Source organism: Oncorhynchus nerka, linkage group LG20 (assembly GCF_034236695.1).
Source record: "Oncorhynchus nerka isolate Pitt River linkage group LG20, Oner_Uvic_2.0, whole genome shotgun sequence".
Taxonomy (NCBI): domain Eukaryota; kingdom Metazoa; phylum Chordata; class Actinopteri; order Salmoniformes; family Salmonidae; genus Oncorhynchus; species Oncorhynchus nerka.
This window is the reverse complement of record NC_088415.1, coordinates 34,205,969-34,278,057: the sequence shown is the minus strand read 5'-3', so window position 1 is coordinate 34,278,057 and position 72,089 is coordinate 34,205,969. Positions and strand designations below refer to the sequence as shown.

At 42.0% G+C, this 72,089-nt stretch overlaps 2 protein-coding genes across 2 annotated transcripts in view; one reads left to right on the top strand and one right to left on the bottom strand.

Moving 5' to 3' along the window:
• Nucleotides 1-20,592: 20,592 nt before the first annotated feature.
• Nucleotides 20,593-47,779, top strand: LOC115101656 (chemokine-like protein TAFA-1). Its single transcript, XM_029621117.2, has 6 exons — nt 20,593-21,044; nt 22,702-22,852; nt 43,886-44,026; nt 46,471-46,595; nt 46,852-46,910; nt 47,046-47,779. Exons 2-5 carry the CDS (start codon nt 22,705-22,707, stop codon nt 46,891-46,893), a joined length of 456 nt encoding a protein of 151 aa, XP_029476977.1. The 5' UTR covers nt 20,593-21,044; nt 22,702-22,704; the 3' UTR covers nt 46,894-46,910; nt 47,046-47,779.
• Nucleotides 47,780-61,331: 13,552 nt separating this feature from the next.
• The window catches only part of LOC115101898 (chemokine-like protein TAFA-2), an 18,854-nt gene continuing 8,096 nt past the window's right edge, over nt 61,332-72,089 (bottom strand). The window contains exons 3-5 of the mRNA XM_065005432.1: nt 71,131-71,286; nt 70,829-70,953; nt 61,332-63,339 (exon numbers count right to left, since the gene is read on the bottom strand). Of these exons, the coding sequence (XP_064861504.1) occupies nt 63,328-63,339; nt 70,829-70,953; nt 71,131-71,286 (293 nt within the window). The 3' untranslated portion in view covers nt 61,332-63,327. The remainder of the gene's footprint in view (nt 63,340-70,828; nt 70,954-71,130; nt 71,287-72,089) is intronic.

The window sequence follows — 72,089 nt, the reverse complement described above, 5'->3', positions numbered from 1 at the left end:
TTTCCCTATACTCATCATGAGTTGGCTACAACCTAGCCTATTAATGAAAGTTTACAATGTAGGTGCACACAGGTTGAGAGAAAGATATTAGGTGACAGACAGTGACACATGGACAGACTGACACGTTCAATATCGCCTTGCACAATCTTGCCTGCATCTAGCTGATCTTGGGTGTAATCATTAGTCCAACAGTTGCAAACGAGTTTGTATCGGACAAGTTCAGGTATTTTTAGCCCCGTTTTGTTCCTTTTGCTTCTATTTAAGAAACGTTTTTCAACAGAATCGGCGGAATGATCGTATGCAAACAGTTCACTTTCATAGCCACATATAAACAGCTCATTGTATTCCTTCTCACATCTACTCGCTCTCCTCCTCACACCTTTTCCATTTGTTTGTGCAATGCACAACACATCGGCTGCCTGTGACCAGGCGAAAACAACTTTCCAAGGAAAACCTTCATATCATAACCAGTAAGCAGTTTAGCAGTTACACCGGTGGCAATAAATTAGTAAAACCAAAAGCTTACCTTGACTTGGAAGTGTTCCCGTTTTGGATAGTCATAGCCAGCTAGCTAACATAGCATCCCTCTCTTTGAGCCGGGTGTTTGAGTAGGCTAAACTAGCTTGCTGTATTTGCTAGCTAAGGAAGTGAAGGTGAAAAAAATGACAACTCTCTCTCTCTCTCTCTCTCTCTCTCTCTCTTGCTCCCCCTTCTTTTTTAAAGAGAGTGCTGTTGAGGTTACTGTAGACCTTCATTGCAAAACAATGTGTTGTAATCAATTATTTGGTGACATATGAATATATTTAGTAAAGTTTTATCTAAAAAGGATAACTTTTTCACTTAAGAAAAAATATATGAAATTCACTGAGGAGGGTGGTCCTCCCCTTCCCCTTCTCTCCACTGGGCTGGAGGCAGGGATTAGGCATACAGTAAATAGTATGTGGAGGTCATTAGCAGGGATGTCTTGGCATGAGGCTCGGCCCTGGAGAAAGCCTCCGGCTGAGTCTCAATAGCGTCCTACAGTCACTAGTGAAAGTCTACACACCCCTTGCACAGTCTTCACATTGCCTTAAAATTAAATCTACAAGGGAGTACATTTATTTTTTCCTATAGATCTACACAACCTACTCCACATTTTCAAAGTGAAAGAAAAAATATAGAAAGGTTTTCAAAAAAGAAAGAAAATAGAGGGTGTATTGAATGCATAATGTCATCACACCACAGAGGTATTACTTGCTATACAATGGTTGGATCCTGGATGCTGATTGGTTAAAACCGCATTCTAGCTGTTGTCTATTCCACAAGTTACCACTGGCTACATAAATGATGTTGAAATGCCTATTTACTCTGTTCCATCTCACTGCTCAAATCATTGTATCATCAGCCCAGCCAGGCAATATATAAACTTGATCTCCATTGTATAAAGCATCTAGACATTATGTCCCATTTCTTTTAGGCTAGCAATTGATTTTCAACCACAGAGATTTGTATAAACCTTGTTGTCTGTCACTCCGACATTTGCAGCATTATTTCAATATTGAAATTTGATCTCCAGCTGTCCCATAGTATTGAAGGTGTTGGAGTCGGGAGTTGGGAGGAGACATATAGGCAACCTTTCTCAGTCAGTTGAAACCATGAATCAGCAGAATTTTTATGGCTATATACAAAGAAATGCCATTAGAAAAACACAAAATGCAGCTTAGTTTGCTGTCTTTCCAACTTCAGTTTGAAGTGATTGTGTTAGCTGTGTAGTTGACTAGCTCCAATGAACAGTGTCCTGGCGAGAGAGCACATTTTCTTTGCCAGGTGAAATCATGCATCATTAGCTCAAAAATCACTAGAAAACAGCTTACACAAATGAAATGCAGCTACATTGCAGCTACTTTGCTGTTATTCTGGCTACACTGTTTGGCTAGTTAGTAAGCAAGGGATAAGAACTGGCAACGGAACATTTAGAATGAACGACTGGGTTGAGTCCATTGATTTAGAACAAAAAGACTTAGCGACTGGGTTGCGTCTCTGGCAACCTGTCATATTTATTTTGATCCTAACAAACTCCCCAGTGGAGTGACAGGCATACCCATAACATGTACAGTGGAATCAACAATGTTGCATTCACTCCACATTACTGGTGTACCGGTCAGCCTCAGAGAACAACATCAACCTATACGTTGACTCGGTCAGTGCATTTATAAAGAAGTGCATTGGAGATGTTGTACCCATTGTGACTATTAAAACCTGCCCCGGCCTCCTGGGTGGCGCAGTGGTTAAGGGCGCTGTACTGCAGCGCCAGCTGTGTCACCAGAGACTCTGGGTTCGCACCCAGGCTCTGTCGTAACCGGCCGCGACCGGGAGGTCCGTGGGGCGACGCACAATTGGCCTAGCGTCGTCCGGGTTAGGGAGGGTTTGGCCGGTAGGGAAATCCTTGTCTCATTGCTCACCAGCGACTCCTGTGGCGGGCCGGGCGCAGTGCGCGCCAACCAAGGTTGCCAGGTGCACAGTGTTTCCTCCGACACATTGGTGCGGCTGGCTTCCAGCAGTGCGGCTTGGTTGGGTTGTGTATCGGAGCACGCGTGACCTTCAACCTTCGTCTCACCCGAGCCCGTACGGGAGTTGTAGCGATGAGACAAGATAGCAGCTACTTAACAATTGGATACCATGAAAATGGGGAGAAAAAGGGGTTAAAAAAAACCTACCCCAACCAGAAACCGTGGATGGATGGCGGCATTTGCGCAAAACTGAAAGCACGATCCATTGCATTTAACCATGGAAAGAGGTCTGGGAATATGTCTGAATATAAACAGTGTAGTTATTCCCTCCACAAGACAATCAAACAAGCGAAATGCCAGTACAGGGACAAGGTGGAGTTGCAATTCAATGGCTCAGACACAAGATGAATGTGGCAGGGTCTACAGGAAATAATTCCAGCCACACTGACACTGATATCACGCTTCCAGACAAACTAAATATCCTTTTTTGCCCACTTTGAGGATAATACAGTGCCATCGTCGCGGTCCGCTAACAAGGACTGCGCGACCCCCCTCTCCTTCTCCGTGACTGATGTAAGTAAAACATTTAAATGTGTTAACCCTCACACAAGGCTGCTGGCCCAGACGGCATCCCTAGCCGCGTCCTCAAAGCATGCCAAGACCAGCTGGCTGGTATGTTTACGAACATATTCAATCACTCCCTATAGCAGTCTGTTGTCCCCACATGCTTTAAGATGGCTACCATTGTTCCTGTACTCAAGAAGGCAAAGATAACTGAACTAAATGACTACGCCCCATAGCACTCACTTCTGTCCCCATGAAGTGCTTTGAGAGACTAGTCAAGGATCATATCACCTCCAACTTACCGGCCACCCTAGACCCACTCAGTTTGCATACAGCCCCAACAGGTCCACAGACGACGCAATTGCCATCACACTGCACACTGCCCTATCCCATCTGGACAAGAGGAATACCTATGTAAGAATGCTGTTCATTGACTACAGCTCAGCATTCAACACCATAGTACCCTCCAAGCTCATCATCAAGTTGGAGGCCCTGGGTCTCAACCCCGCCCTGTGCAATTGGGTCCTGGACTTTCTGACGGGTAGGAAACAACATCTCAAATTCGCTGACCCTCAACACTGGGGCCCCACAAGGGTGCGAGCTCAGCCCCCTCCTGTGCTCCCTGTTCACCCACGACTGCGTGGCCATGCACGCCTCCAACTCAATCACCAAGTTTGCAGACGACACAACAGTAGTGGGCTTGATTACCAACAATGATGAGACAGCCTACAGGGAAGGAGGTGAGAGCACTCGGAGTGTTGTGTCAAGAAAACAACCTCTCACTCAACGTCAACAAAACAAAGGAGATGATCGTGGACTTCAAGAAACAGCAGAGGGAGCACCCCCCTATCCACATCGAAGGGGCGGCAGTGGAGAAGGTGGAAAGTTTTAAGTTCCTCGGCGTGCACATCACAGACAAACTGAAATGGTCCACCCACACAGACAGTTTGGTGAAGAAGGCGCAACAGCGCCTCTTCAACCTCGGGAGGCTGAATAAATTTGGCTTGTCACCCAAAACCCTGACAAACTTTTACAGGTGTACAATCAAGAGCATCCTGTCGGGCTGTATCACAGCCTGGTACTGCAACTGCACCGCCCTCAACCACAAGGCTCCCCAGAGGGTGGCCTGTACAACGCATCACCGGGGGCAAACTACCTGCCCTTCATGACACCTACAGCACCCGATGTGACAGGAAGGCCAAAAAGATCATCAAGGACATCGACCACCCGAGCCACTGCATGTTCACATTGTTACCATCCAGAAGGCGAGGTCAGTACAGGTGCATCAAAGCTGGGACCGAGAGACTGAAAAACAGCTTCTATCTCAAGGTCATCAGACTGCTAAACAGCAATCACTAACTCAGAGAGGCTGCTGCCTACATTGAGACCCAATCACTGGCCACTTTAATAAATGGATCACTAGTCACTTGATACAATGAACTCTAAATAATGCCACTTTAATAATCTTTACATATCTTACATTACTCATATCACATTTATATCCTGTATTTATACATCTATTGCACCTTGCCTATGGCTCTCGGCCATCGCTCATCGTGTACATATTCTCATTCACCCCTTTAGATGTGTGTGTATTAGGTAGTTGTTGGGGAATTGTTAGATTACTTGTTAGATATTACTGCACTGTCGGAACTAGAAGCACAAGCATTTCACTACACTCGCATTAACATCTGCTAACCACGTGTATGTGACAAATAACATTTTATTTTATTTGATTTGGAAAAGAAGACGCTTGTGTTCAAAAGTCCACTTCAAATCATCCATTCTGTTTGCAACAAGGCTGTTAAGTAATACTACAAGACAACATGGTAAAGACATTATAATTATATTTTATTTTGGGATTAAAAACTACAGGTTTGTGTCAAAAGCCTATACAACACAACACAGAGTAAAACCCACTGTATTTTCAAGTAACCTGTCTCCTCCCCTTTGTCTACACAAATTAAAGTGGATTTAACAAGTGACATCAATAAGGGATCATAGTTTTCACTTGGATTCACCTGGTCAGTCTATGTCATGGAAAGAGCAGGTGTTCAGAATGTTTTCTACACTCAGTGTATGTTGCCCTAAGAGTTATGCAAAGTTGGTAGAATCTTATTCAAAATTATTCACAGCTGTCATGGCTGCCAAAAGTGCCTCCACCAAGTATTAACTCTGGGGTGTGAAGACATACACAATCAAGATGTCTTCATTTTATTTTTATTTTTTATTAGGAACATTTTCTATAACTTATTTCACTCTAATTCAATCCTTTTTTAGATTAAATTTTTAAGGCAGCACAATGTTAAGACTGCAAGGGGTGTGTAGACTTTCACTAGTAGTGCACTATAGGGAATAGTGTGCCATTTAGGACATACCTTCACGTTAAGCAGCCTCGGTTTCAGTCTGCTTCAAAAACCTAACTACTATCTTTAAATCTTACTGTATTACTCATGAAGGGGGAACGCTTCTCTCGTGCAAATGGCCATTAAATGCTTCTTCAGGGTTGGTTAGGAAATATTGCTATCTGGTTTTCACACTCACCAAATAGTCCTGCCTCTACAAAGGGTATATGTTTATTATCATATACAGTACCAGTCGAAAGATTGGACACACCTACTCATTCAAGGGTTTTTCTTTATTTTGTACTATTTTCTACATTGTAGAATAATAGTAAACACATCAAAACTATGAAATAACACCCATGGAATCATGTAGTAACCAAAAAAGTGTTAACCAAATCAAAATATATTTTATATTTGAGATTCTTCAATGTAGCCACCCTTTGCCTTGATGACAGATTTGCACACACTTGGAATTCTCTCAACCAGCTTCACTTGGAATGCTTTTCCAAAAGTCTGATCAATTAGGCTAGATATGGGGATGCGCTACAGAAATCAATGACTAGCAGGAAACAACGCATTCATGCATGACGCATTCTCAGTATGCGAAAGTAGAACATATAGTATGCAACATTTAGAAAATTGAGTATGGATTAAATGCCAGGATGTTAAACTAACTTCGGGACTTCATCAAGTACAATTCGATGCCCACTTTTCCACAATGCATTGAAAGAGGTGGGTTGCGAGTGATAGGCCCTAGTTCTCTTCAAGTAGCCAACAACAAATCTAGACTACTTAATTGGGAAGAGGCCTGAAACTTCTGCCGTGGTGTGTTGGCTAAGTCGATTTTGTTCTCCTCAAAATGATCATGAGTTTTGCATCGTAGGCTACATCATTGCAAACTTTTTTTTAAACCCAAAGTGGATTTCTGTTTTCAGCTTCACCTGGAATGCTTCTCCAACAGGCTTGAAGGAGTTCCCACAGCATGGTAGCCATGCTGATTAAGTGTGCCTTGAATTCCTACTTTTCCAACAGGCTTGAAGGAGTTCCCACATCTGTTGAGCACTTGTTGGCTGTTTTTCCTTCACTCTGTGGTCCAACCCATCCCAAAACATCTCAATTGGGTTGAGGTCAGGTGATTGTGGAGGCCAGGTCATCTGATGCAGCACTCAATCACTCTTCTTCTTGGTCAAATAGCCCTTACACAGCCTGGAGGTGTGTTGGGTCATTGTCCTGTTGAAAAACAAATGATAGTCCGACTAAGCGCAAACCAGATGGGATGGCGCATTGCTGCAGAATGCTATGGTAGCCATGCTGATTAAGTGTGCCTTGAATTCTAAATAAAATTTCCTGACAGTGTCACCAGCAAAGCACCCCCACACCATCATACCTCCTCCTCCATGCTTCACGGTGGGAGCCACACATCTATTCACCTACTTTGCGTCTCACAAAGACACGGTGATTGGAATCAGAAATGTCAAATTCAGACTCATCAGACGAAAGGACAGATTTCCACCTGTCTAATGTCCATTGCTCGTGTTTCTTGGCCCAAGCAAATCTCTTCTTCTTATTGGTACTTTAGTAGTAGTTTCTTTACAGCAATTTGACCATGAAGGCCTGATTCACAGTCTCCTCTGAACTGTTGAGATGTTTCTTGAACTCTGTGAAGCATTTATTTGGGCTGCAATTTCTGAGGCTGGTAACTCTAATGAACTTATCCTCTGCAGCAGAGGTAACTCTGGGTCTTCCTTTCCTGTGGCGGTCCTCATGAGAGAGAGTTCCATCATGGCGCTTGATGGTTTTTGCGACTGCACTTGAAGAAACTTTCAAAGTTCTTGAAGTGTCCTGTATTGACTGACCTTCATTTCTTAAAGTAATGATGGACTGTCATTTCTCTTTGCTTATTTGATCTGTTATTGCCATAATGTGGACTTGGGCTTTTTGGGCTATCTTCTGTATACCACCCCTACCTTGTCACAACACAACTGATTGGCTCAAACACTTTAAGAAGGAAATAAATTCCACAAATTAACTTTTTATCAAGGCACACCTGTTAATTTAAATGCATTCCAGGTGACTGCCTCATGAAGCTGGTTGAGATAATGCCTAGAGTGTTCAAAGCTGTCATCGAGGGAAAGGGTCAAATATATTTTGATTTGTTTAACACTTATTTTGGTCAGTAATGACTCCATATGTGGTATTTCATAGGTTTAATGCCTTCGCTATTATTCTGCAATATAGAAAATAGTAAAAAATTAAGAAAAACCCTTGAATGAGTAGGTGTGTCCAAACCTTTGACTGATACTGTATGTGAAATGGAAATGGAACCATATTATTTGTTTCTGTTTACAGTCCTTTTTAAATAGGATAGATGGGCTACATGGTCTACTACAGTACAGGTCTAATGTGATAGTCTGCCTATATGCCTTCTCAAGCTGGTTATATCTCCAAACCTTTTCTATTCAGAGTTTAGAGAAATGAATCAAATCGGAAATAAGCTATTATCAGGCTGGTTAATACAATGGATGTCTGTTGAATTTGGAAAAATCTACCCACACTCTGCCCAGCCCCAACTACTCAGCCAATCAGGAGCCGCTACTGCGTTGTGGCTGTGACATACTGCATATACTAAACAATACATGCTAAATAGTATGCAACGATGAGTAGCCTAAATAGTATGCAGTTTAAGTGTGTGGGTATTCAGATATGACCAATGTGTAGTAGTCAACTATATTGAATAATAAGAGAAGCCTTATCTCCTGAGAATGGACCATATCCCTCAGATATGTTTTAAATACTAGAATTGGAAAGATGTGTGGGTAAAATATACAAAAACAGTAAGTTTATACATTTATGGTGCTATTAATTTATAATGAATACTTCACTAAGAACTAAAAATGAAAAATTGCTAACTAATTCACGTCCTTACTGTAGGCTTCAAGAATACTCTCATATAGGCAACCTGAAGCTCTCGCCACTTACTTTTCCCAAATCCAAGGTGCAAAAATGTATTTTCTAATCACTCAACAATGTGAAACTTTCCTTTCCAGGTCGAGAGCTTAGTTTAGCATAATTTAAATTATTTTTGAGAAGACCCTATCTTTCCACTCCACTTAAAATCAATGAATTTCACACAAGCATTTGCAGTAGACTCAAGATGCCGTTTTGAAATGAGCAAAAGTTCCTATTACCAAAGACAGTATGCATAATCACCTCAGGGACTTCATGCCACAAACTACTTCTGAATACAAACCACACATCTCCCTTCATGACTCTACACTCAAAACAGCCGTAATGTATTGTAATGTATTCCTAACGTGGGTCAGTAGTAGGCTACAGAAATTATTTGGACTCTGAAAATGATCTTAACTAAGCCAATGAGCCATGAAAAGGGAATCCATTTAGGTTTTTGTTTCTTCTTTGTTTTTGTCAATCTCTCTTATAAGGTTGTACAATATTGTGAAGGCATTCTTTCCAGGAAAAACACCCCTTCCTTCCTGAAATATGATGGAAATGCATCACTAACTTATAGGGCTGAGACATTCAGATATACTGCATAATGACATAGGTAAAGTATACACGATAGTAAAGTAAAGTAAGTTGATGCAAACCAAACCAAAGAACAAATCAGGTAACTGAAAACATCAAAATGCACATTGTTTCAGGTAATAATTGCAGGCTTTGGCAAAACAACTCTTGCAAAGAACCCTATTACACAAAGCACTCTGTTCAGCTGTCTCAATAGGATGATTGCATCGGATTTGAAGGGTCCTCAGAGTAGAGGTCTTGCAGAAGTGATTTATTAATCCCACTCCCTTCCCGCACCCGCAGTTTTTCATACCGCACCCGCCCACACCCGCTGGCTTTCTGTCCGACTCCCACCCGCTGCCGCAAGAACTGGTCCCGAACCCAACCGCAGGCCCACAATGGGATTTTAGGGCTAGACAATGCAGCTCACTTGCCAGCCATGTGTGCAGTAATATTGCGCCCTATAGGCAATATAAATTAGGCTATCGGTATTACTGGGGTATATCAGCTAATAGGCTACAGCTAGTTTTAAGAGAGCTGAGTTGAAGAGACATGGCATTTGTCTTGAGCTACTGCTACCATTTATGAGTGTGAGGATTTTCAGATGGCTACACATATGGGTGATCAATATTTATTTCTAGGCAATGTAGTAACTATAGCCTAATCATATTTAGGAAGTACATTTCTTTGGTAATATAACTAATTTCCCCTTGGTTCTCCGCCCATGCATATTCAGCCTACGTTATAGTTGTTCATTGAGACCACACATACACACTAAAAAGAAAAGGTTCCTGGAGTATCCTTTAGGGTTTCATCAAATTGAACCGGTGGGGGAACCCCTATAAATTCTTCAAAGAACCCCTTTTAATGGATCCTCAAAGAACCTTTTGAATAACTTTTTGGGTTTAATTTTTGAACTACTCCCTCCCCTATTATTAGAACTTTGAGGGTCTTAGAAGAACCCTTGTTGAACCCCACATTTTTTTGAGTGTATAAACCTACTAGACGCACTTGATCTCGCGCACCTAATTAGGAGAGAAGGGGTAGGCTACTTGAAGCAGCGAATTCTGAGTGTGTGAACAATATGACAAAAGGTGTGATTTTAATACAATAGTCAGGTCTACCTAACGCATTAAAGAGCAGAAAGACGACCATCTCCAAATAATCTGAGGGACAACAAATATGTTTTCATCCCAAAGTTGTCTGATCTGACCGCACACTCCCAACTGCATGCAACATGAAAAATGCAGAGGCCCAAATGCAGAGGCCCACGTCCCTTTACTTCAGAGCGAGAAGCTTTGGTAGAACAGAGGGAACAGATTATCACACACACATGTGGGCGGGGCTGAGCCTCGTGTTGAGCAACCCTGAACAATGTGGGAGGAATATTAGCCATTTTATCCCACACCTTGGCCATCTACACTTGACGGTGAGTCAGAACACACTCTGCGTGAGCAAGGGTCTGTGTGTTGTATTTACCAACCACTGTCAGATATGGTCTGTCTACTTATTCATTTTACCCAGTACAGTATGTTGATTGAAAACACATTCTCATTTGCAACAATGACCTGGGTAGTGTTGCAGTAGTGCAAAATAATTATGAAGGTGAGAAGCACTTCCATTGCCCACTCATTCTCATTCTGACATAACAGAAAAGAGTACACTGCCACAGGTAACAGCAGGAAATGTTGTTCATGGTCTGTCTAGTTGGGGCTATACTCATTCCAGTAAACCTGTGAGAGTGTTCATGCCACAGTGAGGGGAGTCTGAAGGCTATAGGAGAGAACTTAATCCGTGCAATTGCTGTAGGCTCAGTGGTTTTGAATGGGCATCCTGGCTCTTAACAATCTGACAATCTAATTAGCCCCTCATATCATTTGCTAATTAAGAACAAATTGCCACCATGAATCCGTTTATAGCTCTACAATGTAACGGCATCCTTAGACAATCAAACAAATGCTCCGTGGTCTAGTAGGGGCCTCCTCTTCATCTCTGGTTCTAGATCTGTGGTCAGAATTGGAAAGGGCTCCACCATGTAGCCAAGTGGATGCAGCTGTTGCCTTGTCAAAGCATTTTGCACAGACTGATCACTGATGAAAGCTAGGATTATAATTTATAGTAGTCTTATAGGTGTTTGTTGTTCAAATCCTATAAGGAGGAGGTGGCATATAAGGAATAAGCCTATTACTTGACTAAGCCCAGCTCAGAAGAAAATATTACTCTTGTCCCCAGTGTGCGAGACAGTTATTACAATGGATACATATTCTCATTGGTCATCAGACTTATTCTGACGTTATGTCTCCAATTACAAGTGTTCCTCTTTGTCAGTCATGTTAACCACCGCATGAACCCAACACAGTGAATGTAGGACAGTGGTTTATGACAAAGCTGCAAAGCGTGCTGCTCCCTTTCGTCCGAGCGTAGGAGGCTGTAGTAGTAATTGTCGTGGAAAATTGGGTGTAGTTCTTTTATTAAATATAATGTAACATAATGATCGAGAGCTCTAACAAATAGGTTCATTACAATAATATCATGGCGGTTACAACTGAAAAGTAACCTTTACTATAGCTGTTGAATGTCTTTTTCAAAAATAATTTTTACTTACAGCAAAAAATGTTCCATGCAATAAATTCAATTATTAACATTTGGACAAGATAGTCTGGGAATGTCTTAAAGAGAAGAGCAGAGACTCAAACGTGTCTCTCACAAGCCCTCTGCTGTTAGCTGCTATAGCAGTGATCTATAGCAATGAAGCACAATAGATGATAGGACCATAGACCTATAAATAATGCATGGATCAGCGAGAGAAATGACAGTCCCTTCGCCTGTAGCTCCTCTCTGGGAGCCAGCCATAAATTTGCAGGGTAATAATAATGATTCTTCACAGGGAAATAAAGGCCACCCCCTGCTCTCTGAAGTAATAAACCTGACTCACTCCTCCATTGGTGGAAGGAAGAATGGTCCCCCTCTCCTCCAACCTCACAGGAGTGATTCACCGTGGGTACTTCAACCCAGGCCAACTTGGCATGCAATCTTCTCTCTTTTTACAATGGAAAGAATACCATTTCAACTTTTATATTCACAATTTTCCGATAACACCTAGGAGGAGGATGTAAGGAAATTGAGTTCAGTAACCGACTCCCACTGCTTCAGTCTTTTGAACAAAATCACGGTACAATAATGTTCATGGGGATGTTTTCATATACTTCATGTTCCCCCAGTCCGGTTGGACTCACAGCATGCTGTAGTAGAAAAGGTATTATAATTTTAAGGTGTTTTGAAAGTCTTTTTTGTCCTATCAGGAAAAATGTATATTGCTCTTTCAAGCAAACAAATACCCTTATCTTTGTTTGCATACCGTATATCGTAAAACAATTAATCAAATGGCCACCCAGACTACATACATTGACCCCGCCCCCTTTTTTACACTGCTGCTACTCACCGTTTACTATCTATGCATAGTCACCTTACACCTACCAACATGTACAAATTACCTCGACTAACCTGTACCGCCGCACATTGACTCGGTACCGGTACCCCCTGTATATAGCCTCATTATTGTTAATTTATTCTGTTACTTTTTATCCTTTTTTAAAACTTTAGTTTATTTTGTCAATATTTTCTTAACTCCATTTCTTGAACTGTAAGGGCTCGTCAATGAGTATTTCACAGTAAGGTCTACACACCTGTTGTATTTGGGTGTAATTAACGTTTGATTTGATTTATTGTGAAATCTGTTCATTGTGTGTTTTTATGTTGTATTGGTCCATGTGTATTGTTCGGATAACAAAGCTTTATATTGAACATAACTGCACAGTACTGTACTCTACTGAACAGGCATTCAATCATTCCACAATGAGTTAGGCAATGGCTGCTCAATGCTGTGTTTAGACTTGAGAAACCATCCCTAGGATTGTTAAAGCGCAGTCCCATGAGTGGTTCTCAGTTCTCAGTCTACTGTATCACAGCATCTCAGGAGAATCACCCATCTGCTCCAAGTGCCTGGTCTCCAGTAAAACGATGTCAGCTGAACTCTTCCTTTTCTTCGCCTGTTGACCCCGCCTCCTGTCATCTCTGAACAGTATGATGTAACTACAAGTAAGATACTATCATCATCACTCAGGCAGAGTCTCCAGAGCCATCTGCTTCCTCCAGCCAGTAAACTACATCCAGCTGCTTAAAAAGTCATATTCCCAAATAGACACTTAAGTTTAGTGGGTGAGACTGCTTCTTAAAGAACACATGATCATTTCACGAGCTCAGACCAGACTGGCATAATTATCTCTGAAGAGCTGTGTTGAAAGACAGTGGAGACTATGGTGACAGGTATCAAAACAATGATGGCTGACAGGTGACAAAACAATTTAGATCTCCTTGGCCTGGTGAGCATTATCACTCAGGCAGCATTCCTATAGTGGTGACCAAATCACCAATGATTTCTCAGAATTCACCCATATGACAACTAAATAACATGCCATTTGATTTTACAGGCACATCACACTTTATTGTAGTAACATTCATCAGATTGAACTGTGTAGAGCTGCAGAACACATTTAGCAAATCATGTGTTGAAAAACAAAAAATAACTGTTGTGTTGTTCACAAAAACAAACTCAACAGATACAGTGGCTTGCAAAAGTACTCACCCCACTTGGCATTTTTCCTATTTTGTTGCCTTACAACCTGAAATTCAAACGTGTTTGTTGGAGGTTTGTATCATTTGATTTACACAACATGCCTACCACTTTGAAGTTGCAATTTTAATAAGACAAAACAACAGAAAACTTGAGCGTGCATTACTATCCACCCCCCCAAAAAAAAAAAAGCCAATACTTTGTAGAGCCCCATTTTGCAGCAATTACAGCTGAAAGTCTCTTGGGGTATGTTTCTATAAGTCTGGCACATCTAGCCACTGGGATTTCTGCCCATTCTTCAAGGCAAAACTGCTCCAGCTCCTTCAAGTAGGATGGGTTTCGCTGGTGTACAGCAATCTTTAAGTCAATCCACAGATCCTCAATTGGATTGAGGTCTGGGCTTTGACGAGGCAATTCCAAGACATTTAAACCACTCGATTGTTGCTTTATCAGTATGCTTAGGGTCATTGTCCTGCTGGAAGGTGAACCTCCGTCCCAGTCTCAAATCTCTGGAAGACTGAAACAGGTTTCCCTAAAGAATTTCCCTGTATTTAGCGCCATCCATCATTCCTTCAATTCTGACCAGTTTCCCAGTCCCTGCCGATGAAAAACATCCCCACAGCATGGTGTTCTCGGGGTGATGAGTGATTTGGGGTTTGCGCCAGACATAGCATTTTCCTTGATGGCCATAAAGCTACATTTTAGTCTCATCTGACCAGAGTACCTTCTTCCATATGTTTGGGGAGTCTCCCACATGCCTTTTGGTGAACACCAAACGTGTTTGCTTATTTTTTTCTTTAAACAATGGCTTTTTTTATGGCCACTCTTCTGTAAAGCCCAGCTCTGTGGAGTGTATGGCTTAGTGGTCCTATGGACAGATACTCCAATCTCCGCTGTGGAGCTTTGCAGCTCCTTCAGGGTTATCTTTGGTCTTTTTGTTGCCTCTCTGATTAATGCCCTCCTTGCCTGGTCCGTGAGTTTTGGTGGGTGGCCCTCTCTTGGCAGGTTTGTTATGGTGCCATATTCTTTCCAGTTCTTTTTTTCATTTCATTTCACCAATTTGGACTATTTGGTGTCTGTCCATTACACGAAATCCAAATAAAAATCCATATAAATTACAGGTTGTAATGCAACAAAATAGTAAAAACGCCAAGGGGGGTGAATACTTTTGCAAGGCACTGTACTGCCAAGACATCTGGATTATTTTCAGAATGTGTTGTATGCATGGTGCAAAGACCACCCTGCAGCATCTAATGTAGAATTTTATTTACATTTTATTCTCATTTTATTTGTCACACGCGCCAAATACAACAGGTGTAGGTAGACCCTTAACCAACAATGCAGTTTTTAAAAAATTGGCTAAACATCTGAAGGGAAAATAGTAACACAATAAAATAACGATAACGAGGCTATATACAAGGCCCATGAATATTATTCAGCCTCGTCTCATGGCTGATGTAGTGACATGCATGTTGATGGTAGATTAATATGACATGATGTTGATGTCGCCCTCCAGATGCTAAACAGAATCTTTGAACACATTATGAGCACATTATGGTTTCATTTGTGTCTGGCAGTCTCTAGAGACAAACACATTCATCAGGAAAGAGCTGACAAGTGAAATAATGTATTCAACCACAGTTTTGGGAACGTTTGACATGATGGAGCCATAATTAATTGAATGAGCCACGCAAGGCATTTGCATTGGCTGAGCCTCACACATTTGGCATATCTTAAAAGTGAAAATGATATGTTTTCTCCAAAGTTTCCACAGGAGAAAAATATTAGACATAGTACAATACACTATGTATCCATTAGTAATCCACAGCTTGAGTTGGTTCAATGCTGGATGTCAATATGACACGATTCGATGTAATGAATCATTCAGTGGCAGCAGCGATGAATTTCTCTTTCCAAATGATTGATTTAAATCAAGTGGACAGGTTGACAGTTTTGAGAGATGAGTAAATTCAATGTCCTTGCCTAATAAAACATGTATTTAAGAGTACAAACACATTTAATAGAATAAAGACACATCCGAGTTGACATCTGTTCTTCGTTCTTTTCACCTTGATTTGACAAGTGCTCAGTGACAATGGCAATGATAAAAGCAGCAAGAAAGTAATATACTGTATAATTGAATAGAGAGTTGTTATAGCAGATCTGGGGAGAAGTAGAGGCACTTACTGAGATGGAACGGTGAGGCCCCGAGCCAGAAGAAAAAGCATCTGCACTCTCAGGAGACTGTCATCAGCAGCCCGGGATAAAATAATGAGTAGTTATGTTAAAATGCATCTGTATGTCTTTTATTTTATGCCTCAGATTGCACTACTGTATTCACCCCTTTTTCGAAATTGCATGTGCATGCATTGATGTTACTACTTAGCAGTAAAACCATAAAAGTGAGAGAAAAAAATTGGGGGTAATTGTCCCACAATGAGCTCAAAAAGACGGCTTATACAGAGAGGCTTTGCATATTGCTGAGTCTTTTTTAGACTAGGGGCCTACTCGAAACCAAAAACCAGAGAGTACATTATGTAAACATCTTAACCTGTTGTGTCGCTGATTTGTTTCCAACTGATCTCACATCGAGAATAGTGAAGTTTGTACCTAGTAAGTTAATGAATAGTGAAGTTTGTACCTAGTAAGTTAATGAATAATGTTTGCTGGGGGAAAGATTCCAACTGTTTCTCCTTCTCATCCATAACAAATATGAAACGGAAAACATCCTTAAAAAGAATGTATTAAATGTATTAAATGGATCATCAGGTGTAAAACGTGGAGACACTCAATTTCCATTCAACTTGAGAAGTCAATAAATTGAAAAATACGAAGCTTCCTCAAATCGAAACATCAGTTATTCTAATAATGGTTTGATGGAATCCTACCCAACATATTAATGCCCCACTATATAAGATTCAATGCCTCGGCTTTCAGACTTTCAGACTAGGTCTCCCTTTGAAGATAATCTTATTTCTTACTTGGCTGAAGCCGCAAGGTGGCTCATGCAGATGGATCAGCCCCTAACTGTTTACCATTGACCTTTAAAGAAACAAGCCACAATTGCTGTGCTTAAAACAGAAGCACTCAATGAAAATGCTAATAGTTGGAAGTCAAAGGGAATCCCTCATCATCTCATGCTGTCTCTCCGGTGTGGTTTATTGACACTGGTGATTGATATGCCTCGTGAGAAAAGGCATTTGGACCATAAGGGGAAGGCATTTCTTCCTCTTTAAATAGTCTTGAGTATTTCCTCAGCACGTCACTAAAATGGGTTTTAAATTATACTCTTTATTAATGTCAGTTGAAGAAATGATCATTCGATTATGAACAACAGAGCCTGGTGGGGTGGCTGGCACATTCACAGCTGCAAACATGTCGTCAGTCTCTGACTCTGTGTCAGTCTCTGTGTCCGTCTGTCTCTGTCATCTCCACATCAGTCTCTGTATCTATCTCAGTCTCCATCTCACTCTCCGGAAAGAGAGAGAAATGAATACCGATTCCTGTTACAAAGACAAAACACATACACACAGGTGGCAATGAGTAAATCACACAAACAAGACTATCAAACCAAAAAAGTTCACAGAGCCCTCAGGCGAGTGATGGCTGAAGATGCTAACTGCTTGGCTTCCCTTACTTAGGCAGTGTTTTGGCTTCAATGGAAGGGTTAAAAGAAGATATCCTTCTGAGCAACCTGCAGAGAGAGAGACCTAAAAACACAATGGGGGTCTGCTGGCAAGCTGTGGCTATGTCCCTCCAACTGTGCCACTGGTGTAGAACCTCAGGCCACTCTTTCATGCCACCGTGTTGATTAGAGACTGCCTTGCAGGTGTGTTGATAAGTAACGCTATACAGGCGTCTTGTGTGTCAAGTGACAAGGGGCTGGCTGTCCTTGGCCAGCATGGTTTTGTAGTGATTAGGGCTGTAGCTCTCCAGGCTGCTCAAATGTGGGTTCTTCATTGTGATGCCCATGAACAGAGCTGTCCATGGTGCTGAACTAGGGCCTCTTGATGGTGCTGTAGAACGCAGAATTGGCCATGGTGCTGAAACAGGAGCTGTTCAACTACTCCTATGCCTATGCTCCTCACTGTGCTCACATGTAGTAGAAATACATTTAATATGAAGTATGAAATCTCTGGAGTAGGTTTGACATGTTGTATTGTTCTGAATAACCAACAATATATAAAATAGAGTAACTAGGATTTAAAAAAAATATTTAAGTCGCACATTTTCCCTGAAGAAGGCACTGCGTTCCGAAACATTTGTTATGTTTACCCATTAAATTCTTGAGAGCATATATAGTTTTCAACTTTCTTTCTTTTTATACAGTTAACTCTCCATTAGTCAGCACCTCCTATAGAAATGTTTTGGTGTGTGACAGCTAATGCACTTTACTAGATAATTACACATTTTGACATGCTCCATGAAGTCCCTGTCTTAAAACAATGAGCCTTCAGGAGTAAATGTCACTGTCAACAATATAATTTCCAAATGTCATGTGTGGTTTTTGGGACATCAAAACCTTTCAGAATTTGGTCAATCACGACAGTGGTAAACATTACTGTTGCTGAGGGGAGAAAAATATGAACTAGTTTGGGATACTGCATCTCACAATTGCATCACATGCACTGTTCACTTCAGACATATGTACATTAACACCACCATCTCTCTGTAACGGCATTCATAGGAAGAAGGTGAGGACCAAGGTGCAGCGTGGTACGTGTTCATATTATTTATTTGAAACTGAACACTAAATACAAAATAATAAAAGGAATAACCGAAATAGTTCTGACAGGCGATACAAACACTCAACATAAAACAACGACCCACAAAAACCCAGTGGGGAAAAAGCTACCTAAGTATGGTTCTCAATCAGAGACAACGATAGACAGCTGCCTCTGATTGAGAACCACACCCGGCCAAACAATAAAGAAATCCAAAACATAGAAAATGAACATAGAATGCCCACCCTAGTCACACCCTGGCCTAACCAAAATAGAGAAGAGAGGTTTTGAGATACATCCTACAGTATATTATAAATAGTACAGTATTTATGATGCATTCAGCGCTGCGTATCAGACCAAAATTGCCCTGTATTTGTTAAAACATTTATTGTCCTGTTTGGTCCTGAGGATAGCAACAACATGTGTGCCCTTCCCTGGACTTCCTGTAATGAGAGAGACTGTGTCAGTGGACTGCTGAGTGCTGCAACACCTGCGACAGCACAGACATGTGAGGGGTCATTTACAGGGCCGAGAGACTCACATCCTCAACAATAACAACCTTCCTGTCTGAAGGAGAGTGTTCCTTTTCTACAACAACATACCTACTGTAATTGGTTTCTGCTTTCTAAGGATGATAGCTGTCAGAAACACTCATCCAGGGGCTGTACACAAAGCCTGTTAAAGACAGAGAGTAGTGGTCTGTAGGTCAGAGAAACAGATGGTACCACAGCAGGTTTCACTACGAATAAAGAAAGGTTCTCTAGCATATTTATCACACGGAATCAGAACTTTTCTAAAATCTCAATTCAATGTTTATTGTTTCCAAAAATCAACTATTAATTCATAAGAATAAACATGGTCAACATAATAGGGTATAGCAAGATGACTAGATGATGGGTGTGTGCAACGTAATAACAAGCAGGCTGAAACTAACCCGTGATTGTACCCGCTACCTAGCTATATCATAAATATGGTCATAATAAAGAAAACTAACAGAGACCAAAGAATGTTCTACCCTGGCCACTGAGCATTCAGCGCTGCATTAGCTTGACGTGTGCTTTGTTGATGCCAGGACTTATTGGTTTCCAATGAGATCCTTGCATTGTTGCACTGCTTCCAACGGAGCTTTGAAGCATATCGTTCGCTCCTAACGCTGTCAAAGAAACATCTAATCAATGTTAAAGGCTGATACTTCATGCTGCAGATGGCTGACGGTGGGAATGAATGTCGAACTCCGATTCTGTTCGAAGAGATTTAAGTTGTCTCTCAGTCTGTTTCCACTGTTATCCTCTCCTCCACATCCTGTCTCCCCCATCCCCGTCAGAGTGTTGATTATTCCATAGCCTCGCAGCAGAGACAATCATTCAAAGCGGTTGTGCCATAACACCTGAGAGGAGTGTGTCACACTTTCTCTTCTTGCTCCAAGTTTTTATTCACTCATTCCCCTCCATGGGAATTAACCTCACCTTTCCAATCAAGCAACTCCAATAAATATGGAAGTTTTCTTACCGCTGTAAGAGCAGTGTGAGTTCAGGGCCGCAGGCGTGTTCTGTATACCAGCGATAAAGCCTGAGCACAATAGAGTGGAGGAGTGGAGCTGGCTTCAAGTCATGCCATGGGTATGGAGGAGGGAGGACAGCTTCTCTCAGCCTCACCGTCTCCCACACATACTGATCAGGGCTGACTTACTCCCTGCAATGACACTTACCTCTCCCTTACTTCCTAAGGTAGCCATTAAACCTCCATCACATGACTGATGAACTCGACTTCGGTATTTGAATATCCCCCTCAGCAGTCCAGTCTATGAACAACCTTCTAGTAAATCACCCTTCAGCAGCAGGTTGGTTTCAACTCTCTTCTTCAAACTTCTTATTTCTAATAGGTGTCTATTTGGTGATGAATATGTATTATCTGCAGTTTCCATGTAATCAACAGACTCGAGTGTATCAAATGTACAGTAAAAGTAGTTAGACTGCATGCAATTGCATGTCAGATTACCATGAACCACAGGGTGTTATGTATATCTATAGTGAGGGGAGAAATTAAATGTTGACAAAAATCCATTAAAGATTACTGGGGAAATCTGAGTGTCTGTAGGTTCTCAAGTGGGTTTTTCCTATGTGAGACCACCTGTGCTGATTTGCAACTGTGAGAGGCTGATTATCATGGTTTGTTCATACAGCACCCTACAGTAGCATGCAGTTCCAGTTTGATAGTGGGGCAGTCTTGCTTTAAGAAATGTGATACAGTCTTTACACTCAGCCGGGCTGTAGAGGAACACTCATTACTTAGTGCTCGCTGAAGGGGACAGAGCAAGAGCGTGTGCTCAGAGGCTGCCTCTCAATGGGAGGAGGATGCAGATGGAGAAAGCGAGAGAGAGAGAGAGAGAGAGAAAGCGAGAACGCGAAAGGGGAGATTCTACAGCAGTAAATGAAGGATTGCTCCTTATGTGCCTGTAAACGCGAAAAGCCAAATCTATTCTGTGTCAGTGCCAGGGTCTCCTCAAGGGAAGCCAGTGATATTTCAAAGGTGGAAATGGCAAGGCTCTAAATGTGTTGTTTCTGACTGGCTCAGCTGTCAGCTTTCAGTCACTGTGCCCAACGCTGTTGGTTGTCCTCAGACAAAGTGAAGAAAAGGAAGGAAGAGTAGTGTGACGAGTCAAAGGAGTTTGGGAGTCTCAACCTAAATCAAGGACGGAGTTGGATGGGGATTCCACATCAGCCTCAAGATGGATGGATTTAAAACAACGTGTTAGAATACTTAGGTAAGAGACGTACTGTTTAAAGAAGAGAGAGAGAGACATGTTTACTGTATGGAGGGAAGTAGAAATACACATTCACCTAAGTGAATTCAAATGAATAAATGGAGGCAGTTTTATAAAATCAGCATCACTTGTTTAACATGTTCACAAAGATTAAAGTGTGTTTGCACATATGTACTGCATTAAGAAAATTCCTTAGAGGTACGGTGCTCTGTTTCCTTCACACACTTTATTTGTAGTAACATTGCTTTGCGCACTCAATATTTACGGTTTATTTTATGTTGTGGATTTAATTTTCCTCTCTTTTTCCAAGGATCATTTATACCAAATGTCAATGGCAAATAAGTGCAGGTTACACAGAGCCTGTTCAAATACATAATGCATGAAGGATCAAATGTACTGACATTTTCTCAACCTTTTATGTTATTTACTGTACTCACATGAACACACATGAGTACATGAACACATTTAATAGAGCATCAAAAATAACTATGTAATATGGTTTGCTGACTTCGCCACCTTTTTTACAAAGGTACGGTTCTCTAGATCACGGAGACTGTAATATCTAAGATGAGCTGCTGGAAGAAATTTCCTCACGGAAGTACCATTCTTGAAACCCAATCCTTTTAGGTAGAAGAAAAAACTCTGCTAAAATTTCATGCAGACACGGTAGGCTGCATTCAGAGAAAAGGCTGTGCAAAATCATTTGAAACCTAATCTAAAACAAGATATTAAAAGCTAATTTGTCGTTGACATGCTCCTTGAAAATGTATTATTTTGTAATTTGTTGAACAGAAACACTGCTTGCAGACAACCCTTCTAGTTTGTTGATGTGAGGATCTTTTGACAGAGGTAATTATTTTGTTTATAACTGAGAGAAAAAAAGGCACTGAAATGGAATCTAATAAAAAATCGTATTACCCGACAAAGGCACCGGACCAAAAGCTATTTCGCTTTCACAAGCGTGACTAAAATTGGATAATTCTGTACTCTGTTCAATAGAATCACAATTTAATGCTATCACCTCTACAATGTCAAGATCTCTTGACAGAGGCAATTGTTTCAAATATTGAATCATTCTGAAACCAACCCTAACCTTCACCTGGGATCTGCATGTGCCTTATATAAACAGCTTTTGAGAGACATTACATGTCTTTGGATTCCCATTACAGTTCTGTCACTGTCACAGCCTTGTGATATCCAAAAGCCATCCATAGAAAAGAGTTGGCAGCTAACTGCCTGCGAGCCAGGAGAGAAATGTTGTCTTTTTTTATTTCAATTTTTGGTTTAAAGGCAGGCAAGAAGAGAGCGAGAGAGAGTCAGGAATTGAAGAGGGAGTCAGCCTGTCAGAGGAAAACTCAGCTGCATGGAAAACGTCCCCAGGGGCCATTCCACAATTGCTGCTGCGCTGTGGCTCAGGGACGAGATAGGGCAGGAATAAAAAAGATTACAAATGAGCAGTTGATAATCACGCTTAATGATACACTGCTTGTTATGGCGATTATGTGGAAGTTCAGCTGGGTCAGTGTACCAGGACATCTTTTTCTGTGTGTGTGTGTGCTTTCATGCGGTCATAAATGCCTTTGTGCTTGCGTGTGTGTGTTCCTGTGTGTGTGACATGATGACCTATGACATTGACTCTGCTCTCCCCCTTCTATAGCAGATGTGTCCTGTCATGTCCTGGCTGCTGTGCCTGGTCCTCTGGGTCAGTGGGAGGTCCATCCAGCTGTGCCAGGCCACCTTTTATGAGACCATACAGCTACAGCAGCACCATGTGACACGGCCTGGAAGGACCTCCATTCACGTGATTGGTGAGTTGGCTTCTCAACGACAACACCCTCTTCGACTTCTGCTTTGTTCCTCCTTTCAGCTGTGTGAATGTAAGTCTGACCTTGTGAGTCAAATTTCATGAGGTTTATTGTCTTTATATAGCCTTTGTATGGATATTTGCTGTACTCCACGTGTGTTTGATAAGATATTACAACCACAAAGACGTTACTTCAAACAACAAACACTTTATTTATTTTACCTCGGACATCATAGGACATCATAGGGCTTCATAGGGCATCATAGGGCATCATATGGCATCATTGGGCATCATAGGACATCATAGGACATCATAGGGCATCATTGGGCATCATAGGACATCATAGGGCATCATAGGGCATCATAGGGCATCATTGGTCATCATAGGACATCATAGGACATCATAGGGCATCATTGGGCATCATAGGACATCATAGGGCATCATAGGACATCATAGGGCATCATTGGGCATCATAGGACATCATAGGGCATCATAGGACATCATAGGGCAGCATAGGGCATCATAGGGCATCATAGGACATCATAGGACATCATAGCACACGCGATAGAACAGCAGAGTATGTACTGCAATGTTTTTGACCACACTGCTGGATGCTTATTTCCTCAAAACAAAATCAATAACAAATGCGCATGGGGCTGCCAGTGGCGCTGTTTCACCTATCACAGATCTCAGCTTTAACTGGAAGGGGATAGGGAGGAGGCCTTGGGCAATATAACTATATTCTACACTGAACAAAAATAGAAACGCAACATGTAACAATTTCAAAGATTTTACTGATTTACAGAAATCATTCAATTGAAATTTGTGAACCAAATTTGAGATAAATATGTTTTTTTGTGCATATAGAACATTTCTGTAATATTTTATTTCAGCTCATGAAACATGGGACCAACACTTCACATGTTGCTTTTATATTTTTGTTCAGTATATGTAGAATGGTGTGTGTTTGTATCTTCTTTGTAAAGAGTCATGGAGAAAGATTGTAATATTTTTCTTACCGCTTTAGAAAAGGTTATGGTGCGTGTGGTGTCTGTGGGGCCTTAATTTGACAAAGGCATTCATTTCTAATAAGCTCGGACTAAACACCCATTAGCTAGCTAGCATGCACATTGCACTGTGTTGCGTTTGCCTTTGTGCACAGATGTTTTGCTGCAAAAGTCCAAGCCCACCTGGCTAGATTGAGTGTTTAGTCATTTCGAGCGACAGTTTGCAGGATCTGACAGAACTATGACCCCCAGTAACTTCAATGCTGAGGTGTGAGTTTATTTACCAACAAACTATTCTCCTGCTTCTGGTTTGGGTGATTACAATCTCTATGAAATTGGGCTGAATGGGAAGTGGACTACCGGTCATATGGCTCATATGATATAAAGAGAGAAGCATTCCCACGCTGTATAGTAAATCTTGTCAAGGCTTTTCACAGAGAACTGTGCCTATGCTTTTAACTGGGGTGGCAGGTAGCCTAGTGTTAAAGAGCATTGGGGCAGTAACTGAAAGGTTGCTGGTTTGAATCCCCAAGCTGACTAAGTGAATCATATTTTGATGTACCTTGAGCAAGGCACTTAACCCTAATTGCTCTGGATAAGACCCTGCTAAATGACATAAATGTAATTGAGTGTGCAGCTCCTCAGTGGCTGTTAAATTTGTAATGTCATAGTAGTGCTAAAGCATGTTAGCTGCTGCTGGTATTCAACATGCTGTCAATGTCAGGACAATTATTCACACTACAATATAAAATTCCATGTTCATGTCCTGATGCCTACTGAAGCAGCAATCAAGACTGGTTCCGAAGAAACGGTGCACCATTTCAATGGTTTTATACATCCTCCTACAGCATTTTTTTTAATACTTAAAGTAAATGTTCAGTGTTCATTTAAAAAATGTATTGGGTCAATGTAATAAAGCACAACATGCTGTAGGCTACATGCTCATTAGGTTCTGTTCTTTTCCATGTCAAATATCCACTTTAGTGAGATTTATTTGTAGAAAGCTGTACGCCTGATTGGAGTTGCTGCTCTCTCGTGAGTCTTTGTTGTTTAGATGTCTCTGCTCATAAGCTTTCCTGAAAAGATTGATTGTGCCGGCACTGAAAGCAGCTAATTAGTCTAGCTGCTTGAATCATAAAGCAATGACGGAGGAATAACACAACATGGATGTCATATTAGTAGCTCTAGTCCTTGAGAGTAAAAACTACACCGAGAGCCATTTAAAACCACCCAAAAAGCCATTTAAGAGATGGCCTTGTACATAGATAAACAGATACACAGATGAGATGGGACTGGGATAGGACTGTAAATGCTGAGTGTTTCAGTTGCATGTCTGTCCCCCAAAAATGTCTAAACAATAATGAAGGAGACTATGTTTGCTGAGCTTGAGAGCCCTAGCTACCAAATAATGACCTTATGAAATCTCCTCTGAGACATCAGTGTTGCTGTTCTATGAGCTTTGTGATGGTACAGACCATAATTACATTCTCCCACTGAAGAATCAATCACTTGGGATGTTGGCACAATACCCTCTGACAAACACACGTTTCAGACAAGCATTTAAGAGAGATTACAAATTCAACCAAACGTGAATCCTGGTTAGTTGATATTGTACAAAGCATACAATCCTTATTTTTCTGGATCAGGGGAAAGTGTAAAAGCCTTGTCAATCCTGAAAACCATAGTTTTCCTTATCCTCATTCCAGGATAAACAGGATGCCGGTGTTATGAGAACAGAATGGGATGTCTGGATTGACTGTGACACCAGGGCATTTGTTCTGTGTTATGTGTTGTGTGGCTGTTGGATTGGTAGCAGTATTGGGGTTGACGGGTCATGAATTGGTGGCAGGAAGGCCATTGGCTGTAGACCGTTGGGCCAATCATTGAAGTCAGTGACATGCCATAAGTTCAAAGTGACTGGTGTTACCACAGGTAATTGAGATCACAAGTGGCTGTAGATCAGTTGTTTCCTTGCCAAAGGAAAGTGTTGGGCTGTAGGGGTAAACAGGGCCTCTAATCAGAATAAATGGCAGGCATAGTCAAATGGAAGGTTGTGACTCTTTACATGCTGATCACGGATAAATGCAACTCACATGATGTCCTATATAAACATAAACAACACCTAATCCCAAACAATAGACATTCACTTTGAAAGCCTTGAACACAGGTAGGTCTATATGTATAATTGCCTTGAGCCAATTTTGAAATGTGTTGCAAAAACAGCACAAATCATCCCAAGTCTCCCTGTACTTGAGATGATCACACTGGTGATATACTTCTGCTTTGCAAGGATACTGGTTACCCAACAACAGTTCATTGGGTAGTACTTGACAGTCCTCCCGGTAGCATTAAGGGCTCTATTCAATCCACATCGTGGACGTTCAGCTTTACAGTGTGATTGGATTTTAAAGGTAATGTTCCTGCTTCAGTGGAGGCTGAATTCACGGTAAACGCTGCACATGTCGGCTGAATGGGAAATGACCTGTACATTTCTATTGCGGAATCTGTAACACTTCAGCTTTACATATTGAATAGGGCCCGAAGTCTTTCCAGGCCCAGGCCCAGCACACTCTAACTCTAGTTGGAAGTAGGATTCCTGAATAGATGATTATGTATGTCCAGTGAATCAGGGGGAGGTAGTGTCCTCCTCTCCACCCTGCAGCTGTACTTATAGGATGTAGCATCAGCCAGAGCTCCAATCTCAGATGTGCCGTGGGCTGTTTTACCTTTGGTGCAGACGGACAGTGTGGCTTGCTGAGCTAAGGGTCACATGAATCACAAGGTGCCGTATTTATCCGGTGCAAGGAGCGTGAACAACAGCGCACAAAAGAGGAACAGATTGTCAGTAGTGGTGCATGGATAAAATCATTGGGGAAGCCAGGCTGGGTAAAAAAGCCATATTACAGCATGTGTTGTGATAATTGCAATGTTTTTTTTACTTTTACTTCACTCCATTCCTAAAGAAAATGATTTACTTTTTACTCCATACATTTTCTTGTACACCCAAAAGTCCTCATTTTTTAATGCTTAGCAGGACAGGAACATTGTCTAATTCACACATTTATCAAGTGAACATTCCTACTGCCTCTGATCTGGCGGACTCACTAAACACAATCTTCATTAGTAAATTATGTCTGAGTGTTGGAGCATGCCCCAAGCTATCTGTAAATAAGTTTAAAAAAACAAGAAAATTGTGCCATCTGGTTTGCTTTATGTAAGGAATTTGAAATAAACGTTTACCTTTGATACTTGAGTATATTTTAAATCAAATACTTTTAGACTTTTACTCAAGTAATATTTTACTGGGTGACTATCACTTTTACTTGAGTCATTTTCTATTACGGTATCTTTACTTTTACTCAAGTTGGGATCTTTTTCCACCACTGAACTAAGAGGTCTTGCCCGAGCCATGAAAAACAGCCCCAGACAGATTATTCCTCCTCCATTAAACTTTACAGTTGTCACTATGCATTGGGGCAGGCAGCCCCAATCCAGATTCGTCCGTCGGACTAACAGATGGTGAAGCGTGATTCATCACTCCAGAGAACTAATTTCCACTCCTCCAGAGTCCAATGGCTGCGAGCTTTACACCACTCCAGCCAACGCTTGGCATTGCGCATGGTGATCTTAGGCTTGTGTGCGACTGCTCAGCCATGGAAACCCATTTCATGAAGCTCTCAACGACGTTTCTTCCAGAGGCGGTTTGGAACTCGGTAGTGAGTATTGCAACCGAGGACAGATGATTTTTACGTGCTACACGCTTCGGCACTTCGCGGCTGAGCCGTTCCTGCTCCTAGACGTTTCCACTTCACAATAACAGCACTTACAGTTGACCGGGGCAGCTCTAACAGGGCAGAAATTGGATGAACTGACTTGTTGGAAAGGTGGCATCCTATGACGGTGCCACGTTGAATGTTACTTAGCTCTTCAGAAAGGCCATTCTACTGTCAATGTTTTTCTATGAAGATTGCATGGCTGTGTGCTCAATTTTATACACCTGTCAGCAACAGTTGTAGCTGAAATAGCTGTAACCACTAATTTGAAGGGGTGTTCACATACTTGTGTATATATAGTGTATATAGACCTACAGTGGGGCAAAAAAGTATTTAGTCAGCCACCAATTGTGCAAGTTCTCCCACTTAGAAAGATGAGAAAGGCCTGTAATTTTCATCATAGTTACACTTCAACTATGACAGACAAAATGAGAGAAAAAAAATCCAGAAAATCACATTGTAGGATTTTTTATGAATTTATTTGCAAATTATGGTGGAAAATAAGTATTTGGTCACCTACAAACAAGCAAGATTTCTGTCTCTCACAGACCTGTAACTTCTTCTTTACGAGGCTCCTCTGTCCTCCACTCGTTACCTGTATTAATGGCACCTGTTTGAACTTGTTATCAGTATAAAAGACACCTGTCCACAACCTCAAACAGTCACACTCCAAACTCCACTATGGCCAAGACCAAAGAGCTGTCAAAGGACACCAGAAACAAAATTGTAGACCTGCACCAGGCTGGGAAGACTGAATCTGCAATAGGTAAACAGCTTGATTTGAAGAAATCAACTGTGGGAGCAATTATTAGGAAATGGAAGACATACAAGACCACTGATAATCTCCCTCGATCTGGGGCTCCACGCAAGATCTCACCCCGTGGGGTCAAAATGATCACAATAACGGTGAGCAAAAATCCCTGAACCACACGGGGGGACCTAGTGAATGACCTGCAGAGAGCTGGGACCAAAGTAACAAAGCCTACCATCAGTAACACACTACGCCGCCAGGGACTCAAATCCTGCAGTGCTAGACGTGTCCCCCTGCTTAAGCCAGTACATGTCCAGGCCCGTCTGAAGTTTGCTAGAGAGCATTTGGATGATCCAGAAGAAGATTGGGGAGAATGTCATATGGAACTTTTTGGTAAAAACTCAACTCGTCGTGTTTGGAGGACAAAGAATGCTGAGTTGCATCCAAAGAACACCATACCTATTGTGAAGCATGGGGGTGGAAACATCATGCTTTGGGGCTGTTTTCCTGCAAAGGGACCAGGACGACTGATCTGTGTAAAGGAAAGAATGAATGGGGCCATGTATTGTGAGATTTTGAGTGAAAACCTCCTTCCATCAGCAAGGGCATTGAAGATGAAACGTGGCTGGGTCTTTCAGCATGACAAGATCCCAAACACACCGCCCGGGCAACGAAGGAGTGGCTTCGTAAGAAGCATTTCAAGGTCCTGGAGTGGCCTAGCCAGTCTCCAGATCTCAACCCCATAGAAAATCTTTGGAGGGAGTTGAAAGTCCGTGTTGCACAGCAACAGCCCCAAAACATCACTGCTCTAGAGGATATCTGCATGGAGGAATGGGCCAAAATACCAGCAACAGTGTGTGAAAACTTTGTGAAGACTTACAGAAAACGTTTGACCTCTGTCATTGCCAACAAAGGGTATATAACAAAGTATTGAGATAAACTTTTGTTATTGACCAAATACTTATTTTCCACCATAATTTGCAAATAAATTCATAAAAATTTATCTCTACAAACTCATAGTTAACTCATGCATAAGCTTTGTCCCATGTTTTGAACTTACTTTACAAACTGAACCATATGCTCAAAACAAACATATGCAATTAATCTATAGTGATATGGTTATATATAAATTATATATATATATATATATATATATATATATATATATACAGTATATAAGTGTATGAAAAGGGTGTGCCCCCAGGTACAAAGTTATATTTATTTTAAATGCAAAATGCTGTCTGTCAGACAGTCCATTTTCCCATGTGGTGTGTGTGCACTTAACAGTGATCTATATCCAGTAGAGGGAAACACATGCCATCTTAAATTAATCTGGAGTGATTGTATTGTAATTATGTACATTCTTCAAAGAGGAGGAAAGATTGGTGCTTTAGATAGGAAGAATCCTGTTGAGTGGTTGGCCTAAAGCTTAGTTCCATGTGGAGATGTCAAGAGAGACAACAGAGAGGAGGTGGAAGGAGACAGAAGCCTGAGGTGGTCTCATCAACTCGCTCTCACCTACACTATGGCTGGCAGGGCTTGAACTCAGACAGTGTTGAACTCTACTTGGCTGAATGGTTCTTTCCTAAAAGCCCTGAAGATACAACATCAACATCATGTTTGTGTACGAAGACTCCCAGTATCATTTCAATTCTCTGTGCAAATAAATACTTTAACTGACAGACACAAAAACGTTACATACATTATTTTTTTTTGCGATAAAGAAATCAGAACTGAATCCACACACGTCAAAGTATAATATTTAGGTTAGAGGCCGAGGTTATAGGTAGGTTACACTATTTTAACGTTGCTTGCAAGCTACATGTTTTTCATTGTGTATCGCTCTGTAAAACAGAGTGAGAGAGAAAGAGAAGGAGCACAGATATTTCCCCCATGCTGTGTAACAAAGAACAGCCAGTGTACTGGTACAGTACTACTCATTTGCCAAAGACAGGAGAGGAAAGGAGTAGAATGTAATAGCTGAACAGAGACGGCAACCAGGCTACAGTGCTACGTCCTCGCCAGAAACAAACATGGAAAATGGATTTTCAGCTGTCGCAAACATTGTTTGAATCCTTCTCTGCTGGGTTCTAGAGAGTGACAGTTTAATAGCCTTATATAATGCATCCTCCTGGCACGTTATTTAACTTACATTTCCCTCATCCTGCCCTCAGACCTCCGCTGAGAAGGCTTGGGTTAAAATACTATTTGAAATCTTTCATATACTTTGAGCATTTGCTTTGGTCTGCCTGGAGTGCCAGGTGGGAGGGGTTTGCACTTTTGGGACGTTTGTATTGGTTCCATTGCAACAGGCAAGCTTAATCAAGCACAGATACAATATTTGAAATGATTTCAAATAGTATTTGAACCCAGGTCTTCCTCAGAGCCAGGAAGCCATGCTCTCACCAGTCTCATCCCAGCCTCCCTGCAGTGTTTATGGGAAGTGGCATACAGCCTGAGCTCCAGGCCCTGCTACATCTGGAGCCTGCCAAGGCCACTTTGGCACAATATTCTCCATACATGCCACAGTGTGACCCCAGAGGACCAACACTCCATACAGCTCCATTATGCGATGTAGGGAACCTTTCTAGACTAATGCCCAGTCTATAAACTATTCTCATAGCATTTGCCACATGCCATATCAGACTTTGGGGTCTCCTTCAGGGGAGGATAAAAAAAAAACTAGTGATGTGCCAATTTTGGATTTTGGATTTGGGCCACATATTCTCAGTTATTTTGTGTCTTTGGTTCAACTAGGTGAAAAATAATCATGTATGGATACAGGACACTTTGGACATGCAATACCCTTGTTATGTTCAGTATAGGAGCGATATTGGATTTTACAATTCGATTTTCTCACAATTTTCTCTCTTGGAAACCTTGAATAATTCAATACACAAGACACATGTGGGCTTAGTGCTTGTAGATAGTTGTTTATACAACATGTTAATTGAAAATGTACATGCAGCAGCATTGCGCAAAGGGCTATGGTTTGAGGTCAATGTGTGTGTGCAAAATGAATTTCGGTGGCCTACAGCTTAATTAATTACCCAGCACTCTTTCTGCTCTGGCTCTGCCAGCTGTTAGCAGCTTCCGACTCTCTGTATGAGGATCTCCGTGCATTAATAACCATGCTACTTCACTCCCACTAGGCTCAGTGGCCGCTGGCGTAGGGGGATCTCCAAGAACGCACACATGCACGCACACACACACACACACACAAAGTGTAGAGTGGAGGGGAATTGTTTTGTTTTGCATGTTGGAGTCACACGAAAACAGCAATCCATCAACACAGTGTCAAACAGCCTCCACATTCAATGCGATCATCCTCTATTCACGTTTTGCCATTCTCCACAACAACAGCATGAGGATGAAGGAGGCTAGAAGAATACTATTTATCCTAATCCTAATGAGATCTGATTTTGAAATAGAGTAAAGTGATAATCCTTTCAGTGAATGTATCATGCCTATGTCAGTGGTTCCCAACCTTTTCAGATCCAACCACCAAATCACTGTCAAAAGATCTTGAGGACCACCAAATCACTGTCAAAAGATCTTGAGGACCACCAAATCACTGTCAAAAGATCTTGAGGACCATCAAATCACTGTCAAAAGATCTTGAGGACCACCAAATCACTGTCAAAAGATCTTGAGGACCATCAAATCACTGTCAAAAGATCTTGAGGACCACCAAATCACTGTCAAAAGATCTTGAGGACCATCAAATCACTGTCAAAAGATCTTGAGGACCATCAAATCACTGTCAAAAGATCTTGAGGACCACCAAATCACTGTCAAAAGATCTTGAGGACCCCCATTCGCGATGCCACTGCATTTTTTAAAAGAAAATATATTGGTGGTCACATTTAGTTAATTGTAATGATAAAACTAATAATGTATTCAATTTTTACAGCGTTTCTCAATACAATCTCAAAGCGCTTTAAGCCAAATACAATTTTAGTTCAAAATTTAAAAAAGACATGCAACAAATAGTTCAATAGATGGATGATCATGCCATAGTGTTTGCATAGTCAACTTCCACACAGCTCTGACACACACACACACACACACACACACACACACACACACACACACACACACACACACACACACACACACACACACCAGACACGCTACCAGGGATCTTTTCACAGTCCCCACATCAAGAACAAATGCAAGAAAACGTACAATATTATACTGTGTAGAGCCATGATTGCATGGAACTCTCTTCCATCTCATATTGCTAAAGTGAACAGCAAACCTGGTTTCAATAAACAGATAAGGCAATAGCTCACAATACAATGGCTCTCTCCTATTTGACCTAGATATTTAGTGTGTATGTACTGAAATGTAGGCTGTGTGACATTTTAAATGTGAGTAGCTCTGTCCTTGAGCTGTTCTTGTCTATTAATGTTCTGTATTATATCATGTTTCATGTTTTATGTGGAACCCAGGAAGAGTAGATGGTGCTAATGGGGATCCTAATAAAAAAACAAAAGACCATTCATGGCTTGAACAGTCCGCACCAGGTAGAAGGCCAGAGTAGAGCAGTGAAGGTAACAAATTAAAGGCCTATTATTATTTGAAACAATTTGAATTGTGAAAAGTAAAAAATGGTCAAATTGCTTAATACCATTCATACTCCCAACTGTTATTATCCACCTGCGGTACGTCCGCGGACCACCATTAGCCACAACATCCACATCCACCATTTTCTTAGAATATATGATAAGCTACAAAGCAGTATTAATGGTAATACCTTTTACACCACCCTACCAGTTGATGGGATTTTGATGTGTGACATTTCTTTCTGAGTAACATTAATTTATCATGATGCCGGCGTCAACTCTAATCAGTATTAAACTATTAGTGTTGTGAGTCTGCTGTACATCTCAGTGAGACAAGATCAGGACCCTTAGGTATCATCAAGGAAGACTCCCCCCCTGGATCTGATGCTGTGTCTGGGCTGAACTGTAACCACCAGAAAATAACTCAATCATTACAGCCATTTCATTTCAGCTGTTTTTTTCTTGTCTTAATCTCTTGCAAAAAAAATGTGTTTGTGACCATTTAGCCTTAACTCTAACCCTAGCTTCATGTCCACATCTTGGCTCAACCTTAACCTTAGTCTGAACCCTAACCCTAACCCCAATCCTAGCTTCATGTCCACATCTTGGTTCAACCTTAACCTTAGTCTCAACCCTAACCCTAATCCTAGCTTCATGTCCACATCTTGGTTCAACCTTAACCTTAGTCTCAACCCTAACCCTAACCCTAATCCTAGCTTCATGTCCACATCTTGGTTCAACCTTAATCTTAGTCTCAACCCTAACCCTAATCCTAGCTTCATGTCCACATCTTGGTTCAACCTTAACCTTAGTCTCAACCCTAACCCTAACCCTAATCCTAGCTTCATGTCCACATCTTGGTTCAACCTTAGCCTTAGTCTCAACCCTAACCCTAATCCTAGCTTCATGTCCACATCTTGGTTCAACCTTAACCTTAGTCTCAACCCTAACCCTAACCCTAATCCTAGCTTCATGTCCACATCTTGGTTCAACCTTAACCTTAGTCTCAACCCTAACCCTAATCCTAGCTTCATGTCCACATCTTGGTTCAACCTTAACCTTAGTCTCAACCCTAACCCTAATCCTAGCTTCATGTCCACACTCTGGTTCATCATGTCCACACTCTGGTTCAACTCTGACCCTTGTCAATAAAGGAAACTCTATGTTCAGTACACCGACAGTATATCTGCAGGATAAGTCTTTACCCTCCATTCTTAGTTATTTCAAATGCTCGACAGGGATATGCAATTCATTATCATGACTTAAACCTCATTAACTAGAAAAATAGCATCTTGAATTCCTAATTAGGTCCAAGGATGAGGCTTGGTATGATAAATAAGGAAGGTAATTAATACTGTGAGTATCAGGCTCTATTGCAGATTTCAGCTTCTTATGCCTCCTTGGTGTGCCACAAATCACTTTACATATTTCAACCACCCATCCAATTACAGCAGGTTCAGAGCTGATGTTAAGCATGCCGATGCCGTAGTAGAGGGGTGATAGATAGAAATGACTGCTCTGTTGCAATAACGAGAACCCTATCATAGGATGAGGGATGGAGTTAGGCTAGAGAGCATCAATTGGAGCAGCATCCTATTCTCTCACATTGGGACACTTGTGATAAGAAAGTACCTAATGGTACTTCATTGTATAGAAATGATGATTGGTATACTGCCCCTTCATTAATATGAACCAAACAGTCCACTGGTGGCAACAGGACTGGAGAGTAGGCTAGAAGTTAGATAAAACATGAAACAGTAGGCTGTACACGGCACCAACACCCACGTGGCCTAATTCCTAACGCACGATTAAGATAACTGAAAATGCTTGTTACCTAAGACATCTCTGCACAACACCAGCATATTGAATTAATCATTCACCATTTCCTTCAACTCCTTTTACCAGCACTGTCACCCTGCGAAACTTACGTAATCATTACTACCCAACCCAGGAGAGTACATGTCTTATTGTATGACAGGTTATTTAAGCATTCTATTATACAGTGCATTATCACACAGATCACATGTTGCAGCAGAGTGCAGTAGCAGGGCAGCCAGACACATTAGTACCCAGCACCAGATCGCAGTGTCCGTCCATCCAGCCCTAAGAGGAAACGACGTCGCTACAGATCCAAGCTAAGCAGCTGTCCACTGAAGACTCTCTGAATAGCGCCCGCCAATCACTTACCTCCTTTCTTTCTTAACTTTCATTCTTTCTTTTTTTCATTCTTTCTTTCTCCATGCAGACTCTAAGTCTGTCATCAGGGAAGGCTATCTATAGATATTAAATACCTGGAAACGTAGCAGGCAGAGAGAGCCAGGGCCAGATACATAGACAGGCAGACAAAGCTTTGACATTTAACAATGGAGTAACATGTTCCATGTTTCTTGTCCTACTTTACCAATGTCACCATTCACCAGATAATGCAAGTCTGAAGTGGCATGTATGTCTTTCATTGAATGTTTGCTACTGTAGTTTGTTGTCACGACCGACAGCACACAAATACAGTATGTCCACAGCAAAACCTAATCACCATGGGCAGTGTTTCACATAAGGGAAGACTGGGAATATGATTTCATACCCTTGATCAATACCAGTTTTACAACAGCCTCTGCCACCCTGTATGACAGCTGTGGGGGCAGGCTTTGAGGCTCAGATGCAAATGGGAGGAAAAAAACATTCCCTTTCTCTCTCTGGTCCCTCACTCTCTGGTCCCTCTCTTCCATGCTGTTTTCATGCATCTCAAAACAGCAGCAGCAGCTCCCTCCTCTCAGTTTGCATTTCAATAAAGTATTGCCCATTCTAGGTGGCCTGTTGCATAGGACATATCTTTCACCCTCCTGTGTTAAAGTGACAGTGCTGCCAGCCATTTATTTCATACATTTCCTTGCTTATATTTGTCATGGGCCCTACTTTTTCAGAGTAGCAATTTATATTTTTCTTCAGCCATGTGTAAATTGTGCATGCTGTGAAAAAGGACTTTGCTAAATCAAATCCAGAGGGGGAGAGGGGAGGATCATTCTTTCTGCTCTGGGAGGGTAGGTAAACACGGGTACGCACGCATGCACGCATGCACACATGCACATGCACACGCACACACACTTACTGGGACTTCTCAGTGCTTTTCAAAGCCATGTTATTTGCTCTAAGGAAACATTGATCTAACATTGAGCTGTTCATAACATTCAGTTACTCAGGGTTTTTTTTTGTGCCATGACTCACACGATTCATCTAGATTTCATTTTGTCTATTGAATTTCAAAAGACAAAGTTATAATTGGCAAACATATCATGTTATCTTACGCTGTTCTTTTTTTGCAGAAACAAATTTCTCATGAGCGGCATATTTATCATAGAATTTATCATGCAATATTGTCTCCATGTCTCTCTGTTTTCCCCAAGCATTTGAGACCAGAATAACAACAGCACTTTAGGGACTTTACTGGAGGGAGAAACATAGTCCTTAAATTTGACACCATGCAGGCTTGTGTTTTGTGGCTCTCGCTGTCTTCCATCTGCATTAATTTGACATTCTCTAATCTGGTTGTCTCATTACCTCAGTAACAGGGCTGTGGTAGCCTGCTGGCATGGACCTCTACAGAGAATGAACCATAAGAGCTGCCTATTACGGGTCACCTTGAGCAAATCTTCTATTTAATGGTGACAGGCATGCTGCTTCCTTCCAAGCATGGGCTGTGGTTTTCCAGGACTCTTGGAGATCTGTCCTGCTGTTTCATTTAAGTTATTTGTTATTTTTATAACATTTGAGCACACAAAAGAGGGACCTAGGTTGCAAATGTAATATTTGCTACAATTTAAGTGTAATATTTACTGAGAGCAGTTACTTTACTTTGTTAGACATCATCAATACCAATCATTCTTATTTCCTCCTCAAATGATGTAATAAAGGCAATAATTACATGATGTAACTTTTAGAAACATCTCTGAAGGCAGCCAAACATGGCATTGTTCTGAAGGAGTTGTCCTAGATTAGCAGATCACACACCAATGTCTATGCCTGAATGTGTGTGTGTGCGTAGATGCGTGAGAACGTGGGAGAGAGCCATGTCACCTGAGCGCGTCCATGCGCGCATGCGTCTGTGTGTTGGTGTGTGTATGCTCATGCATGTGTGTCTCATGCATCTGTGTTTTTTTTTTACCGATTTGAAAGTATAAGGGGATATATCGAGGAACAAATGCCGTTGTCACGACTACGACGGTGCCAGTGCAATGAGTGGAGATGACTCAGGTGTTCAAAAGTTTGTATCAGACCGAGAGCCTACTGCTTTTAATGTAGTTCTGTAGGAGTTTTAGTTTAGAGGACGATATCTCTGTAGAAACAGCAGTTGCAGTGATGGTAAAAACAGCTTGATTGCCATAGCAACATCAGGGAAACTGGGCAGTAGGGAGTGGTGCTTCAAATGCAGCAGTTCTGCAACATCTTTAATTGAGCCTCTCCTTCTCCTTAGTTGCAGGCCTCAACACGTTTAATACGGAAAGAGGTTAACTGTATAGGAAGCTCTGGCGACAGGTCGTCTGGATACCGGACAGCCAATAAATGTGCCAGATGCAAACAGATGATCATCTTTAGCGGACAACAGTTCTTGAGGGTTTGAACAAAAAAAATTGGTTTGCTGGTGAACCGGTATTTGAGTTGTGTGGTTGCAATATAAGCAGTCCCTTATCTCTGGTATATCTTGGCATTCATCATTCAAGACTAAGTTTAAATTGTGTGCAGTGCAATGGACACAATGCACAATGTCTCAGGAAAGACTGTGTTGGCAATACTCAGTATAGAAAACAGTCGGGCCTGGACCCACATACTATAGTGTAGAATTTAAAAAACACACAAGGACTTCAGAAGCCTTGGGGAGTCCCTCAAGTTAGATTTTATTTTATTTTATTTACCTTGAATATTGCAGCCCATTTGTTTAGGCCATTAGACAAAACCCGCTGAGTTCAACAATAAATAGTTGCTGAATTTATCCTCAAGCCAACATGTATTTGATGTGTAATTTTCATTTTAAAAAGTTAATAAATAGCAGATAAATACGTTTCTTCAGAAAGTATTCCCAAGCCTTGACTTTCTCCACACTGTGTTGTGTTACAGTCTGAATTTAAAAAGGATTAATTGAGATTGTTTGTGTCACTGGCCTACACACAATAACCCATAATGTTAAAGTGGAATTATGTTTTATTTTAATTTGACAAATGAATAAAAAAATGTAAGCTGAAATGTCTTCAGTCAGTAAGTAAGTATTCAACCCATTTGTTATGACAAGCCTAAATAAATTCAGAAGTAAATATTTGCTTTACAAGTCACAATAGTTGCATGGGATCACTCAGCAAATACATAGTGTATGCAAATAAAAGTGTTTAACATGATTTTTGAATGCCTCATCTCTGTACTATACACATATGTAAGGTCCCTCAGTTGAGCAGTGAATTTGAACACAGATTCAACCATTAAGACTAGGGAGGTTTTCCAATGCTTGCAAAAAAGGGCACCTATTAGTAGATGGATAAAAAAAGGTGACCGAAGTTATTAATTACACTTTGGATGGTGTATCAACACACCCAGTCACTACAAATATACAGGCATCCTTCCAAACTAAGTTGCCGAAGAGGAAGCAAACCGCTCAGGGATTTCACCCATGAGGCCAATGGTGACTGTAAAACAGTTATAGAGTTTAATGGCTGTGATATGAGAAAACTGAGGATGGATCAACAGCATTGTAGTTACTCCACAATACTAATTTAATTGACACAGAGAAATGAAGGAAGCCTGTACAGAATAAAATATTCCAAAACATGCATCCTGTTTGCAAGACACTAAAGTAATACTACACAAAATGTGACAAAGTAATTCACTTTTTGTCCTGAATACAAAGTGTTATGTTTGGGGCAAATACAACACATTACATATTTTCAAGAATAGTGGTGGCTGCATCATGTTATGGGTATGCTTGTAATCGTTAAGGACTGTGGAGTTGTTCAGGATAAAAAGAAATGGAGCAAAGCACAGGCAAACTTTTTGAGGAAAACTTGGTTCAGTCTGCATTCCACCAGACATTGGGAGATGAATTCACCTTTCAGCAGGACAATAACCTAAAATGCCAAATATACAGTGGAGTTGCTTACCAAGAAGACAATGAATGTTCCTGAGTGGACAAGTTCGTTTTGACTTCAATAGGCTTGGAAATCTATGGGAAGACCTGAAAATGTTTGTCTAGCAATGATCAACAACCAATTTGATAGAGCTTGAAGAATTATGAAAATAATAATGGGCAAATGTTGCACAATCTTGGTGTGGAAAGCTCTAAGAGACTTACAAAGACTCACAGCTGTAATTGATGCCAAAGGTGTTTCCTCAAAGTATCGACTCAGGGGTGTGAATACTTGTGTAAATGAGATCATTCTGTACTTAATTTCTAAAAACTGTTTAATCCATTTTGAATTCAGGCTGTAACACAACAAAATGTGGGATAAGTCAAGGGGTGTGAATACTTTCTGAAAGCACTGTAGATAGTAGACTACAATGCATAATGAAACAATCCCTAGTAAGCTACTGTTTTGAGGGTGGATATACTGTGTTATTTGGAATTAATAGGCTGGTTTTATGCACAACATCTTTCTATCCAAGCTGGGAGAGAGAGTGAGGACAGCTCATGTCATACAGGTTCAGGTAGACTATATAGGACAGTAGTATATTCAAAACAATCTATTGGTAACTCATTGCTGTTGCATCAAACATTTATTTTACTATCTGAAATGTTTTAATTTCCAACTTTAATTACCGAACAAGTAATTACATTATTGCCACCAGCCAGCAATCTTAAAATGACAGCATTGCAACACCGTGTATAGCTTTGTGAAATGTTAGGCTTAACATGACAAAATGAGGACCAAATAGGCTTAACAATAAAATAAAAAAATAAAAAAATAGATTTTAAAAAAATTTAACTAGGCAAGTCAGTTAAGAACAAATTCTTATTTACAATGACAGCCTACCCCAGACAAAAGCTGGCCCAATTGTGCGCCGCCCTATGGGATTCCCAATCACGGACGGATGTGACACAGCCTGCATTTGAACCAGGGACTGCATCTTGCATTGAGATGCAGTGCCTTAGAGCGCTGCACCACACAGGATCCCCTTAGTTAAAGCAAAGCTGGATATGCCCTAGCACCACAGAAAGCCTATCATCGATCCGATAAGAAATCAACCACAGAAACATATCGCAATTTCAGCACTATGGACAGCTATCGGTATTCTATACTTTGTGTCTGGCTGACACATTAGATTATTCATTTTTTATGAAGGGGGGGAGGGGCATCTCCGACCTTGTAGGGGTCCACTGAAACTGCATTACGCCAGTGACACACACACACATACTCTCTGTGTTAATTATAGTAGACAGCAAGTCATGGCATGCTTATGGCATATAGTATTAGTGACATTTCTAGTGAGATGTAGCGACCATTTGCCTTTGAGAAATAGCAGCTTCATTACTGGTGAATAGTCAATTATTGGTCCCATATTGCCCCTGTTCACCTCCATTAGACACAGAGAATCTCAGAGCCACACAATTGTGGAATATCAATGTTGTGAGTCATTGTCATGCATGTGTTGGCACTACAGTATGAACCTCTATATTAGGGGTAATAAATCATCATTCTTCATTTCCGCTGGGTTTCACTGGGTTTCAGCATGTGTTTGATTGTTTTGTGGACTCCCCAGAAACGGATGTACTCCTCTGTTAGTCCTCAGAAAGGGATTTACCATAGACACCAGGTGTTGTGTGACCTGTCCAAATCATGGGTTCTTAAATTATTTAGTGTTCACACAAAGGTTTGTCTCTGCAGCCCCCATGACCCGGGGCTCCCAAACCCCTTTTACACTAGTTTGAAATGTTACAACCATCTCCCCTGAGTACCACAGAAAGTACATTGTCAAATGTCAGGACTGTACCTTATCTTTCCTCGAAATGCAGTGAAAAGGGTCAATGTCTCTAAAGAAAATAAAAAAGGGGCCCAGATCTATCGGGTGGCAGGTTGTGTGTTGGCACCTGTGTTGCTGACAAATCCAATGTTCAAAGTCCTGCAGCCAGGAGGAGGGCACTAGCAGAAACATGTCATGGCAACTAAAACAGTGCCATACTAGAAAAGCTCCTCCTGTTCCTGCCTGCCTTTACCACCAACCCCCTGGAACGACTGTCAGTCAACACAACGGCAGCAGAATCAATAAGCTAAGAGATCAGGAACTGGCTCGTGACATGCTTCACATAATGTGCTTCTCCGGGAGAGATGGGAGATATTAAACTGATATTTTTCTGCTTTTTGGAAAATACACAAACTCAACCTTCCATAGAATATCACAGCTTCTATTAGACCTATAGCTACATAAACACATGCATGCACACACTAGTTCTGACACCATTTGTCATATTGACTTTCTTCTCAGCCATTGATAATGGAGGAGGGGAATGGAAATACAGAAAATGATTATATCCTGGCATGGCTCCAGCAGCCGTCACCTGATGAGGCAGTATTCATCTCCAGCCATTATTATTATCCATAGGCAGCTTTTCTCCATCTCCCTTGATATATTCATGATGCAGAGATGTGGTCTTGGGGTATGCAGTGTGTGGCAGTCACAAACTGACTCCACGCCGACTGAGCTTAAAGAACGCTCATCAGTTTTACATTACTTTTGTTTGAAGCCACCGAATACACCTGCCCAGCTGGAAATAACCAAGTCTATTTGCATTTTTATTTGATTTTAATATATTCTTCAGCGGTAATGATTTCCAATTATAGAGTATATCCAGACTCAAACGTGTGTTCTCTCTGCTGCTCTCCTCTCAACAAGCAACGAACAAAGTGGATTCTGTTGAGTAGTGTGGTTTTAAATAGATCAAAGGATGAATCTGGGTCTTGTCTTATGCAATTAAGAAGATGCATTAAAGAGAACAAACCCCTGTGGGCTGTTGTTGTTTTAACTGATGCCCTATTGCTTCCACTGCTATATCAGGATCAACATTGTGCAAATATGCCCTGTTGTTATACAGTACAACGACCAGGCTCAGAGATATACTTTATGGTCTCTCCTCAACTTCTGCCAAAGGTTGTTGACTTTTTCTCAACCACTAGCCTTGAGTCACAAAAACCCCTCTGAGAATTGGGAAGCCAAAGTTTGTCATTTCTTTCCTCCCCCTCAATTAAACATCAATTACCATTGTTTAATTACTGTATTACAATTATTTCCACCAATTAAACCTCTAGGCTGTCTCTAACGTCACTTCCCGGCTTTGCTGATATTATTTGCAGTCACTTCTCAGTCGATCCTAGACATTTCAGATATCTGATACAATGCACACTCTGAAAAACACAACGCTATGATGCATAAAGACAGTGGGTGGGTGAAGAATATCACAAATCCTAATACCCTTACTTATAATGGTAACATTTGGAAGCCTCTTAAACAGTCTTTGCATGTCTTATTGAAAATGTGAACGGAATTATTTTGCTAATGAGATAAGGTGTTGGAATGACTGAGCAAGTGAATCGGTAGGAGAGTAGTGTGTGGTCTCCTTTCATCCAAGGGTCAGGCGAGGTGGTGTTAGATAATCTTATCAGGCTCTACCATGATGTCTGAATTATAGCATGAAACCGACACCGACTCATCTCCAACCTGAATTTAAGCTCTTTTAAATGTTAATCTGGGTTTTGACTCTGAATATGGGTTTTACTTGAAATCTCATATCTTTGAAGACAAATCAAAATTTCTATCTAGTTGGTGAAAAGTCTGTTGGCTATATTTGACTAATCTTTGGATATTGCACAAGGTAAGATTATAGCACGAGTGTTATTCAACCCAGTCTCATGGGCTATATGTTCCATTGTATTACTTTCATCAGCAGGTGATATCCACTGCTGCTCTGCAATTACATTCTCTAGTCATAAAACATTTTTAAAACTTAATGACATATACATTTCTCAACAAACTTCTCCAAGTGGGAAAATGTTCATACTTGCCTCATTTTGAAAATACAAAGGAATATACTTTCTCTCTACAAACTCCTCCAAATGGGAAGCTTTACATTTCTCCTACCTGATTCACAATAAACCTTCCTATCAGGAGGCCTAATTGTTGGATGGGTCCTACTTGTTGTGTTGACAGTGTTAGGTGTAGGGGTAGACCGCTGAGGACAGCAGGTGGGGCCTCCTGATAGGGAGATGTCTGTCCTGTAGGCAGAGTAAGCCAGCCAGGCTGATAAAGAGGGACAGCGGGCAGCTGTCCTGTAGGCAAAGATAACCAACCTCCTGATAATTACATGAAGGGCCATTATTCAGACTGAGGGGGAGGGATGGCCCCTGAAGACATTCTCATCCTGCTTATAGATATGTCTTTATCTACTGGCTCTCCATTATCATCATCATTCTGTCACACACACACCAGGGGCCTCACTCAGTCAAAGCACAACAGCCATTACTCTTGTTTATGATAAATCTGCTTGACATATTAATAGCTGTCACATGTAATAAACTTGTAATGTCTTGCATAAAGATATTCCATCTACTGTATGTTGATATTGTCATAAAAACCGAAAACATACACAGGTGGTGAAGCTATTTAACAGACCACCAACAATCCTACATATACAGCTACATAAATCATTGTTAATTGTGCTGACTTCGCTATCAAGTAAGCCAGGGGATCTTTCAGCTTCAGACCCAAATGAGAAATTGACCGCTTTTCCGTGACCCAAATCCTCCTACAATGAACCCAATTGAAAATAAATAGTATGTGATTATAGATGTATCCTCCTAACTCGCGACCTATCTCTCACATGCCCAGGGCCCACTTTGGGATACAGGGATAGTTTAAGAAACCCTGGACTAAGCTCAGGAGTTATTCTGAATTGTTGTTTTTTCTTAGAGGGAGGAACATGTGAGGTGATTGCTGCTCACAGATGCTGTAATAAGAACAAGATTGAAGAGCGGTCCCAGACAGTCAAGTGTTCCTGTCTACCAGGGAAGGTGGCAGGGACTACCAGGAACAGACCCTCCTGTGTTGACGGTGAGTACCACCACTACCATCACAATCCCCATTGGTATTGCAGGCGCAAGAGAAGTGTTGGTACTATCACTGATTGGACTCACACAGGTGCTGCTAATAGAACCCATATTCAACAGTTCTTTAAAATATGTTTCTCCAGAGTTGCATAAAAGTAGTACAATATATCATTTGGAGTGTGTATGATGCTTCCGCCTTTCCCAATAGATCTGGAATAGCAAATATCACAGCAGGTGGCCAGTAGAAATAGAGAGCCCCATGCTCTATCCCTTTCGTCTGATTAGATGACTGTAGAAGTATGAACCTGAGAGAAGGTATCGAAGAACATATACAATTCATCAATGGCAATCATTTCCTAGACCTAGAGAAGCTGCCATGGTTCTTTATTTATTATGCGTTTTGTTTTCAATAGTGTCAAGTCTAAGACAGGATGCCCAAGGAGTTGTTGTTATTGATTAATAGATGCACTATAACCTTGGTTCGACCAGCCTCCTGGCAAAAAACCTTGGTAACCCTGTTTACCATAAGGAACAGGTCCAAGTGAGGTCCTCATGGGTGATGAATATGTATGACTGGAAAACCACTTAGACTACGACAGTAAAGAACATTGTTAGACCAGCTGGCTGCAGTGTTCATGGACATATTCAACCTCTCCCTGTCCCAGTCTGTGATCCCCACATGCTTCAAGATGTCCACCATTGTCTCTGTACCAAAGCAAACTAAAGTAACCTGCCTAATGACCATTGGTCTGTAGCGCTCACTTCTGTCATCATGAAATGCTTTGAGAGGCTGATCAAGGACCACACCAGCTCCACCTTACCTGACACCCTGGACCTACTCCAATTAGCATACTTCCCCAACAGATCCAAGGATGATGCAATCACCATTGCTCTACACACTGCCCTGTCCCATCTGGACAAGAGGAACACCTATGTGAGAATACTGTTCCTCGACTACAGCTCAGTGTTCAACACCATAGTCCCCTCCAAGCTCAACACTAAGCTCAGGACCCTGGGTCTGAACACCTCCCTCTGCAACTGGATCCTGGACTTCCTGACAGGCAGACCCCAGGTGGTGAGGGTAGGCAAAAACAGCTGCACAATCGAGAGCATCTTGACCGGCTGCGTCACCGCCTGGTACGGCAACTGCACCGCCCTCAACCAGAAGGCTCTACAGAGGGTGGTGCCGACAGCCCAATATATCACTGGGGGCAGAACATTTACACCAGGTGGTGACTGAGGAAGGTCCGAAAGATCGTCAAGGACTCCAGTCACCCAAGCCTCGGACTGTTCCCTCAGTTACCATCTGGCAAGCTGTATCAGAGCATGAGGTCTCGGACCTACAGGCTCCGAGACAGCTAGTACCACCAGGCCATCAGAATGCTGAACAGTTAACTCTAGCTGTCTCCCTGCACAGACCTGGACCTTAGAGACTATACACACACACACACACACACACACACACACACACACACACACACACACACACACAAAACGCTGTTGTTCAATTATATACTATTGATTCCACTGTGTGACCAAGTCACTACCCACTCTATTTGTAAATACAGTGTTATACAGTCCATAACATTTTATTTGAATTAAAACACTCAAACCAAATATTTTCTGAACTTACTGGCCACATACAACACAACTACCTCATTTTGTACTGCGGAATTGCAGTGATGCTTTATGAATTGTATGTATTGGGTTTTTGACTGATGAGGCACAATTTGACCATCTCTAGTAAAGATCCAACAGAAGCCAATATTAGCCTATATGCCTCCCTATATATTCTCCCTGTGCTGTACAGCGAGCAGTACTTCTCACCTGCTTGTATGCTTCTTTAGATTCTAACCATTAGATGATGTTGCCATAATTACTGAGCAGAGTAGACAGAGTGAGGGAATTTCAGGTCTATTCTGTCTGTCAGGACTGACAGGGTATTTTCTTCTGTCAAACATCTGAGATTTGCTGGACATTTAACCTGTATTTAAGGCAATTTTCTTTTCCCAGAGCAAGAATATGGCCTGCATTAGAGTCACAGCTATGCCTCCTCCTACACATGTCTAGACGTCTGTCTTTCTCTTTGATTTATAACGCATGTAAGAAATGCAATGATATACAATTCTTTCAATAATTCACATAGGGTTGTTTCAGTGCATATTTTGTTTTGTAAGTACTGGTACAAGGATTCCGATTTGGATTTTGATCGATTATTACACCATACAGGTAGGGATGTTACAGATCTAAGACAAGGGAGAGTTGACAGTTACTTTGATATTTGTCAGACAGATTCCCACAATTTAGATGTGTGTGTCTGTCATGTGATGAACAAAGCAACAGACACTCTAGTCACCAATCCATCTCCAAGTCATGTACTGCTATCACATATAGCCGTTCCACTGGGTAAGACGTACTCAGGTCACCTTATCCATTTGTTGCCTGCAGCATCCATAGTGATTGGGAAGTGGTGGTGCGAGATGGAGCCCTGCCTGGAGGGAGAGGAGTGCAAGACGCTGCCTGACAACTCAGGCTGGATGTGTTACGCTGGGAACAAGATCAAAACCACCCGGGTAAGATAGCCTCTCGTTACCATTTGAAACAGAGACATACTGAAGGAGGGAGAGTTACAGTCATGAGGAATTTGCACCAATAGAACAATACAGACTTTACATTTAAAGACAAAGGCACAAGGTATTGACTGAAGTATATATCTATACTACCTAATACCTATTTTGTACTGGTTAGGGCCTGTAAGTAAGCATTTCACTGTAAGGCATTTCACTGTACACTTTGATTTGTTTTACTAATGTCTCCTTTCTTTTTTAGAACACCCAACAGCCTGCAAGCGAAGAATACCTCGAACTTTAGACGGACCAACTGCAGAGGTCAGCTTTGACATGTTCCATGGAGCTGTTACTGTATACCATCTTATCATAAAGCCTCTAATAAACAAGATGAACATTATAGCTCCACTGCAATATATCACAATATCTTAGTGCTCTCCCTTTTGTTTGTTTCAGATCAATCCAAGGACCCAACAAAGACATTCAGTTTGCTTTCCTGGATGTGTGAATTCTCAAAAAAAACTGCTGCTCAAGGGTACTGGGAATGGTGCAGTTCAAGGATACCAATGGGGGACCTTATTGAATTCTGAATTTTGTTCTTTGAGGAAACACTGCTTTTGGATGTACAGCACATCTGTTGTCAGAAAACTCAGACAGACTCTGCGAGATGGGCAGACATTTCTGGGTTACCTTTAGCAAGTACTTGCAGTGGGGAGTCAGGATTCTGTATATACCATGTTTCAGTGTCTTCATGTTAACAAGAACATTGTCTACAGTATGATGGTGGTGAGATGTAAATGATTCCAAACCCTGATCTGTTCTGTTCTTGTCCATGTGTTCTAGGTTTCAGACCACAGCCAAAAGTCAAATATTTCTCAGACATTCAATAACCTATAGGTTTTACATCACGTGAGGATGCAACTGTACATTGGTTGTTAAAAGGAATAATTTGACCAATATAACAACACATAATTTTGTTATGGAAAAAAACGTTTTTGTATTTGAATGCATTCAGTCAACTCAGTTGCTTCGTCATCCCTCTTAGAAATAACAACACTTATAGTCCAGTTATCCTTCAAAAGGTTGATTGCTCACCAAAAATACAGTATGCTTGTTTTGTTTTTTACTCCTTTAGATGCCTTATGTGTGTCTTCTTCAACAACATATTAAAAGTCTACCATTGCTCTGTGTGTAAATATTGAATTAAAGTACGTTGTGTTATGTAATTAAATATATATTTTGTACTGGCTGCACAGAGCCATTTACCTCTCAAGTTGAAGTATCGACGAATCAGCCTATCCTACTAAGTGATGAAATCTGGATAATAATTGCCTCTATAGCGCACAGATGTCAGAAAGCACAACGATCACAATCAACTAGCTTGCTAACTGGGTTAAGTAAGTAGAGGAAAACACATGAACAGAATATCAATGTTAAATTTGTACACGTATCTTTGTAATGGGTACTAGACCAGTTGTTCCACTAAAACAACACAACACAACACAACTCCAGCTCTCTTCCCTGACATAATTCTAACCTAACAAATGGTTTTTTTTGGTATCCTGCTCTCCTTGTAAATAAGAAATGAGCTTGTTTAGGACTAATAAGGACAGTCAATGAAAAACACATTTTCTCTGAAGTCTTCCACGTAACAAAGAATGCTCAACGGAGCATGAAGCAGATTATACAAAGACTATTACAATGCGTCAGGGAACCAAGCAGCCAGTGGGCAAATTTGATTTAAATCCACCAGACACCCTGAGTGTTGCTCTCTGGCACATGTTTTCTGAAATCTTCATATGTGTGGATCAAACACATCGTACAAACACACACTGAAATCACATCACACCAACGACAGGAAGGCTAGAGACAACACAATGCAATATGCAAGTAAAGGCACTGTATCCTAACTGTATTCTAGAAAGTCTTATATGGGCTCGTATCCACAAAGCATCTCAAAGTAGGAGTGCTGATCTAAGATCAGTTTAGCCTTTTAGATCATTATGAATAAGATTATATGGACGCTTTGTGGATGCCGTTTCTTAAAGAGGATTCCAAACTGAACAATAGGTTGTTATCAGTATCACAATAAGCTGCAGAGCGTTCGATTTGCCTGCTGAGGGACAAGGAGTCCCTTCTTTTCATCATAGTGCTACCTAGCCAAGTTTGCTAACATGATCACCTTTTCAACATTGTTTTTAGGAGTGTTTAATAACGATTGCTGCTGACTGGCATGATGGGCTACATTGATTGGTTGATCACGTCAATTGGATAGCAAGCTAATAACTAGCCCAAAGGCCAGCAGATGTTGATATTTATATGGTATTGATGGTTTCATCTTACTGTCCAAACACATTGTATGTAGCTGGCAATGCATTCATATCTCTCGTGGAACAGTTCGTACCCAAAACATTGTCCATTCAGGCTGCAAAGGCATTTTCCACCACCATGCTAGTGGCTTAGAATGCGTTTGGACGGTAAGATGGAAACGACTCAATATCGCCATCTGCCAGCCTTTGGGCTAGCTAATAACAGATTACGTCAATATGGCTAGTTAACTAGCTAACTTTCAGGGGATAAACTAGATGGCTATATCCAAATATTGTTTGATTTGCTTGCCATCTATAGTGGCGATGACAGTAGTCTGACTGACAACTTTACCAGGATGAGGACTTGCCATTATCAAGCTCTTTCCAAAAGCCTAATCTCCGATGGAGCTAAATGACACATGTTGTTTGCTTAGCTAGCTAGCTATTTTCCAAATGAAAAGGCTACCCTCATGTGTCTGAAAATGCATGATCACTTGATGTTTAGTGATCATGAAAAGCATGCTGTTACTTGCTGTATAACTCTGATGATAGAGCTAAATGTGGAATAATCGGAAATGTGTAGTTCTTACTATACTCTTCCAGAGGTGATGATATCAAAAGCAAATAATTCTAACATTTAATTAACGATCCCTTGAAAACGGCACATAGCTGTCAGTGGTTTTAGTGGAGCTGGTCATCTCAAAATCGAATGATGTGCACTGTATTGTGACATTTGATCGATATGACCGATTGATGAACTGGCAGTGTGCACACTACCTGTGTAGAGAGCAAAATAATTACTTAACCACTGTTTAATGGACTATGTGCTTCCTTTAAAGGCTCCCTTTACAATCATGCTGCAGATGAAATGATTAAGCACAGAGGACACCAGCTGGTGAGACTGGGCTACTGGGATTCTGGGAAAAAGATAAATGAGAGAGGTGAACGGTAGTTGAAGGTGAAACCACGGTATGCAGCATTTTGCCTCATGGAGGGAATCAAGTTTAATTGTCACATGCACAAGTACAGTGAAATGCCTTTCTTGCCAGCTCTAAACCCAACAATGCAGTGATCAATATCAATGTAGTACAAAAAAATAGCATAAGGTAGAACAAAAACACACAAGAAATAAAAAGAATAAAATGAGAAAGTAAGAATATACAGGGTCAGTTCCAATACAACATTTACACTGTGCAGGGATACTGGAGTGATAGAGGTAGAAGTGGATGCTCCTCAGAGTAGGAAGGGGAGGACCATCCTCCTCAGTGAATTTCCCAAAAATGTAAATAGTGAAACATTTAAAAAGTTATCCTTTTTAGATACAACAATACTAAATATTTCCACAAAAAAAAAACATTTTGTCTCAGAGGAAACACCATACACCTGGTGACCGTGTCAGCGCGCATGCACCTAGCCCACCACAGGAGTCGCTACAGCGCAATGGGACAAGGATATCCTGGCCAGCCAAACCCACCCCTAACTCGGACGAAGCTGGGTGTCGCATCATTGGTCTCCCGGTCACGGCTGGAACGGGTCTCGAACCATCATCTGTAGAAACGCAGTTTAGACCTCTGCGCCACTCGGTTCCAGCCACAAAGTTTTTAATGCTTATCAATTGCCTTGCACAAAGTAGCAAAATACAAAAATACTACACAGGACTCTTAAAGAATTTCATTTAAATGTTAATTGTATTTTTTGATCACAGAAACAATGAGGAAAATATGGAAAAAGAAAGAAATAATGAAAGATGTAATAATCTGCCAGAGAGTTGCCCCAATCGGCCCGAGCCCCAAGTAATACATTTGGGCCACATAACTCTCACCGTAATCGGCCCGAGCTCCAAGTAATATATACATTTGGGCCTGATAACTTTCACAGGAATCGGCCCGAGCCTCAAGTAATACATTTGGGTCAGATAACTCACACCGGAATCAGCCCGAGCTCAATCCCTGCATCCTAGCCATAAGTAATACTGCTGAAGGCGGCCCAGACTCGGGCCACATGACGTCAGCCGAGTCTGACTCTCAGCTGAGTACCCCGACTCTCAGCTGGAATCGGCCCAGATCCACTGTGCTAGCTGGAATCACTCTGTAGGGTAGCACCATGGTGTAGCCAGAGGAGAGCTAGCTTCTGTCCTCCTCTCGGTACATGGACTTCAATACAAAACCTAGCAGACTTATGGTTCTCACCCCCTTCCATAGACTTACACAGTAATTATGACAACTTCAGGAGGACATCCTCCAACCTATCAGAGCTCTTGCAGCATGAACTGACATATTGTTCACCCAATCGAAGAATCAGAGAATGAATCTAGCATAAGCTATAGTAGAGCTAGCTAGCAGTGTAGTGCATAAAATGTGTTGAGTAGTTGACTCAAACAGAGAGAAAAACAATAGTAGAATGGTTTTGAACAAATTCATTTCTTCCAAAATGAAGGCGAAGCAAGAAAGAGAGAGCGAAAGTTAGCCATATTTGGTTGTATTTTTTTAACTTTCACTTTCGCTTAGCAAGAAAATTCGGCTAGCTAGTTTAACCTACTCAAACACCTGGCTCAAACAGAGAGGGATGCTATGTTACCTAGCTGGCTATGGCTATCCAACACTGGAACTCTTCCAAATCAAGGTAAGCTTTTGGTTTTATTAATTTATTGCCACCTTGGCCCGCCTGGGACTGCATTCTGTCTGTACACTGTAACTGCTAAACTGCATTCTGTCTGTACTGTACTGCATAAATGTAGCGGATTTACTAACGCTTTAGTTCTAGTACTGTAGTTCTCGTTAACTATGACTTGACAACGATGTAGGCTGTGTGTAGTAGTTAGCGGTCATGATACGAAGGTTTGGCTTGGAAAGGTTTTTTCGCCTTTTTCACTGATGTCCACAAGCAAAGGGAAAAGGTGAGAGGAGGAGAATATTTGTGAGAAGTAATTACATATACAACGAGCAAAGTGATCATCCTGTTTATGTGGCTGCTATGAAAGTGAACTGTGTTTGCGTGGGATATGGGTGGATTCCTTCCACCGATTAGGTTGAAAAATGTTTCTCAAACGGAACGAAATGGGGATAAACATACCTGAATTTGCCCAATAGAAACTGTAATTTGCAAATGTTGGACTAATGATTACACCCTAGATCAGTTAGATGCAGGCAAGTGTGTGCAAGGCAATATTGAATGTGTAACTGTCTGTCACCTTCATTACTCAAAATTCTCCCGACCTGTGCACCTACGTTGTAAACTTTCATTTGCAGGCTAGGTTGTAGCAACCTCGTGATGGATACAGGGAAAATTAGAGTATCATGTAGTATCCTTACCCTAACAATGTTACATTGAGCTGGGTGAATGGAATATGAATGACAGTCATCCAATATGCTGAAATAGAAATAAGGCCATGCTGATCAAAATAAAATATTTATCTTCCCTCATCTTAAAAGGCACCAACCACCACTGAGAGGTAGATATGTATAGGGGTTAGGTGACTAAGCATCAGGATGTATGATAAACAGAGTAGCAGCAGCGTAAATTAAGATTGTATGTGAGTGTGTGAGCGTGTGTGCAGAGTCAGTATAAATGTTTGTGCATGTCATTTGTGTTTTAGAGTGTCAGTGTCAGTGAGTGTGTAAAGTCCTGTGAGTGTGCATAGAGACAATGCACAAATAAAATAATTACGAGGGTCAACTCAGATATTCCGTGTAGCCATTTTGTTAGCTATTTAGCAGTCTTATGGCTTGGGGATAGAAGCTATTTACATTTACATTTACATTTAAGTCATTTAGCAGACGCTCTTATCCAGAGCGACTTACAAATTGGTCGCCTGTTGGTGTCAGACTTGATGCACTGGTACCGCTTGCCATAGAGAAGCAGAAAGAACAGTCTATGGCTTGGGTGGCTGGACTCTTTAACAATGTTCTGGGCCTTCCTTTCACAAGCCTAATATAGAGTTTCTGGATGGCAGGGAGCTTGGCCCCATTGATGTACAGGACTGTCCTCACTACCCTCTGTAGCGCCATGCGATCGAGAGCGGTGCTGTTGCCATACCAAGCAGTGATGCAGCCAGTCAAGATGCTCTCAGTGTTGCAGCTGTAAGACTTTTTGAGGATTTGAGGGCCCATGCCAAACTTTATAACCTCTTGAGGGGGAAGAGGCGCTGTTGTGCATTCTTCATGACTGTGTGTGTGTGGCCCATTTTAAGTCCTAATGATTTGGACCCCGAGGGACTTGAATCTCTCGACCTGCTCCACTGAAGCCCTGTCAATATGGATGGGGGCGTGCTCACCCCGTTTCCTGCAGTCCACAATCAGCTCCTTGGTCTTGCTGACTTTGAGGGAGAGGTTGTAGTCCCGGCACTACACTACCAGGTCACTGACCTCCTCCATGTAGGTTGTCTCATCGTCGCCTGTAATCAAGCCTACCACCGTCGTGTCGTCAACAAACTTGAGGGTGGTGGTGGAGTCATGTGTGGCCACGCAGTCGTGGGTGAACAGGGAGTACAGGAGGGGACTAGCGTGGAGTGCAGTTGAGATTGCGTCATCTATGGATCTGTTGGGGCGGTATGCAAATTGGAGTGGGTCTATTTTGTCTGGGATGATGGAGTTGATGTGTGCCATAACCAGCCTTTCAAAGCACTTCATGATTATAGCTGTGAGTGCTACAGGGTGGTAATCATTGTGGCATAAAGCCTTAGAATTCTTGGGAACAGGAAGGATGTTAGTCATCTTAAAACATGTGGGGATTACAGACTGGGACAAGGAGAGAATGATAATGACTGTGAACAAGACTGCCGGCTGATCTGCACATGCTCAGCTAAATTGGTGCGCAGTTGAAGTACTCTGAAAAGTCCTCATCTTCAATTATCTGTGGGATGAGTTATTGAAACTGAGGTCCTGACGCTCAGTGGTCATTCAAAATTGTGTGACCAGAATATGGGTGTTAATCCTGGTGCTCTGGCCGAGCGACATTCTCAATACGGCTGCTTATCCTACCAATAGCTACTCAATCTCAGCTTCCAATTGTCTCATTCAGTCACTCTCCTCTCCCACTTCCCCGGAACCTGACATTCAGCCATATTCTGTTTCTAACTAAAGTTGATTTGTTTGGTCCTCCTTTACACTACCAAACACTGTGGCACTATTGATAATTTAATGTCAGCTAAGTGCAGGAGTTTCTGAAGTAGCACCAGCACCATATAATCAGACATTCTTAAGTCACGCTCTGGGCCTCTCCCAAGGGGCCTGATTTCTCACATTTGGGTGCAGAACCATGACAAATATGTGACAACTGACGTTGATCCGCCTTGACTTTCTGTCAGGACGTGATTGAGGCATCATGGGACAACAGTGCAATCTGGACTCAGGGGGAGACGTAACATAGTAACTGTAAATCTGTCTCCTCCATTTAGTATGATATGTTGTGTTTTGTATGGTATGTATGAATTTGTGCATATCCATCATCCATTTCGTATGAAATGTTACGAATTACAATTTGTATGATATGTTACGAATTGTAATTCGTTCAATATGCTACGAATTTGCAGTGCGTATGATATGTTATGAATTCCAATTTGCTGTGGCTAATGTTAACTAGGTGGCTAACGTTCGCTAGGCTAGGGGGTTAAATGATTAAGGTTAGGGTTAAGGGAAGGGTTAGCAAACATGCAAAGTAGCCAATTAGCTAAAATACTAAAGTTGTCCGTGATGACATTCAAACACGCAGCATTTGGTTTGCTAGACATTCGCGTTATACTTTAACCCATCCTCCCGAACAACCACCCTCCTTTTGATTTTGCCTCAAGTAAGTTTCTGTCTTATGTAAACATACCAAACGTAACATCACATACTAACTTCGAGTGTCCCGGATTTACATTTTATATGTTACGTCTTGTCTCTGAGACCAGGCTGAACATTGAGGTACCTATGGGACCCCTTTCCTGCTGGATCCCCATGGAATACTTTAGATATGAACATATTCAAACGGGGTGACACTAACAGTATATTCATGTTCAATGTGGTACTTTAGATCTGCAGCAACCCATTTACACATTTTCAAAGTCAGTCAGTATCAATATCATGATGGGTGGTGTCAGGTATGAAGTCAATGATTGTATCAAGAGGGAGTTAATGAACCTCTAAAGTGAATGCCACTACTTCAGCCATCATTACATTTAAGTGAATGTCTAATGTACAGTAGTTTATGTGGACAACTGGCAAAAAACAATGCATGGCCACATACAGACTGTACATAGATAGTAGAGTAAATCAAACTGCTCTAGTGTTTGCCATTCTCTCCAAGTACAACAGGCAGCAGCTAGCCACCAATATATTACCAAGTCTAATCACATCCTCGCAAACCAGGCACTGTCTCCTTGTTTCCCTGTGGGATGCTGGGATTTCAAAGTCAAGATAACGTGGACCAAACTGGATTCTAATTAAAGTTGACATCAGGTTCCTCTCCCGGCTCCTCCAGCTTTCATCTAAATCATTCATGCTGAGAAGGCCGGGGCCGCCACGCCATTTGGGCTCTATCAATGATTAAAGACTTGATCAAGCAAACAAAAACAATAACACATTCAACAGTACCAGATTTGTGGGATTTAAAAGCCCCTAGATTGTCATCTTTAAAACATTTACTGACATCATATGAGTCATGTATGAATCCTACGAATAGTATACCAGTTGATGTTAACTCATAGCATTATTCACTCAACATATTATCATTAAGCATTTGTGTAACAATTGTTGCTGTATGTCATCATGTCATGACGTCAACTTGGCAGTAATCTAATGCACTGATGAATTCCTATGAATTATACATATAGCATGTTTGATAATAACATACTACTACAGTATACAGATTAGAATGAAGGTCAGGGAAAGTGATATTTCAAAATCTCTTTTAGAATACAATCAATATATTTTGTGAAAGTGCTACAGTGATAAATATACAGGGTTACGCCTTGTGAAGTATATATTTTTGCAAAAACATACCAGACTGACGCTTATTAATAATATAATGTTGACAGGATAGTGTTTTCAGTGGTGACCTGCTGTGAACCCGCAGCCTGGAACCTGATATTCTTTGACATGTGTTGAAACTGACACTGACAATGTGTTATGTGTTGGGGGCCTGTCTCTCAGTGACCTTGGACACTCAGTGTACCTTACATAAACATTACCCAGCTGATGTTCAGGAAGCAATCATGTTTAAATGTACAGCTTTTCCCTTGTAAAGGACCTATCACAATGCAAAGGTGAATTCAATAATTGTTGACTTGTAAAATGCCTGTTTTAAAATATTTTACAAAATGAATGAAATCTGTGAGAAGGGGTGAGAATATTGTGGTAACACTGGGGCATACAAAGCTACAATAGTTACACAGTGAATAAGGACATTGTGTATAATGCTAGAACAACATGGTAGAATGTGAAATGTAACCACATTGCCTTGTACTGTCTGGGTGACATGAAATAGGCAGTGTCGGAGTCTTTTTGTGCTCTCCCTCCCTATCTGTTGTGTCTTGCTGTGGGTTATTTTCTTGTCTCTGCTGTGAGCTCACCATGTTGACTTTAATAGAGTGTGACAGTAAATTACAATTACCCATATGCAAGATACTTTCAAAATAGTCCATGAAATTAGGCTGCCCTGATATGACAATTGTTTTATAAATCATAGATACATATTAAATCATTTAATTTACATATTAAATCATGTTTACTGCAAAAATGTTCATACATACTATATGATATAATTAGCATCAGACACAGCACAATGAAAACAGGGAGAAAGACTGCATACTGTGGTTTCATGTACTTGATAAGAAGTAGCCACAGTACACAGTAAGCATCTATCTGCCTGTGCATACAGCTATGAGACGTAAAACTACTGTACATGCACTATGAATTAATTATACACAGACAGATTAACTAAACATTAATGTTAGTCTGATTAATATTATATTCATTCAAATATAATTGTTAAACTCTCTAATTATGTTAAATGTAAATCCAATTCTAGACGTCATGCAGAAGACAAGACAAATGGAACAAATCTTTGAGCCATGACCAAATTGCAGGTGATTTTAATTCTTGCCTCACCAGGCAAAACACAATCACAGATACACACGCACGCACGCACGCGCACACACACACACACACACACACAGTGCAATAATGGTCATATTTATCATACTCACACTTTATTAATTAGCTGTGTCATCTCTAGGTTATTAGGAGACGGTTATGATGAATACATTTGGAACAGAAATAATTGTGAACTGTTAATGTTGAGTAGGGGAGAGTGGGGTAAGTTTAGCCAAAGGGGTAAGTTGAGCCGCCCTTGTTTCTGGTAAACCATACGCAAAATTAAAATTAATTTAATGGAGTCCGTAAAGGAAGAAACCACATGGAAAAGTGCTAAGCAAGTTTCAGAAGGTCCAGAAAGCAGATTTTAAACAAGTCAAATTAATTTATTGTGTTTCAGGTTTCGTCATGTTTGGATCTAAACCAAACTACTAGATATTTTAAGATTGTTGAATACTTCAGTTGGGGTCTCAATATGAGGTCCTAAACCTAGCATGAAAGTGCATCCTCGTAGCTGTGTGGGCTAATATAGTCAACATGTTTGCCTTGGGGTACGTTGACAAATGAAAGTGTTTTCTTCCCAGGCATAATGCAAGGCATTATCACTGGGATATGAGATAACAACAAGACCTGGCCTATGCTAAACGTGTTTTTAAAAAGTACAAAGGGTTTGTTAGGCGTTAAGCCTGTGTTAAAAGATTGTGATTGTGTTGAATTGTGTTTGGGAAATAAAGATAGACATGGTTCTAAAAAGGTAGCGGTAATATTTCATTCATTCAGGTGGCTTAACTTAACCTACCCTGTCCCGCAGCTCAACTTAATTTACCCTGTCCCGCGGCTCAACTTAACCTACCCTGTCCCGCGGCTCAACTTAATTTACCCTGTCCCGCGGCTCAACTTAACTTACCCTGTCCCGCAGCTCAACTTAACTTACCCTGTCCCGCAGCTCAACTTAACCTACCCTGTCCCGCAGCTCAACTTAACTTACCCTGTCCCGCAGCTCAACTTAACCTACCCTGTCCCGCGGCTCAACTTAACTTACCCTGTCCCGCAGCTCAACTTAACCTACCCTGTCACGCAGCTCAACTTAACTTACCCTGTCCCGCAGCTCAACTTAACCTACCCTGTCCCGCGGCTCAACTTAACTTACCCTGTCCCACAGCTCAACTTAACCTACCCTGTCCCGCAGCTCAACTTAACCTACCCTGTCCCGCGGCTCAACTTAACTTACCCTGTCCCGCGGCTCAACTTAACCTACCCTGTCCCGCGGCTCAACTTAACCTACCCTGTCCCGCGGCTCAACTTAACCTACCCTGTCCCGCGGCTCAACTTAATTTACCCTGTCCCGCGGCTCAACTTAATTTACCCTGTCCCGCGGCTCAACTTAATTTACCCTGTCCCAAAGCTCAACTTAATTTACCCTGTCCCAAAGCTCAACTTAATTTACCCTGTCCCGCGGCTCAACTTAATTTACCCTGTCCCGCGGCTCAACTTAATTTACCCTGTCCCAAAGCTCAACTTAATTTACCCTGTCCCAAAGCTCAACTTAATTTACCCTGTCCCGCGGCTCAACTTAATTTACCCTGTCCCGCGGCTCAACTTAACTTACCCTGTCCCGCGGCTCAACTTAACTTACCCTGTCCCGCGGCTCAACTTAATTTACCCTGTCCCGCGGCTCAACTTAACTTACCCTGTCCCGCGGCTCAACTTAATTTACCCTGTCCCGCAGCTCAACTTAATTTACCCTGTCCCGCAGCTCACACTTAACTTACCCTGTCCCGCAGCTCAACTTAACTTACCCTGTCCCGCGGCTCAACATAACTTACCCTGTCCCGCAGCTCAACTTAACCTACCCTGTCCCGCGGCTCAACTTAACCTACCCTGTCCCGCGGCTCAACTTAACCTACCCTGTCCCGCGGCTCAACTTAACCTACCCTGTCCCGCGGCTCAACTTAACTTACCCTGTCCCGCGGCTCAACTTAATTTACCCTGTCCCGCGGCTCAACTTAATTTACCCTGTCCCAAAGCTCAACTTAATTTACCCTGTCCCGCGGCTCAACTTAATTTACCCTGTCCCGCGGCTCAACTTAACTTACCCTGTCCCGCGGCTCAACTTAATTTACCCTGTCCCGCGGCTCAACTTAACTTACCCTGTCCCGCGGCTCAACTTAATTTACCCTGTCCCGCAGCTCAACTTAATTTACCCTGTCCCGCAGCTCACACTTAACTTACCCTGTCCCGCGGCTCAACTTAACTTACCCTGTCCCGCGGCTCAACATAACTTACCCTGTCCCGCAGCTCAACTTAACCTACCCTGTCCCGCGGCTCAACTTAACCTACCCTGTCCCGCGGCTCAACTTAACCTACCCTGTCCCGCGGCTCAACTTAACCTACCCTGTCCCGCGGCTCAACTTAACTTACCCTGTCCCGCAGCTCAACTTAACTTACCCTGTCCCGCGGCTCAACTTAACCTACCCTGTCCCGCGGCTCAACTTAACCTACCCTGTCCCGCGGCTCAACTTAACCTACCCTGTCCCGCGGCTCAACTTAACTTACCCTGTCCCGCGGCTCAACTTAAATTACCCTGTCCCGCAGCTCAACTTAATTTACCCTGTCCCGCGGCTCAACTTAATTTACCCTGTCCCGCAGCTCACACTTAACTTACCCTGTCCCGCAGCTCAACTTAACTTACCCTGTCCCGCGGCTCAACATAACTTACCCTGTCCCGCGGCTCAACTTAACTTACCCTGTCCCGCGGCTCAACTTAACTTACCCTGTCCCGCAGCTCAACTTAACTTACCCTGTCCCGCAGCTCAACTTAACTTACCCTGTCCCGCAGCTCAACTTAATTTACCCTGTCCCGCGGCTCAACTTAACTTACCCTGTCCCGCAGCTCAACTTAACTTACCCTGTCCCGCGGCTCAACTTAACTTACCCTGTCCCGCAGCTCAACTTACCCTGTCGCGCGGCTCAACTTAACTTACCCTGTCCCGCAGCTCAACTTACCCTGTCCCGCGGCTCAACTTACCCTGTCCCGCAGCTCAACTTACCCTGTCCCGCAGCTCAACTTACCCTGTCCCGCAGCTCAACTTACCCTGTCCCGCGGCTCAACTTAACTTACCCTGTCCCGCAGCTCAACCTACCCTGTCCCGCAGCTCAACTTACCCTGTCCCGCGGCTCAACTTAACTTACCCTGTCCCGCGGCTCAACTTACCCTGTCCCGCGGCTCAACTTAACTTACCCTGTCCCGCGGCTCAACTTAACTTACCCTGTCCCGCGGCTCAACTTACCCTACCCTGTCCCGCAGCTCAACTTAACTTACCCTGTCCCGTGGCTCAACTTAACCTACCCTGTCCCGCGGCTCAACTTAACCTACCCTGTCCCGCGGCTCAACTTAACTTACCCTGTCCCGCGGCTCAACTTAACCTACCCTGTCCCGCGGCTCAACTTAACCTACCCTGTCCCGCGGCTCAACTTAACCTACCCTGTCCCGCGGCTCAACTTAATTTACCCTGTCCCGCGGCTCAACTTAATTTACCCTGTCCCGCGGCTCAACTTAATTTACCCTGTCCCAAAGCTCAACTTAATTTACCCTGTCCCAAAGCTCAACTTAATTTACCCTGTCCCGCGGCTCAACTTAATTTACCCTGTCCCGCGGCTCAACTTAACTTACCCTGTCCCGCGGCTCAACTTAACCTACCCTGTCCCGCAGCTCAACTTAACTTACCCTGTCCCGCAGCTCAACTTAACTTACCCTGTCCCACAGCTCAACTTAACTTACCCTGTCCCGCGGCTCAACTTAACTTACCCTGTCCCGCGGCTCAACTTAACTTACCCTGTCCCGCAGCTCAACTTAACTTACCCTGTCCCGCAGCTCAACTTAATTTACCCTGTCCCGCGGCTCAACTTAACTTACCCTGTCCCGCAGCTCAACTTAACTTACCCTGTCCCGCGGCTCAACTTAACTTACCCTGTCCCGCAGCTCAACTTACCCTGTCCCGCGGCTCAACTTACCCTGTCCCGCAGCTCAACTTACCCTGTCCCGCAGCTCAACTTACCCTGCAGCTCAACTTACCCTGTCCCGCAGCTCAACCTACCCTGTCCCGCAGCTCAACTTACCCTGTCCCGCGGCTCAACTTAACTTACCCTGTCCCGCGGCTCAACTTACCCTGTCCCGCGGCTCAACTTAACTTACCCTGTCCCGCAGCTCAACTTACCCTACCCTTTCCCGCAGCTCAACTTAACTTACCCTGTCCCGCGGCTCAACTTAACCTACCCTGTCCCGCGGCTCAACTTAACTTACCCTGTCCCTCAGCTCAACTTAACCTACCCTGTCCCGCGGCTCAACTTAACCTACCCTGTCCCGCGGCTCAACTTAACCTACCCTGTCCCGCAGCTCAACTTAACCTACCCTGTCCCGCGGCTCAACTTAACCTACCCTGTCCCGCAGCTCAATTTAAACCACAAACGGGGTAAGTTATGCCAAGAGAACACTTTTTTTGGACAAGCTATGTTTTCAAAACTGTAATGTTTACATTAATTCTGATTATTTCCAGGGATACACAACATCCTGAAATATATGTAGATATCTTAGAAATAATACTATATTTCCCTTGACGAGGTGATGCTGAATGTAAAAACAAATCTCAAACCCCTCTCCCCTGAATCTCTGTAGGTTAGGTTAGACATCATATACACTAGCATTAATGATTCTGTCACAAACATGACATTACACATGACCATTTGTGACAGTTAAGAAGATGTAAATGCCAAATAATTTTACAAGGTAATGATTTGGGTAGTGGTGAGCAAACAAGCAGGTTGACGTTTATTGTCATGAATCTTGCCCTGTAGTCAGAACTGAGAGATTTCCACTAGATGGGCCGGCCGCAAAATCAAATTGTCGATATCGTAAGAATTCATGAAAACTAAAAATATGCTTTTTTATCTTAATTTAAGGTTAGGGTTAGGCATTACGGTAGGCAGTGTGGTTAAGGTTAGGGCTAAGGTTATGTTTAAAAACAGATTTTTTAAAAACTTTGTGGCTGTGTCGGCTAGTGACCACTTTGCAGAGTTACCTCCAGGGCAACAATTCTTACAATAAATGCCAACCTGTGAACAAACAACTCTTTGTGTTGAGTTTTACTCATAAATGGCTGTCTGTCATGTTCTGATGGGTTGTCATGATGTGATGTTGCTTTAGGAAGAAATTGGTTTACTGTATCATTGAAGCGCTGTATCATCAAAACAACTCGACAACGTAGTGGTAAAATGTAAAAACTTCGCTCCTGAATTCTGAAATTACTTTAAGAATGAACAAAAGAATGACAATTATTATGAGTATACGCAGATGTACAAAAGTGTTGAGAAGACAGAAAGTAAGAATGGTAAATGACATTAGAATGAATGTTCTATTTTGCTTGTAGACACAATTTGCTTGAAGGCACAGACATTTCTGCACCATTTCACATCATAGCTATTACAGAGGTCCTCTCCATGGGAGACGGGAGTTGGAAAGACAAACTAAAGCGTGATGTAAATACTCTCGGCAGTGAAGAAGCTTCTATCCTCCCTCCTCCTCTCCTCGTGATTTGCATTTCAAACAGCCGTTGTTTTGCATCTGTCTATTTGCATGCCATCGCATCCTTGCAGGTGGTGGCTTGTCTAACTGGGTGAGATGAAAAGCTCTCTGTGCACGTGTGTGTGTGTGTGTGTGTGTGTGTGTGTGTGTGTGTGTGTGTGTGGCTGAATCTCTACACATATTGTATCAATAAGAATTCCCAAATCGAAGGCGCTTCCACTTGTCACTAGCAGGGCACATTGCTTAATGAGACAGTCTAGGCAAGAGTCTCTCTCCATAAAGCCATTGGTCCAAGTTCACAGTCTATTTATTGAAACATTGTCCAGTTGTGTCTCTGCGTGTGGCTCATCCAAAACTTAGCCTGAATGCATACAGCAATTCCCAGCTCAGCATTTATCTGTCACAGAAAGACAATGTCCCGCTGACAGAACACATTATGGAATCCCATTGAAAGACTTGCCAAGCTATATTTTTTATCTGCCCGTTAGTCTCAGGTAGGAGCTGGCTGCCATGGCTAAACCCATCTCTGTCTCTCAGAGGACACAGTCAGGGAAGTAAGGATGAGTACTGTATGACATAGGCGTTCCTCTTGAGTTCACATCAGTCACTCTACTCATTTGATAGGGCTGCTCATTTGCTATTGTATTCCTCATTATATTCTGGGGACTGAAGCAGATCTTCACTTTTTTTCAAAGCAAAAAATGTGTGTGATTGGCAACTGGCCAGGCCGTGGCACATTCAGGGTCTCAGTCGATTGGCTGAGATGTTTTTTTTTGCTACCGCGCCACCTGAAAAAGGAAAAAGAAGAAGAAATACAGGAACTTCCAAAAGGTCCATTAAATGCTGGGTCACCCTGAGCCAAGACTTCTTTCCTGGGCATCATTATTTCTGCTGCAGCTAGCCTAATCCACATCTCAGACAGATTTTATGTAGTTGACATGAAAATGGAAGCAAATAGTTTATTCCTCAGCAGATGTTAGATGGGTGTAATATACCTGTCCAGAAAGTGTTTGTTGTCAGTTTTTATTAATCAATGAATGTATGCAGCACATGTTCAGCTGATTTTCTATTCTCTTTGAGTTGACTCTCATTAGATATTTCCCTACAGCATATACATTTGAAACTGATAAAAGCCAAGACATATCACAGATTTGCACATTCCTCAAGTCTGTAGTTTGTCCACAGGCATTTAAGGCTGTCAGATTGAATTACATCCCATTACGATATCTGTATCAGATGGTTTACATGTATAAAACAGTCTCATTTCATGTTTTTCTTTTGGTCCCATCTTCCACAGGATTACCAAATGAGGCTTGCTTAGCCCTCTGTGGCTGATTGGGAGCAGCAGTGTTGATTCTGCCTATGGGAGCAGTAATTGTGACTGATTGTGGGATATTTTATCATCAAAGCAAAGGCTTATTGCAAGTACTGTAATCGCATGTGATGATTCCGCATAAACACTGTCGTTCAATTTTTGCATTAACTAGATGTGCAAACATGGGGGGATAGAGAGAGAACAGGAGAGAGAGAACAGGAGAGAGAGAACAGGAGAGAGAACAGGAGAGAGAAAACAGGAGAGAGAGAACAGGAGAGAGAGAACAGGAGAGAGAGAACAGGAGATAGAGAACAGGAGAGAGAAAACAGGAGAGAGAACAGGAGAGAGAGAACAGGAGAGAGAAAACAGGAGAGAGAGAACAGGAGAGAGAAAACAGGAGAGAGAAAACAGGAGAGAGAGAACAGGAGAGAGAAAACAGGAGAGAGAACAGGAGAGAGAAAACAGGAGAGAGAAAACAGGAGAGAGAAAACAGGAGAGAGAGAACAGGAGAGAGAGAACAGGAGAGAGAGAACAGGAGATAGAGAACAGGAGAGAGAAAACAGGAGAGAGAGAACAGGAGATAGAGAACAGGAGAGCGAACACAGGAGAGAGAACAGGAGAGAGAGAACAGGAGAGAGAAAACAGGAGAGAGAGAACAAGAGAGAGAAAACAGGAGAGAGAGAACAGGAGAGAGAAAACAGGAGAGAGAAAACAGGAGATAGAGAACAGGAGAGCGAAAACAGGAGAGAGAACAGGAGAGAGAGAACAGGAGAGAGAAAACAGGAGAGAGAGAACAGGAGAGAGAAAACAGGAGAGAGAAAACAGGAGAGAGAGAACAGGAGAGAGAAAACAGGAGAGAGAAAACAGGAGAGAGAAAACAGGAGAGAGAGAACAGGAGAGAGAAAACAGGAGAGAGAGAACAGGAGAGAGAGAACAGGAGAGAGAAAACAGGAGGAGAGAGAGAAAACAGGAGAGAGAGAACAGGAGAGAGAACAGGAGAGAGAAAACAGGAGAGAGAGAAACAGGAGAGAGAGAACAGGAGATAGAGAACAGGAGAGAGAAAACAGGAGAGAGAACAGGAGAGAGAGAACAGGAGAGAGAAAACAGAGAGAGAGAAAACAGGAGAGAGAACAGGAGAGAGAGAACAGGAGAGAGAGAACAGGAGGAGATAGAGAACAGAGAACAGGAGAGAAAACAGGAGAGAGAACAGGAGAGAGAGAACAGGAGAGAAAACAGGAGAGAGAGAACAGAGAGAGAAAACAGAGAGAGAAAACAGGAGAGAGAGAGAGAACAGGAGAGAGAAAACAGGAGAGAGAACAGGAGAGAGAAAACAGGAGAGAGAAAACAGGAGAGAGAAAACAGGAGAGAGAGAACAGGAGAGAGAGAACAGGAGAGAGAGAACAGGAGAGAGAGAACAGGAGATAGAGAACAGGAGAGAGAAAACAGGAGAGAGAGAACAGGAGATAGAGAACAGGAGAGCGAAAACAGGAGAGAGAACAGGAGAGAGAGAACAGGAGAGAGAAAACAGGAGAGAGAGAACAGGAGAGAGAAAACAGGAGAGAGAGAACAGGAGATAGAGAACAGGAGAGCGAAAACAGGAGAGAGAACAGGAGAGAGAGAACAGGAGAGAGAAAACAGGAGGAGAGGAGGAGAGAGAGAACAGAACAGAGAGAGAAAACAGGAGAGAGAAAACAGGAGAGAGAGAACAGGAGAGAGAAAACAGGAGAGAGAAAACAGGAGAGAGAGAACAGGTGAGAGAGAAAACAGGAGAGAGAAAACAGGAGAGAGAACAGGAGAGAGAAAACAGGAGAGAGAAAACAGGAGAGAGAGAACAGGAGAGAGAAAACAGGAGAGAGAAAACAGGAGAGAGAGAACAGGAGAGAGAAAACAGGAGAGAGCGAACAGGAGAGAGAGAACAGGAGAGAGAATACAGGAGAGAGAAAACAGGAGAGAGAGAACAGGAGAGAGAAAACAGGAGAGAGAAAACAGGAGAGAGAAAACAGGAGAGAGAGAGAGAACAGGAGAGAGAAAACAGGAGAGAGAAAACAGGAGAGAGAAAACAGGAGAGAGAGAACAGGAGAGAGAAAACAGGAGAGAGAAAACAGAGAGAGAAAACAGGAGAGAGAGAACAGGAGAGAGAAAACAGGAGAGAGAAAACAGGAGAGAGAGAACAGGAGAGAGAGAACAGGAGAGAGAAAACAGGAGAGAGAGAACAGGAGAGAGAAAACAGGAGAGAGAGAACAGGAGAGAGAAAACAGGAGAGAGAAAACAGGAGAGAGAAAACAGGAGAGAGAGAACAGGAGAGAGAAAACAGGAGAGAGAGAACAGGAGAGAGAGAACAGGAGAAAGAAAACAGGAGAGAGAACAGGAGAGAGAGAACAGGAGATAGAGAACAGGAGAGAGAAAACAGGAGAGAGAGAACAGGAGATAGAGAACAGGAGAGCGAAAACAGGAGAGAGAACAGGAGAGAGAGAACAGGAGATAGAGAACAGGAGAGAGAAAACAGGAGAGAGAAAACAGGAGAGAGAGAACAGGAGATAGAGAACAGGAGATAGAGAACAGGAGAGCGAAAACAGGAGAGAGAACAGGAGAGAGAGAACAGGAGAGAGAACAGGAGAGAGAGAACAGGAGAGAGAAAACAGGAGAGAGAGAGCGAAAGTGTGACTGCAAGTGCTTATATTTCTTCTTACTTTTATCAAAACCATCAATCATTACATTGCCTTTAGGCTATTTATCGTAATATTTACACAGGGACCACTTTAAAAGAAGTATGCATCATTGGTGTCATTTCCCTGATGGGTTCGTTGTTAAAACAGATGTGTAGTTTGCTTGTCATTATATTTTATATTTCTAAGACACTTGTAGATTTTATACCTTTAAAACCTTTGTTTTATGTGTTTTATTTTGGGACCATGGTGTTAGTGCTGTTCTTAACACACTGTGTTCAGCTGGATTTATTGTCTCCTGGAGCTAACATTAGCAGGCTAGCCTCGGCTAGCTCCGGCTAGCTTGATTACCTGGCTGTCATTGGCAAAGCTTGTCTCACGTTGGGACCGCTGTTTCTACCCTGAGTATAAGCATGTCAGACTCCTCTGTTTTGGAGTCGGATTCAGAGATGGACAGTAAAGTCATAAAATGTTACACCTGTGATATGTTTACTGTCGTGAAAAGGAAGAATTTACTGATTTATACATTTGTGAAAAGTGTAAGCAACTCGTTGCCTCAAAAGACTGGAAGACTGAACTACTAGAGGAGAACAGAGTCCTGCTGTTTTGATGCAACACTTCTAAATTACCGAGAGGATAATCGAGGGTGCTCTATGAGATTGGGCTACTCTGCAGTAGCTACTGAGGATACCACCTTGGACCATTTTCCCGTATTAACACATCCCACCGACAAGAACGGGAGAACTACTGCATCTTTCTCTATACCTTCGGGGGCAAAGTGGAATCGAGTTAGAAGAAGGAAAGAAGGAATATTCCAACGTATCCTCCGTCTGCCCTCTCGCCAAGACCTGCAGCTCTCAAACTGTTTTGCGGCCCTGACCCTGGCCCTCCTACAAGGCCCTCACCCACTCCCAGACCACTCCACCGCAGTACCCAGCGAAAGCCAAGTCACTGCCTCCGTGCGGCCTGGGAATCCATGACCTGCCCCTGGGGCCGCAGGTAGCCTGGCGGGTAGGAGAGTTGGGCCAGTAACCAAAAGGTTGCTAGATCAAATCCCCAAGCTGACAAGGTAAAAATCTGTCGTTCTGCCCCTGAGCACGGCAGCTAACCCACCATTCCCTGGGTGCCGTAGATGTGTATGTCAAGGGCAGCCCTCCGCATCTCTCTGATTCAGAGGGGTTGGGATAAATGTGGAAGACACATTTTAGTTGAATGCATTCAGTTGAAAACTGACTAGGTATCCCCCTTTCCTAGTGTGGCCATTGTAGGGAGTTCTATAGTACGGATGTGGTGGTTGCCGGAGCAAGTACATTCTGCTTTCCTGGTGCTAGGTTGCGTGATATTACTCGGGAGCTTAAGGTTATTCTAGACCGAAACCCTGAGCTTTAAACGGTGATCGTGCATGCCGATACTAATGACATCAAGCTGCGGCAATTGGGGGAGTTGAGCCCGGACACCTTATGGACAGGCTAATGGATACTGGAAAGAGATTGTCCTTTCTGGCCCTATCCCAACAGATGTTTCTGGAGGTAAATCTGCTGTCGAAACTCTGCCCCGAAAAAGCATTGGATTTTATCGACTTATCCACTTTTATCGATTTGTTTTGGGAGCTACCTCAGTTCTTAAAATGAGACGGCTGACATCCGAAAAGAAGAGGAGCTAGAATGCTGAGTTTAACATTGCACATGCACTAAGAAAGTGATAGGATATAGATCCCTTTCTGAGTCAAAATTCAAGCCAAAATCTACTGCTCAGATTTTTTGAGAACATGACTTAAAAAACGTAAGCCTATGCAACATTAACCTATTAAAAACATTTCTGTAGCAATGAGGATTATGTAGTAGTGTCACGACTTCCACTGAAGGTGGCTCCTCTTCCTGTTCGGGCGGCGCTCGGCGGTCGTCGTCACCGGTCTACTAGCTGCCTTTTCCTTTTCTGTTGGTTTTGTCTTATTGGTTACACCTGTTTCTTGTTTGGGGTTTGTTTAGGGCTATTTAAGCCGGTTATGCCCGCCTGCTTTTGTGCGGGCGTGTTTCTCTGTTTGGTTTTGTGCATGTGTTCTTTTTGTATTTCTCCGGATTGTTTGTGTCCTGTTTTTTGGGCCGGTCATTGTATGCACCTGGTGTTTCGGCGTGACCTTCCTTTCACCGGAATAAATACAGTTGTCCTTTAAACCTCTGCTCTCTGCACCTGACTCTGCACCCACTACTCCTAGAAGTCATAACAAGTAGGCTATAGGCCCAATACATTATCACTGCATATTGGCTATGCTTGAATTGTCCTGCCAATGCTGCTGTTCTCAGACCAGTTAGAAATTATATTTTTAAATGTTGGTATATGATCACACTAGTAATAGAACATTTGTTGTATTACTTGTGGTGCTCAGCTACTGTAAGCCAGCATAATATGTATTTATTTTACTGGACTAATGGGCTGCATCTGATGGTCAGTCTGGGGGGGGGTCAGCAGTGAGGCTGATCTTCACCCAACTCACCATCCCTCCTCTCTCCCTCCCTCCACTGAGAAAAGGGAATACAGTCTTCCAGCTGATGGCAAAACTTAAGAGGCACTTCATTATTTCTGCTTCATGCACCAATTCATGTTGTTCGTCTTATGACCAGAGAAAGTGAAATATTCCTTGGTATTAAAAAAGAAACAAGCCAATAATAATAACCAAGCAAGTTTATTGGAACACTATGCTATACTCAATCCTTTCAGCTGCAGTGCTGGTTGTAGCATTTTATGGCTTATAAAAGTGTTGAACAAAGTGTTTGATAGGGCTGAATAACAACTTGGACTTACTCATAAAAACAGCAGCTCTGAGCTGTATTCGTTGAGTATCTCTCTAGTCATGGTTTTACAAGTTTTTAAATCTCACAGTATCAACTTTGCTGTACGTTCAAGGTTTTCTTTTTACAGTCTATGGCTCGAGGAAACTGTGCAGTAACGTGATCTGAGCTATCGGATTGGCCAGTGTTAGGCCTATAGGTGTTCTACCTTCAGACACATGAAATTATTCAAAATGGAAATGATTTTCCTTCCCGGCGCTAGGGCTGCTGAATCAAGTGCACCTACCGCCAACAGCATGACATGAATAAAAACAATAGGACCACAAGGCTTTATCGTTGTTTTTTTTACAGACATTTTTGGTGATCGACTAGGAATGCCTTGGAGATCGCGATCGACCGGTTGGTGACCACTACTTTTAAACTTCTCATTCTACTCTAAATGTGCAACAGTCTGGTTTTAAAACCTGGACACAGTAGCAGTTTCAACTGCTACTTTTGTTCTTTGATGTATTAAATTGCTTAAACAATAAAAACCATTGTGCTGCCTAACGTATAGACCTTTCCAAGGCCTTTGAAACTGTTGACCATTACATTCTCATTCAAAGGCTGACTGAAATCATTTGCAAGTGGTTTGAGAATGATCTGTCTGATAGGCCATAATGCTTGATTTCTGATGGTGTCAAGTCTAGTTTCTTGAACATTATAAAAAGTGTACCGCAGGGGTCGGTACTGAGACCTGTTCTCTTTACTATTTATATAAATAATACTGGTCTATCTGTTAAAACTTGTAATATTCATCTGTAGGCAGACAACACAGTTATGTACACCATTGCCCCAACTGTTGACCAGGCTATGTCAGAGCTGCAACCTTGTTGTCTTACAGAAAGCCCTGGTTGGTTTAACATGTTTGCTTAATGTAGGTTGACTACATATTTATTCATTAGATAGGTCTCCCATCAATCGGGTTCCCGCCTACAAATATCTGGGCATTTGGATTAACAAAGATTTAATGTTTAGAAAACCTATGGATGAGCAAGTTAAAAAGATCTTGCCTCTCCCTAAATAGCAGAAGCAGATTGTACAGTCAGCTTTCTGCCAGTTCTTGACTATGGTGACATCATTTACCAGATTGCACAGCTTTAAAAGCACCTCATTGCTGGAACCAACTACAAAAAAACATTACAATGTTCTGGTGCTGCTCAGGCAATTTAATATATTGAATGGGGACCATCTTACTGAGGAATGTAATCGTTTTTCTTGAATATATGTGTTGTGCTGTATTTTACTTTTTTATAATGTATTGGATTTTTCTTATGAAACTGTATATGTAGAGCTCTCCTGTGAAAGAGACCCTGGTCTCAATGCTGACTCCCTGCTTAAATAATAATATAATAAATATATATATTTTTAAGATACATTTTCTAATAGTTTCATTACCTTCCAACTGTAATAATGCATGAAGTCATATGAATTTGATTTCCTTTGCTGTCCCTTCACATATACTCACCTTGGTGGTCTTGACTTTGTTTCCAGAGCTGCAGGACCAGCCAGTGAGATCCGGCAGTACTTTACACTCCTCTCCCTCCAGACAGGGCTGCATCTGACACCACCACTTCTGACGCACGATGGATGCTGAGGAAAACAGCACAGTGGGCAGTCAGTCACTTGAAATGAGATGAGATGCAACGTGTGGTCTAGAGAGCACTTCAATATATGGGCGAGATAACAACTTTAACATTGAGAATATGTTGGTGCAATACAAACCCGTTGAAGTACTGAAACGCTACCATCTTATATGAAGCATCCTACCTTCAACACAAGAGGGCATTGCCCTTGTTGTCCCGGCGACCTGACCAGGGAAGCAGGAACACTTGACTGTTTGAGAGCGCTCCTCAATCTTGTTCTTATTGCAGCAGCGATGGGCAGCCACTACTTCACAGGTACCTGTCTTTACCTGTGACGAACCTGAGACAGAGGGATTAGGAAAGGCGGTTACTAACTAGCATTAGCAGCATGCATAGAGAGGGATGAAAACAATTAAACAGCTCCTTAAAAATCAGTCAAAATGACATGAAGCTGTCTGTGCTGTCATTTTAGTGCACTTTGCAAGATATGACATACTGAACTTGCCTGCCTTTCATATACTGCTTGAGTGTGAGAAGGAAAATCTAACCATACATACAAGCCAACATAAGAGATTTCAACACTACATAATTACATAATTCACATCAGTATGCACCAGGCATGCATGTAAGTATGAGGTCTTAAGATTCTTCTGCAGTTGATTAAATTAAGCTGAAGCTTGAATACATCTAAAAGGTATGTGACAAATGTTAAATTTACAATTCTTCACGTTTGAACTGCCATTTATATAATAGTTCATTTAAAAAAATATCATAAAATTACACAAATTCACAATTCACATATGGTCCTGCGTATAACCGCTAGGGGGCAATGCAGTTCAATCTACCGCTGTCCAGTCTACCTAACATGTTGACTGTCCCCAACCACTCAGCAAAGATGGTATTAATGCCGTTTTAGGTTCTCTGTTTTCAATACATTGAACTTCATGTATAACATTGAACTTCATGTATAACAGCATGTTCATAGTACATCCAGCAATCTGTTGTTAACGCCACGCATGGTGTTTGAGACCTCGCACTTTGTACTTGGGAGAGCAATCATTGTGCAATTTCACCATCAGGGCCGATACGTTTCTTAAACATGGCATCTTGTAGTCTGGTTCTAGATATGCCATTAGGGTATTG

Bases quoted from the DNA above. Each gene is read 5' to 3' on its own strand.
- LOC115101656 (XM_029621117.2), top strand. From the start codon at position 22,705: ATGTGTCCTGTCATGTCCTGGCTGCTGTGCCTGGTCCTCTGGGTCAGT. The intron at 44,027-46,470 runs GTGAGTACCACC...TGTTGCCTGCAG, and splicing joins CAGACCCTCCTGTGTTGACG to CATCCATAGTGATTGGGAAG. The intron at 46,596-46,851 runs GTAAGATAGCCT...TTTCTTTTTTAG, and splicing joins ACAAGATCAAAACCACCCGG to AACACCCAACAGCCTGCAAG.